This window comes from Hydra viridissima, unplaced genomic scaffold (assembly GCF_058129835.1).
Source record: "Hydra viridissima isolate aposymbiotic clone 2 unplaced genomic scaffold, HvirCarnegie_v1 scaffold_5, whole genome shotgun sequence".
Taxonomy (NCBI): Eukaryota; Metazoa; Cnidaria; class Hydrozoa; order Anthoathecata; family Hydridae; genus Hydra; species Hydra viridissima.
In genome coordinates, this window is record NW_028324304.1 from 14951651 (window position 1) to 15023739 (window position 72089).

Genomic DNA, 72089 nt, shown 5'->3' on the forward strand with positions numbered 1-72089 from the left:
ATGTGTATATTTATGGCTTGAAAAATAAACCAAAATTGTTCTGAAGTTGTTGTTTTGTAAAGTAGCCACCCGTTTCAGTTGCAAATGCTTAATATATGTTGATAAATTTTCATTTTTTTTTGAGCATCATTAATAGCAACCGCTAAATTTTTTTCCTTCAAATGTAATATAATCACTCAGCTCTGACATATTTAACATTAATGCTTTATTGCTCACTTCAGCACAACTCTGAAGTATAGAGAGATACAGGAAATCAGAAAATTCAATAGTTTATTTCAAAAATCCTCTGCGAAACAAAAACATATTTCTTCATTGGCTAAAGTTTGTATGCTAAAAAGAAAAATTACAGAACCAAATAAATTGTTTTTAAAATTTTCAAATAGATCACTTCTTTTTACTTTCAGATGATTCCTAATGAATCTGGGAAACTTTTAAAATCAAATGATGGTAGGTTTTGATTTTCGACTTTTACTTTGATGATTTTACTAACTTATTTGATTTATTCAAAATAATACATAACTAATATATATAATATATATAATATATATATATATATATATATATATATATATATATATATATATATATATATATATATATATATATATATATATATATATATATAAATAATATACAATACATAAAATATATAAAATAATTTATAAAATATATAACTCATTTTAACAAATTTCCTCATATTCTTTCTGTTAAATAGACTTTACCATAAACGCCATGGGTATAATATAAATAATCCTCAATTTTTCAATAGAGATACATATTTTAAATTTTTTTATCATTTAATCGGAGAAAAACAACTCCATATTATTTATTAAAATCATGATTGTCAAGTCTAAGCTCGTCTAATTAAGTAATTGGTCTAAAGTTCATCGATTGCAAATGTTCCAAGAGGAAACTCAATTAACTTTTAGACTTTTCTCATCATACGTCTTATCATTATAGTTACGACCTTTTCATTTTTAAAAGTTTATGCAACAATCAACAGTGCTGCTCTTCCAATTGCTGGTTTCTCATTCAACAATATCACTGGCATTTGTTAGATTTTCCGGATAATTCTTACCTGTTACATAATTTTTTGTTAAACATAAAAAATGACGTTGAAATCTCTTCCGCATTTGCAGAAAAAGTCTTTCTCGACAATTTCATTTTTTTTCATAAGTAAAATTTTTTTATAAAAACTAGCTGCTGTTGTTTGATAGCGTCTTCTTGTCATAAAATCCACCAAACTTTTTTTCGGTTTTAGTTTATAAAGAATATAAACTAATGGCATGTGGATGTATCAAACACTCAGAATTGTAAAATGCTAACTTATAATGACAAATTGTGTCGATATATGTTCGAGTTTATAGGTATAAAAGCCGTTACACAAGCAGCTATCTATGGAGTAAACGGTATCATCGGACTAGTCATCAACTCTGCATTAATATATGGGATTTATAAAACCAGGAGGAATAACAGGTTTACACGAAACGAGATACTGGTTCTGATTTTATCCTTTATCGAATTGTTCGTTGTAGTTGTTTATGCAATAATCCCAACAATTATAATAAAATCATTAAACGAAATGGGTTGCAAGGAACTTGGTGTTATTAGATTTTGGACTATTTTTTTGATCGATTTTTTAGGATCTGTCATTCTATTAATATCCGCAGAACAACTCATCACCGTGTTTTACGACAGCAAGTGTTGCGGCATCAATTTTAGAGGGATTCATTTGATACCGATTCTTATAATCTTAACACTTGTTAATACAGGAATGGGTGTGTGGTATGCTATTGTCGGAATATCTGAGAATTTTATCCAGCATTCTTTTTTCTACTTCAGTGACGGAGCTTACAGAGTTGTTCATGTGGCAGCTATTGCAATAATAGATATTTTATTGTTTATGGAGATGAAAAAGAAGTTAAAAAATACAAATAATAAAAGAAATTTAAAAGGTGAAATGCAGTACACAAAAGCAATTATTCTTGTCTCCATAATTTTACTGACAATATATCTTTTTTTGATTATATCGGAATTTTATTTGGGAACAATAATTATTACGGGAGCTGTTATTACAACCACCGGAGCAACTTTGTTGACGTGGACGCCTTTCTTGTGTCAATTGAATTCCATCATTAATGCGTTGGTATTTGTTTTTAAAAATAGAAGGGTCTCTCTGATGTATAAAATTATTTTGAGAAAGTCAATAAACCGACGAAGAAACGACGTTAATAATAAGTAGATAAAATATTTATTACAAAACGGTTAAAAGTGTTATTTTTGTAAATTATATTTTAACACTTCGTTTTTTGTTTTTAAACTTAAACACTTCGTTTTTAACTTTTAAAAGCAAGAAACCAGTTCAAAAATTAGATTAATCGGAATCTCGAAAAGGGTTTTTCAGAAAAATCTTATTCTTTATATTTGCCTCTTCAGTTTTATACTTCGCATACCATCTGCAACATTTTAAAATGTGTAAGCTACTCACATCACCTAAATGTACCTTACTTTATTAGAGGCTTAAAAATTCAAACTTTTCATTTTTATTTCATAATGTAAAATATATATATATAGGTTTTTAAGCTGGAAAAAATAAAATTATGCATAAAAAATTAATGGTGCAAATATATGATTGAGCAACTTTCATCAATAGAATGATTACAGCGGATATGTATGTATGTATGTATGTATGTATGTATGTATGTATGTATGTATGTATGTATGTATGTATGTATGTATGTATGTATGTATGTATGTATGTATGTATGTATGTATGTATGTATGTATGTATGTATGTATGTATGTATGTATGTATGTATGTATGTATGTATGTATGTATGTATGTATGTATGTATGTATGTATGTATGTATGTATGTATGTATGTATGTATGTATGTATGTATGTATGTATGTATGTATGTATGTATGTATGTATGTATGTATGTATGTATGTATGTATGTATGTATGTATGTATGTATGTATGTATGTATGTATGTATGTATGTATGTATGTATGTATGTATGTATGTATGTATGTATGTATGTATGTATGTATGTATGTATGTATGTATGTATGTATGTATGTATGTATGTATGTATGTATGTATGTATGTATGTATGTATGTATGTATGTATGTATGTATGTATGTATGTATGTATGTATGTATGTATGTATGTATGTATGTATGTATGTATGTATGTATGTATGTATGTATGTATGTATGTATGTATGTATGTATGTATGTATGTATGTATGTATGTATGTATGTATGTATGTATGTATGTATGTATGTATGTATGTATGTATGTATGTATGTATGTATGTATGTATGTATGTATGTATGTATGTATGTATGTATGTATGTATGTATGTATGTATGTATGTATGTATGTATGTATGTATGTATGTATGTATGTATGTATGTATGTATGTATGTATGTATGTATGTATGTATGTATGTATGTATGTATGTATGTATGTATGTATGTATGTATGTATGTATGTATGTATGTATGTATGTATGTATGTATGTATGTATGTATATATGTATGTATGTATAAAATTCGAAACTCCACAAAACAATACTTTTTAAGCTTTGAAAGTCGGAATTTTCTTAGATATCACCCATATGATCTTACATAAAAATAAAGAAAACTGAGGCAATTAATTTGAAATGGTGCTCAATACTTTGAGGGCGGTCTTTTTTTTTCTGATTTCTGTTTAATTCTTCACTTATTCTGCTTTATCAAAATTCCATTTTTCTTCTTCGTTTACTTTTAAAACCTAAATTCTTCAACCTCAAAAACTCTCTCTTCTTCTGAGACTGATTTTCTAAAAACCTGGTTTTGTTTTTCTTCTTTTTCGTTCATCCAAAAAGAAGTCCTTCCTAGCTCTATTTTTAAGCTTTTATAGTTCTCTATTATTATTTGTTTTGTTGCTATATTTACTTACCATTTATTTACTTGACAGGTAAATAAAAGTCTCTTCATGTACTTCTTTTCTTAATCGTTGTTTTTAATTTTTTTCTTTACCACGTTTTATCATCTTATCTTTTATTTGTATTACATGGTAAGTCTCTGATAAAGTCTTTTCTTACCGTTGTTTTTAATTTTTCATGACACGTTGATGAGTCTTCTTGTGTACATCTTTTCCTGGTCGTTGTTTTTAACTTAAATCTCGTTGCCATTATTTTTAACTTAATTCTCTTTCTGGTTGTTTTTAATTTAACTCTCCCTCCCCCTCCCTCCTTAAAACACACTTCTTTAGCTTTTAAAATAATGGAAATGATTTCAATAAGTTTCTTTTACCAAAAATTCTGCACTGTTATTACGAGAAAGGGAAGAGTGCTGCACAGGTTTGTAAAAAAAACTTGCTGTATACGGTGAAGATATTAGACCGAAATTTGCTTCGCGGAAATGGTTCGCTCAATGTCGTTCTGATAATTTTGATGTGAAAAACTACTCGCCTTACGGTCGTTTAATCAGTGAAAAAAACTGATAAAATTCTTGAAAAAGTTCAGCAAGATAGGCATATCAGCTGTGCCGATATTGGTATGGAGCTTGACATTAACCACAAAACTGATTGAACCATTTACGGAAAGCTTATTACAAAAAGAAACTCCATATATGGTTTCTTCATGAGTTGAGCGTGAAAAACATGATAGACCGAATTAACATCTACAATACGCTACTAAAACGAAATGAAATCGAGTCATTCCTGAAGTAAGAAGCGTAAAGATTGCGGATAAGGGATGGCGAGCCGTTACAAGCGTTTACGAAGAGAAGAATGACGCCTAACAAGGTTACGCTATGTGTGGTGGGACTGGAAGGGAACCATCCACTATAAACTACTTCCAATTGTTCAAAGTGGAGAAATTCCTTCTAGTCCCGTCATACACATGGGATCAAATCCCTTCTAGTCCCATCACACACATGGGACCTTGAAGTCTACAGTGAACTATTAGAGAGATTAAGCCAAACAGTTTAAAGAAAACAGCCTTAATTGATTAATAGGAAAGGTCTTGTCTTTCATTATGACAATACCTGATCATAGATTTCTTTAATGACCCTTCGAAAATTACGAGAACTTGAAAGGGAAATTTTGGTGCATCCACCGTATTGTACAGACGTAGCAATCTCTGACTATTACCTATTCCGATCTTAGCAGAATTCTCTCAACGGAATTAAGCTGATTTCAAAAGAAGCCTGTGAAAATCTCTTAATTCAGTTTTTCAAACAGAAACCACAGAAACTCTTCACCGATGGCATCTTGGCTCTACCCGAAAAATGGCGAAACGTTGTTAGTAATAATTGAGCATGTTTCATTTCAATAAATTCATTTCCACACTATAAAAAGACAAGTTAAATTTTACTAAAAAAACGCCACGAACTTTTCCCTAACTAAATATGACAACCATTATATTGATTTTTGAACATTTTTTGTGTCTTTTTGATAGAAAACTTGTTTTAACTTTTAAATTTTCTTTTAAAAAGATATGAAAGAAATATTTTGCTTTCTTCTAACGGCAAAAGTGCGACAATAATTTTTAAAGAAAAAGTTTGTCAAAGTGAAGCGAGTTAAACTTGTTGTTAAAATGTAATTTTATAAAATGATGATAAACATTGTGATTATCTTTATTTTAAAAACTTGGTTTATATGTAAAAAAAAAAAAAAAAAAAAAAAAAAAGTATGTTATTATGCTGTAAAAAAGTAAGCAATATAAAATAATAAGAAAGGATTATAAAGTTTTCAATGTTTTAAATATTCACTCTATGTATGTACATACATACATACATACATACATACATACATACATACATACATACATACATACATACATATATACATACATACATACATACATACATACATACATACATACATACATACATACATACATACATACATACATACATACATACATACATACATACATACATACATACATACATACATACATACATACATACATACATACATACATACATACATACATACATACATACATACATACATACATACATACATACATACATACATACATACATACATACATACATACATACATACATACATACATACATACATACATACATACATACATACATACATGCATGCATACATACATACATACATACATACATACATACATACATACATACATACATACATACATACATACATACATACATACATACATACATACATACATACATACATACATACATACATACATACATACATACATACATACATACATACATACATACATACATACCTTTACTTTACAAGCCTTTACTTTCAAAGTGAGAAACTATAAGAGAAAAACAAATCAGACATTTTTGAATGAAGTTTATTTAAAAAACGCTATTGCGGCAATAAAGCCTTAGTATATGTCTCTACAAGGAAATTGTAGGTTTTAGTTGTGCCAAAAGATTTTTACACTTTTGTGTCAAAACAACTTGAGTTAAAAATGATATACATGCCAATTTACAAGTCAAATTCCGAAACGTGCTTTCTAACTAAAAAGTAATAGTTAAAAAAAAGTCTGTTTTTAAAATGTGGATACGTCATTTCATGGTTTGACAATAGGAAAATTTCACTCAAAGATATTTTAGTATTTTCAGAAAATGGTTGAGCAAATACTGGCTATCTTTTGAGTATATGCCATATTTTATTTACCCTTTAGAGACGGATTTTTTTTAAAAAGTACGAACACGTTTTTTTTTGTTTTCATAATTTTGTTAGTCAATTATACCTAATCTATTGGAAAAGTGCATATAAAACATCAGGAAGTTGGCGGGGATGGAAATACATACATGTACCAGCAGTCTTCTGTAGTGGTTCATATGTGTACCATCAGTACCATAAAAATATTGTTCTTGAAAAAAGTTGAATTCTTTATTGTTACATAATAGCCCAGCAAGCACACGACGTTGAAACAGCGTTGAAATAACGTTGATCGAAGTTGATCAAGGTTATTTCAACGTTGCTTCAACGTCGTGTGCTTGCTGGGAGAAGATTTTTGGTCAACAATTATTATATATTTTGATCATGACATAAATAATTGACATAATCAAAAATGAACATACATGCATATTATAAAATATTTTATGTATGATAGGCTGCACAACATTTTGAACATAACGGAAGGTCATATTATAGACAAATTGTTTTTGTCCGTTATTGTGTTTGGTTTTCCGCACATCTTCTACATCTACGTCTTGGTGTTCCTTCCACAGGAAGATGTGGAAATACATTTTTCAGTAGCAGTATTTTCATAGATGGTCTCCCTCTTAACAATGAATGTTGGTACAGCTGCAGTTTTTCTTCCCTCATTTATCATTTCCTTTGCCAGGGGAACCAAAAATTGCTTCAAAGGAACTTTGTTCTTAGTGGCCTCTTAGTGGCCTTTGTTCTTATGTTTTAACCAAGCATTTACAAGGGATATCATAAATGAGTGATGAAACATTTTCTTCCACCATTCGTTCGATTACGATCCAGTTCATATAATCCTATTATTTGGTTCGCTAAATCTACCCCTCCCATAATTTCGCGATAAAACGTAATCATCTCTGAGCAAGAAACACTACATTTTGAGCAGTCTTTTAAAGTTTTCGTCACTTCTGTAGCATTAGCTTTATGACAATTACTCAACATAAATACTTCTTTTGTGTCTTGCCATTTTACAAATAGCATTCCATCTTTACTGCACTGAAATACATGTTCGCCTCTTTTCAGCTTTTTATTGATTTTAGGTATATATTTTCTATTTTTGTTCACGTTTTTAAAGCGTCATCAACAAATAAATATATATGCATTACAAGCGAATTTCACTCACAAAAGGCGTCTAGATCAGCTATGTAATTTAGTGATACATATATGTACCAAGAGTCTCGAAAGGGTTAAACATGTGCAATGTTCCTTGATGAACAAAGCTTTAACAATATTAGAAGACCATCATTCTCATACAAATCGCATAAATATTTGTGATGATTGTGCTTGTGAAAAAGGACTGTTTTTGCTCTTATTACCACCATATACAGTGCTCAAACTTCAACCGACTGTGGCTTTTTTAAGCCTTTAAAAACCTTTTTTAATCAAGCACTTTACAAGAACTGGAGTTTTCTAAATCAGAATCACAACGTCATGGTAAATTAAAGCAGATTAAATGTTTAAATAACGCCATTTTTAATCCATCAGGTTCCTTTGAAGATTTGAAATTCCAAAACTTGCCCTTCAAAGAATCCCAAACTTTTTAAAACGTAGCCCCTTCAAAGATGGCAATAATAATTCTGAATGAAATCACCAATTAGAAACAAGAAAACAAAAACAAGAAAAAAGAAACAAAACAAAAAAAAACAAACAAAAAAAAAAAAGTTATGCTTAAATGAAAAAGTTGTAAACAATGATGAGGTGTGGTTGGCAAAGTAAAATTGTGCAATACCCAGAAAGACTGGATAATTTATACTACAATTTGTATATGAAGACTGCATTCTTAACGATTTTACTTTTTAGCGCGAATAGATTTTTTTTGTGCTTCAAATTCCGGAACAGCAATTTAAAATAAATAATTTAAAATAGGAATTTACGTCTGTTATTATATATTTGTTTTCAGTGTTTTTAGAACTTATATCAAATCTTCAAAAAATCTTTTTATGTTTAAAAATAACGACTAAACGCATTGATTTTTTTTCCAACTGAAAAATATTTGATAAAATCAAACCAAACGTCCACTCGCCCCAAATTTTGAGTTAAATGAGACAGACCAAAAGTTGTCTTTTGAAAGAATTTCCACAATTATGCAAACACCTGACAATACAAATCTTTAAATAAGTATATATCAAATAATGGGCTTGTGGCTTGACAAGTTTTGTGTTGTGTATAACATTTCTTTTCATCAAAGCAATATAATTCGTTTTCAAAAAATCAGTTTCAGCCTAGATTAAATCGATATTGAGTAATTTGAATTAACTCCCGTTTCCTTTACTATTTCTTTTAAATTTTAACCAAGTTATATATCACATTATGTGCTAGTAGCTTGCATCTTTTTTGTTTTGTATAACATCTCATTTCAAATTACTGATACTTTTCCAAATTGTCTCATTTTGCCACAGGTTTATCTACTTTGCACCATTTTTTTTTTTTTTTTTCAGATTTTAACAATTCACGCAAAGTTTTTTAATGTGACGTTTCTCAACATCACATTGAAAATCTTTACGGACCAAAAGACTTTTATAGAGCAAAAGCTCCGTGTTAAAGTTGAAGGAATTTTATATTACAAACTACCCTTTTTCCAAAATGATTCATTTGACCTGTGGCGAGTAGATTTTGTAATTTTCTGCATATGATTTTTGAATATTTAGTGGGTTATTAGGCATTACCAGTTAATTACTGAACAGTGAATCGCTTTATGTAAACTAGTTGAACAAAAGGCAGTTTAAAGAATTGACTAATTGATGATACTTTCACGATAAAAATACCTAATAATTGGTAACAATTTGAGGTGTTAATTATAACAAAAATTGCAGAACCATGAGTCATAAGCAGTGTGGTCAAATGTAGTTGCGTCAAAATGTAGTTTCGTTAAGAAAAAAAATTTTAGCTGCAATTTTAGTGTTTTTAACACCATTTTAACAAAAGGTTTTAAGAAAAGAATCATATTTTTGTTGTGATTGCTTTAACTTTAGAGGGTTAAAATTTCAGGTTTCATTAATCATTTTATTCGAAAGAGAAACGTTGTATGTTAAACTATGCTTTAAAAAAACTAGTTTAAAGTTGTAATATCTTTCTTCGTTTACAACTTTTCAACGTTGGCTGCTTTTGTATCCACGTGTATCCGAGCTGATTTTTAAACATTGTTTAGTGAAAATCCTGAGATGTACAATCCTATAACATTTATCAACACATCGACCCACAAATTTTTACGATTTAATTTTTTTAAGATAGTGTATGTTCTTTTTAAGAAATGGAGCCATTTGAAGAATGGCGGAAGCGTGAGCAAAAAGAAAGAAACTCTCATTTACTTGATTTTATTTGCTTTTGTAACTCAAGAATCAGAGTGATCTTTATAGTTAAAATATTTTTCTATTCCATCAAAAGTCTCCATAAATTGGTCTGCAGCCTATGTGATATAGAGCATTTTTTAAATGAAAATAAAAAGTTGGTAAGAGGGCGCAGAATTTAAAATAAGTATATATTTCTCACCATCTGCAGGAAGTCATCTGTAGGATGTTCAAAGACTCATCTTTTAAAGTGGAAATTGATGTTTTACAAAACAGTTTTGAAAATACCCCGAACTAATGAGTGGTTCTGGGAAACCCACCCCCCACCTCCCCAAGAAAAGAAGATCCTAATATTAAAAAAAATAACTTACATTACACCGTAAACTTCGTTGCTAGCATATCTGCAAACCTAATCTCTACCTTGAATCTCAATTTTAACACAACAGAAAAATTTTTGAGGTGAATAGGCAAAAATTAGAAGATTTAAGAACTGCATGTCACTACGTCCTTTTTTCCGTAATTATCATATTAGAAAAAAATAGATAATAATTTTTGAAAGAAGAAGAGCCTATTAGTTGTCAATGCTTCTTTGCTTTTATGGATGGTAAGAAAGGACAGGGCTAATATATACTTATTTTAAATTCTGCCCCCTCTTACCAACTTTTTTCTTTCATCCGTACAACGACAAATTTGTTATTAATGTAGAATTCATAACAAATATGAGTTTTTAAGAGAAACAAATATTTAGGTGCTGACAAAAGAAACAGTACATATCCATTAAGCAATCACATGCATCACTGTTATATTTAAATTCTTATACAAAAAAAATCTTTAAGTATGTAATATTGCGTTTCTCCTTTTATCCCACTCAATATTTAAACTTAAATTGACAAAGTGACAAAATGACAGTGACAAAATGCAGGCAAAGTGACAAATTAAAGCTATAAACTTGTCACAACTGCAGTGGGCATACATCGTCCGCATAACGTCCGTAAGAAGTCCGTAAGACATCCGTAAGACGTCCGTAAGACGTCAGTAAGACGTCTGTAAGACGTCCATTAGCCCGTAAGACGTTCGTAAAACGTTTTGCGGAAGATGCATGCGCACTGGGACGCCGGCATCCTTTAAAATATTCTCCTTGAACCAGCTAGAGAGTTTAAAAATTTATCTTTAGCATTTTATTCTGTATTAACTGCTAAGTGTCTGCCTTCATTGCGTGTCCTCTCAAGCATCGCTCAATCTCAGATAAGTTTATATAATTATGCAGGAAAATAAACAAGCGTCTAAAAAAGTAGACTGATTTAAGAAATCTGAACAAAGCAATTCATCACTAACGGTATTTTGAAATAAGCTTTGGTATTAGGTAAGTATGAGACACTCCTATCAAACGTTAACAGTTAAACAAAGAGAAACTAAAACATTTAAGTAATTTTTAAAATTTATTTTTAGTTTTTAATTCAACTAAAAGGACTGCCGGAAAAAAGTGCTTTCAGAAATCATCAAAACCATCAAAAGCATCAGCTTCCGTGAATCAGATTGCCAACAATATCTTGGCATTGCTTTGATAAAATACTCATACAGCGTTAGTGTTTTTTTTTTTTTTATTTCCATTCATGAAATTACCACCACCGTATAACTTTGCCCAGAAATATCTCAAATCACTTTAAAATTCTCATTTTAATGTTTCTAATTACAAAAAAAAGATTTAAAAAGTAAAAGAAACGGTTTTTACTTTTTATTTTGTAGAATTTTCGAAAAACGTGATTTGTAAAGATCTTACAATATTCAAAGTACAATAATGAATATTTAGAATAGTAGCTGTCGAATTCAAAAGAATTTCATAAAAAAAAAAAAACAAGGAAAGTTTTGATCATTTAAAATCTTAGAGTGATCAAAAATGATTACCTGATTAATATTTCAAAAATTTAGCGTTCAAAAAAACAAAGGCATTGTACTACATGAATTGTTCTTGTTAGCTAAAACAAATAATGATATGTGTTATAGTTGATTTTCACGTTTAACGTGAATTACATTAGCGTTTATTGATCAGAAACCTCCGTGAACAAAGTAGAGGCAATGAAAAAAATGAAGATATTGTAAAATGTTCACCAAACGTGGTTACCAATTCATCGAAGTTTGAATCGAAACGTCATACTATTAGATTGCAGAATTTGATTAATCTAATAAAGTATTAATAAAAAATAAAAAAAGAGAAATGTAAAATTGGTATTTATATTGCAAAACAATATTTATTATGCAAAGCAATGACCCGAAGTACGCGTACAAAACTGCAAAAAGTTGATTTCAATTAAAAGAGGTTCAAATTGTGATCTAGCCTGCCCAGTCACCAGAACTGATTTTATATAGAAAGTTTACAGTGTAACTTAAAAAGCAGTTTTTAAAAAGAAACCCACAACAACAACTTAAATATGGGAGGTTGTGGAATCGATTTGCTATGCTTTACCAAGTAAAAGTTACGTTTGACTTTTAGACTCATCGCAGAATAATTGTTGAGCCATGATTAAAAATCAAGGATACTCTACGGCATAGTAACTCATTCCCATTTTTTTTATAGCATTTACTGTAAATTTTTAATATTATATAAGAAAAACTTTCAAGCTACTGTTTGTTTATGAAAGCAATATTATTTATTCAATCATAAATATTAAAAAATTTTTAGAATGGCGTAAGTGTGAAACGAAGACGTATTATTATCTTGATATTGATAATATCAAAAAATTAAATTTTTTTTACAAAACAAGAATCTGAATACATTTAAACTGACCATAACTACTTTTAGCACAACTTTAGGTGCATATATTTACAAACAAAAACTTAAAGAGTTACTTTGTAAAAGTAAAAATTGTTGAATCAAAAGTGCTTTGGAGTTCTAAAGCAGAAATCCTTTTTTAATTTTATTTAACAGCGATGGTGATAATTTTTGTAAACCATGATTGTAATCATTTTCGTGACCATGAATATGATCATGATTGTAATCAAGTTCGAGATATAATTGGCCGTCTACACTTCTTTTAAAGCTGCACTTTCATCCTTTCATAAATTTAGCCTCAAATTTACTTAAAATGTTCAAATTTTGAATATTGTGAGTTTTGTTCTTACAAAAAATACTGGTTTAAACAAAACAAAATTCCAGTAAATCTGTTAACAAATACTTGATTGCGTTAGTCAAAGGTTTACGTTACGTTACGTTAGTCAAAGGTCAAACCTTTATTTATATTCATCTATCTTCACAAATATTGCAATTATTCGAATTGTTGGCTGATGTTACTTACTCCTCAATCTTTCTATAAGCAATCTGAAAAATCCTTGGTACATCTGAGAGATATTTCTGTTTCTACATATAAAAGTCAAGGAGTTTAATGTAGAGTTAAGATGACAAAACGCCATTGACCAATTCAAAAACAGTGATACTGTATCAGATAAGAAATATTTTTCCTCAATCATAATTATTCCAAAACCATACTCAGTCATAACTAATGGAAGATGGAGAATAACTAATGATACAGATACCAGTAAAATAGTCCTCGTCACTTCTTTCTCTACAACAGCATTTCTCTGAATTTGAACGTTGGAGCTTCTTAATAGCGCTTTTGATTTAACTAGCATAGAAATATTGATCACTGTAATAACCAATAAAAGATTGGCTCTAAACGTAGCGATACTGAAAAAGAAAATAGATTGCTGAAATGTATTTGTCGAAGTTCCGACAAATCCATACCACAAAGCAAATGCTACATTTGTAATAACAAAACCAGCTAAGCACAGCATGATGTGAGCATCATTTACAATAACACCGCAACATTTGTTATTACAGAAGACAACAATAAAACGATTGATTGATACAAGTAGAATGAGAGAGCTTGAAATACCGATCATAAGTACATTCCAAGATCCTACCAAAGACAAATGAAAACAGGCTACTTTGTTGAAGATATTTATGAAGATTATCGGTGTAAGAATGTGTACTAAAGCCACGAGAATCTCCACAATTGATAACACTAAAACCAACTTTTCGTAGCGTGTGTACTTTCTTAGCATCCTTGTTTTGTATATACTTAAAACTAATGCTAAGTTTATCATAAATCCCAGTACAGCATTGATGACAAATCCAACCGCAAGAGTCGAGCTGGCCACACCTTTTGCCGATGATGAATATTTATAACGACAGAGTGTGTTGTTGTAGGTCAGCATTTTATTGATCCTAAATAAATAAAAGAACGAGAAAACTTTCGTTTGTAATATTGTCTCATTTACCCGTTTTAAATATGAAACTTTAATCAAACAACTCCATTAATCATACAAAATTTACATCAAAGTTGCATTAAGCATACATTACACATAATTTATACATGCATTGGTAAAATATTTTTTGCTTAGGTTTGTGCCCTGGAACTTCAAAATTTAAACATCTGGATTCATCAGATAAAACGATCGCATAAAGCGAATCAAATTACACCGAGCAGAATTTGATCGTGATCATTATTGAACCATCCTATGAATAATTTATAACTATGAAGTAATTTTTTTTTTAATTAATATTTTTCTAAAATTTAATTCTTGTTGTTTCCGTCTATAAATATACACATCTTACTTATCTGATTAATCAGATAATAATTTTTGATCAGGCTTTGATTTTTAATTATTAATACTTTTCTTTTTCATTATAGAAGATATAATTCCGGTATCATCAACCCAACCACTCTAAACTGTTTCATATTTGAATTAAGACCTTTAAAAAAAATATACAACTTTTTCAATTTATTAATTAATTACTACTAAAATTAATGATGTAAAAAATAAAATCTGTCACGTGATGGAAACTATAAACCAAATTATCCAAAGTTTTATATTGCCACATTTCATAAAGGAAAGTAAAAAAGTGGAAATAGATGAGTAATTCATCAAAGCAAAGTATTATTGGCAAGTTGGGTATCGTATGAAGATACTAACCAGCATTCTTTTAAATTTAATTACAAAATAAATTAAACAACGAAAAAATAAAATTCAATTGCGGTAATTTTTTTTTCTTTTTCTACTTTTAACATTTGCCTTGAATATCAAACATTTTCTAAATACCAAGCTCTATCAGGTAATTAATTACCTTTTCAATATAAAGCGCGGAATATATCTTTTTAAAATTCCCTGGAAAAGTACTCTTAAATATTGGTCTTCCGTTATGAAACACCTGGTGAATCATTTTTATTAGAAAAAAGATCTCCGTACGATAAACTTAAAAGATGTAAATAAACATCTGTTTGTGCATAACTTTTATCTGATGGACAAATAGATTAACGTGTAGTTATTGCTGCGCTTCCTATTATACTGGTATGTCAAAGACACTTATATATCCACGTGTATCCGAGCTAATTTTTTAATATTGCATAGCAAAAGTCCTTGACTGTACAATGGTATATGGTTTACACCACATCAACCCACAGCTTGCTATGATTTAATTTTTTTACAAAGTGTATGGTCTATTTCGAAAATTACTTGAGTTATTTTAAGAATGGCAGAAACATTAGCAAGAAGAAAGAAACTCTCGTTAATTTGATTTTACTTTACAAAAACATTCTTTTACGATCTAACTGGCGGATCAGAGTCATTGCAGTTAAAATTTATATCTATTTTATTGAAATTCTCCATAAAGTGGTCTCCAGGCAATATGATGATCTAGTTTTTTTTAAATGAAATTAAAAGTTGGTTGAAGGGCGCATATATTGATTTATATCAGATAAGACATATAAAAGTCGACGAATCTCAAGTTGATGTTAAACACGATATTTTTTCTCAATAATAGATGGTAAAGTATACAACCCTTTGAGTGACTCACAATATAAAAAAAAGATATCACGACTCTTAAATTTATCCAAATTCATCCATCAAAATCCTATTTTATTTCCTCAGAACTTTTAGACTGTACACGAGTTGAAAAATTTCTCTGAAACATCTTCAATTTGCTTTTGAACTCTTTATTTTCTTTTATTAATTTTCATTTGTTAATCTTATCTTTTAATATGAAACTTTGAATATTAGAAACTGGAAAGCAAGTACTAATATTTCTAACGGATTATCTGTCATTGAAAAAAGTAAGACAAATAATACAAATTTTATAGCGCATTTGTGGGTAAGCTGCATGCAAAACAAAATCCACTTTTTTGTTTAACTTTTTGTTATCTAATGTTCTTTTTTAAAAAGACAAAACTAATTCCTCAATAATTTGTGTTTTCACCTTGAATTTAACTGGAGTTTACTTAGGAAGGTTCTTTTCTACGTGCTCGTCGTGTGCATTAGGTAATAATTAAATCTGCAGAGGAGCGTGATTCCATGCAACATTATTTAACTAACATACCTGACTTGTGCACTTCAGATACTTTTAGCCACTTCATTTAGGACTCAGTTTTAAATGCTAAAGAGACCGTAATTTGGTACCATACTTCTTCAAACTGCACTTTAAATTGACTTTTAATCTAAACTATTAATCGGAAATACTCTCAGCCAACTCTTCATTATTTACATTGAAATGGATTATTTTAATTGTTTCATTATGTGAAAAATATTTTACAAACTTACTGGAACTATATGATTTCAACCGATATCAAAATCATGAAGTAATATTCATATTTGGCGGTTTTCGTCGCTCAGTTTTTAATCTTTCAATAAGTAATCTGATAATCATGTTATCATTTTACCGTAGATTAGAAGCGGGTGTAATTGAACGACATGTAAAATTGAACAACATTTGTATTTTTAGTCTTTTTAAACCATATTATAAAGAGAAAAACATTTTGAAATTTTATTTTTACATTATTTCCGTAGGATTTTTCACTCTATCATACTGTATAAAGCTATTTAGTTTTTAATAAAAAAAAGTGCCATACGAATTAAAAAGAGTTACTGTGAGTAAATTGTTTTAAATTTTATTCACTATCTGACTTCTGATAGTGAATAAAATTTAAAAGTAAAATTTTGAGTAGAGAGTTTTGTAAAAAAAAACTTTCAGCGCAAAAATATAAAATGTTGTTTTGTAGCAAAGGTTCTACTGAAAATGATTGTTTGTAAATAATTTAATTTGCTAGTTTCGAAAGAAAATTATAAAAATTTTAAACAAAAAGATTTCGTATTAAATTGAGCACACTATTTCTTTATCTTATATATTTTTATAGTTATTTCACACTTATTAATTAAATTTAATTAAGCATCTAGTCCTTACGTTGGTGCCTAATATAAATATTAGGCACCAACGTTAATCAATAACTTAAAAAAATAATTACTCACTATTTCAGTTAATAAAGAAAGATACAAACAATGGCAAACAAAAGAACAAGGAAATACACTGACGAGCAACTCGATGCTACAATTTTGCAAACTAAATATGGCGATTTATGGCAATAAATCTTTTATGTATGACGTTTCAAAGGCAACTTTATCATTCTGGATAAAGAACCCTGCAACCTTTTACTGAATTAAAGTTTGTTGAATTTCTTATTAAACTTGCCGATTGGAGTTTCGGTAGAACCTGCAAACAATTGCTTGAACTTATTGCTAGTTATTTACAACGTACGAAACGAAGTAGTTTATTTACGAACGGTAAACCAGGCAAAGCTTGGTACCATGGTTTCATCAAACGTTTGAAACATAGATTAAGCAAGAAAACTGCAAGTAAAATTGCAATACTCAGAGCAGCTTCTTGTACTGAAGATAATATAAAAAATATTTCAATACATACAAGATTCGATTTCTTGAAGCAACCAACAATAAATACTCTGCGTCAAATGTCTAGAACTTGACGAAATTAGCTTTAATGGTAACAAGGGTAATCAAATAATTCCCTGCAAACGTGGTTCCAAACGTCCTCTTAAATTTAAAATGTAAAAGATGGTTGTATTTTGCATGCTTGCTAAAAAAAAAAAAAAAAAAAACGCTTATCAATGAGTTCTTTTGAACGAAAAAATCTAGAGACTGATATTTTTTAACTTACCTCCTCCTCTTCGTTGTTGAAATAATTAATCTATTTAGTTGCTTTATTTCTATAAATTGCATCACCTTAATTATATGACTAATTAACACGTTTAACTTAAAAAGGGAGTCATTTTATGATTAAACATTTTTTTCTCTACTTTAAATGCTTGTAACTTAAAAAGCTAAACAAAGTTGTAAAATAAAATTTATACCTTCTTGTAGAGCGAATGTTTCTTAAAAAATCTGTATAAAAATCTGATGAAAATCTTTTTCTAAAAAAAAAAGTAAATTCAATTTATTCGAAAACTGTTTCACGAGACTGGCTTTTACTCTAATAAAGTATTGTATGAAATTCTTTTTTCTAAAAACTTTTTGTTGCAGTTTCCGTAAGTATATACATCTAACAATAGAAACCAAATTAATCTGACAATCATTTTGGATCAGACTGAAATCCTAAATTATTGACATTTTCCGAGTTCTTTTAATGTGTTTTTATCCGGCTGTTCCAATCCATCCCATAACTCTGAGCTATTCAGTTTTGTACTTAAAATATTTTTTGATCATAAAAAATAAACTTTATCATTAATTCATTCACAAGTAAAAACCAGTCTTTTACTGTGCTCATTTATTTGGCTAAAATGAATAAAGATCTACTTCGTATTCCGCAATGCAAAATGCAAACGCCAAATTGATTTGGAATATTTTTGAAGTTTTATATTACTCCATTTTAAAAATTAAAAGAAAAAAAAAATGATATTGTATGAGTAATTCATTAAAGCAATGGCGAAGTATTGTTGACTAATTGATGGACGGAAAACTGATGGCACAAATTAACATTTTTATCCAGAAGTATTATTAGTTAAATTTTCAGTTCAAATAGATAGTAAAAATTAATGAACCGATAGTTAGTTTTTTGTTTTTTCGTCTATCAATGTTAGAAAGTCTTTTATTTGTTAAATATAAAAAATTTATGTCCAAGTTTATGGTGATCATTGGCGCGGTCATACTTTCTTACATATATTTAATACTTTTGAATCTAGTTAGCCTCCCAAAATAAACTCTTGGTGATTTTTTTTTTTTCACAAAAAGATGTCCGTCTGCTAAATTTAAAACCTACACATAAACATCTATTTAAAACTTGAAGATTTACAGACCAGAATAGGCAAATTAAAGCGTAACAAGTACTAAACTTCCTATTACATTGGTACATTACAAAGCAATTCTATAACTTTAAAAATAGTTTTTAGGGGCTCTATTAAAATTTTACTTTTTTGTTCTTGAATTAACATAAATTTGGAAACTTTGAAGAAGGAATCCAAACCGTCTCAAGAAAGGAAAAAGTAATTCTTAACAATATTTTTGTCCAAGTAATATTAGATCCTTTGAAATTGAACTTCAAACCGAACAATAAAATTCAAATAGTTGATTGAGACAAAATGCTGAGTTTCCCAAAGTTTAACAAGCAAAATTAAGTGTCAGACTGAAAGTAAAATCACTCTTAGCTCTTTTCAAGAACAAGATTTTTAATGCTTTATAAAGCGTTTTTGAAAAAAGTGCCCGAACTAATGCGAAAAAATATCTGGAAATCTGGAAAAAATTCGTTCAAGAAAAAAGATCCTATTAAAAAAAAAAAAACAACTTACACTCAGCCCTACACTACGTTGCTTACAAAACCCTGCTCTATCGCCAAACCTAATTCCCACCTGATAAGTCAATTTTAATTCTACGGAAAAGTTTCTGAAGATGTGAGTTTTTTCTAAATTCTCTAACAATCTCGTTGAAGGCGAAAATCAGAAGATTTTAAAACTGAATGCTACTAAATCCTTTTTTTTCGTAATTATGATATAAGAAAAAAAGAAGGCGAGTCTATTAGTTGGCGATGGTTCATTGCTGTTTAGAATGGCACCCATACCGAAACATGTTTTGTTTTTAACGAAGAAGTTATGAGAATCATGAGTTTTTAAGAGAAGCAAATACTTAGATGCTGACAAAAGAAACAATACTTAGCCATGAAGCAAAGATTTATAAAAAAATTCGTCCTGATTAGTATTGCTACGTCCCAAAAAATAAACAAGGTAGAACTAATGAAGAAAATCAAGGTGTTGTAAAATGTTCACCAAACATGGTTGTTAATTCTTTGAAGTTTGTATCAAAACATTTAACTATAGAATTAAAGAGATTAATCCTTGTTGTAATAAAGTAAAAACATGAAGAGAAACTTAAATCGGGTGTTTATGCAAAACAATGATCCAAGTCACACCTGTAACACTGCAATAAACTGGTTTAAATAAAAAGTAGTTCTGGTTATGAACTGGCCTGGCCAGCCACCAGTACCGAATTCCGTCGAAAGTCTATGGAGTGATTTTAAAAAAGCGGTTTTTAAAAATCAACCCACCACAACGATAAAAAATGTGGAATCGACTTGATATGCTTTACCAACTGAAAGTTGTTAATGAGTCATTACAAAATCATTGTTTACTCGTTGTTAAAGGTTAATGACACTGTACGAAACACTGATACGTCCTTTAGAATGGTAAAAAATGTATTACAGTATCTTGAGGGTACATTATTTTTTGTTTAACGTTAAATCAATATATATTGAAATATCAGAAATAAAAACTACAATAATAGTATTAGAAATAACACTTTTTTTTTTTTTGCAAAAAAAAAAGTACCTGAATATTTATTAAACGAACTACTATTATTTGACCACAACTGTAGAAGTGTAAATTTACAAATAGACTTAAAATATTACTTTTTAAAAAAAAGTTGTTGAAAAAAATAAAATACTTTTTAGCTGTACCGCATTTGAAAAAATCTTTTTTAATTTTCTTTAATAACAATCGTAATCATGATTATAAACATGTTCATGATCGTGATCGTGATCATGATCGTGATCATGATCGTGATCATGATCGTGATCATGATCGTGATCATGATCGTGATCATGATCGTGATCATGATCGTGATCATGATCGTGATCATGATCGTGATCATGATCGTGATCATGATCGTGATCATGATCGTGATCATGATCGTGATCATGTTTATGCAAAACCTTTACTTATATTCATGTATCTTTACTAAAGTCGATCATTTATTCCCCAATCATTCAATTGGCAATCTGAAAAACCCTAAGTACATCTGAGAGATACTTCTGTTCCTGCATATAAAAATCAAGGAGTTTAATGTAGAGTTAAGATGACAAAATGCCATTGACCAATTCAAAAATAGTGATGCTGTATCAGATAAGAAATATTTTTCCTCAATCATAACTATTCCAAAAAAATACTCAGTCATAACTAATGGAAGATGGAGAACAACTAATGATACAGATACCAGTAAAATGGTCCTCGTCACTTCTTTCTCTACAACAGTATTTCTCTGAATTTGAACGTTGGAGCTTCTTAATAGCGCTTTTGATTTAACTAGCATAGAAATATTGATCACTGTAATAACCAATAAAAGATTGGCTCTAAACGTAGCAATGCTGAAAAAGAAAATGGATTGCTGAAATGTATTTGTCGAAGTTCCGACAAAACCATGCCACAAAGCAAATGTCGTATTTGTAACAACAAAACAAGCGAAGCAGAGCATAATGTGTGACCATCACTTACAACAACACCGCAACATTTGTTATTACAAAAGACAACAATAAAACGATTAATTGATACAAGTAGAATGAGGGAGCTTGAAATACCGATCATAAGTATATTCCAAGATCCTACCAAAGAAAAATGAAAACAGGCTGTTTTGTCGAAGAAACTTAAGAAGATTATCGGTGTAAGAATGTGTACTAAAGCCACGAGAATCTCCACAATCGATAACACTAAAACCAACTTTTCGTAACGTGTGTACTTTCTCGGCATCCTTGTTTTGTATATACCTAAAACTAATGCTAAGTTTATTATAAATCCTAGTACAGCATTAATTTCAAATCCCACTGTAAGAGTCGAGCTGGCCACACCTTTTGCTAATGATGAATATTTATAACGACAGAGTGTGTTGTTGTAGGTCAGCATTTTATTGATCCTAAATAAATAAAAGAACGAGAAACTTTTCGTTTTTAATAATTTTTATACGTTTAAAATATAAAACTCTAAACAATCAATTTGTTTAAATTAAAATTTAAAGATTGTTCACTTATTTTTTTTTCAAATTTTTGTTACAATTGATCTTTTTGTCTTTTTTTTGTTTTGTTTTGTTTAACAGTTTAAGAAGTTTTGTCGCACAGTAGAACATGGTATTAGTTTTTAATTACTTAATTATTGTGCTGGATGTTGAGTAATTATCTAATCTATGAACCAGTTTTTGTTTAAAGAATAATCAATCTTTACAAAATAACTTTAATTTGAAGTTTTTAACAGCAATCATTGGGATTATTTGACAGTTTGTGTAAAGCATTTTCAAGATAAAAATATTTTTTTTGAAATGTACAAATTAGCAAAGGCTAAAAAGTAAAATAGCTGCAAAATTTAAATACTAAAAAATCCTGGTAGCAAGAAAAGCATATATGCAGTTGTTACAATAAAAAATTTCTGAAGAAAAGAAAAAGAAATGGAGATCAAGCTTTCAGTTTCTCTTCGATATCATAAAGAGCTCAAAGATATATGAGAATAAAATTTCTTAGTAGTTGGATTGATTAGAACAGATAAATCAAACAGAGCGGTGATCAAAAGGTATCAGAGGTAACAGAGCGGTAAGCAGAGGCATAAAACAGAGCAGTGAACTCAATTTTGAGCAATTATGACAGTCATTTGTTTTTCTCTATAATTTAATTCTTGCAGTTTCTATTTACAAATATTTACATCTAGTTTATCTTGTTAATCAAATGAAATATTTTTATCAGACTTAAATTTTAAAATGTTAAAACTTTTATATTCATTTATGAAGATGTAAATCCGACATCATCTATCTATCACTCTAAGCTGTTTAATATTTAAATTAAGATCTATAAAAAAATATAAATAATACAAAAAAAAGTATATATTAAGTTTAGTAAAAGCTAATAGGTTAAAAAAAATAAAACATGTTACATAATGGAATATTTAAACTAAAATGTCAAAAGTTTTAATTGCCCTTTTTTATAAATTGATATAAAAAACGATATTGAGTAATTCCTTCAACTCACGGAAATTTTCCAAATAACAAACTGTATCAATTTGTTAATTAGTTTTTCAATATAAAGCGAAGAACAGATTTCTTTGAAATTCCCCGGAAATATGCTCCTAAATATCGGCCTCCCGCAATGAAACTCCTGGTAAATCCTTTTTATTACAAAACAGATTTCCGTACGATAAATTTAAAAAGTATATATAAACATCTGTTTATGCATATCCTTTAAAATTAGTTAGAAAAATAAATTATAGTGTAACAGTTGCTGCACTTCCTATTATACTGATACGTCAAGGACATTTATATATCCACGGGTATCCGAGCTAAATATTTGATATTTTATAGCAAACGTACTTAGCGGTAAAATTCTATATAGTTTATTCCCATATCTACCCACAACTTTTCATAACTTAAGTTTTTTTACATTATTTGTGCTCTGTGTGAAAAAAAACTGATGCAATGCCAAAACAAGTGGTGAACACACACCAAATTTTCGGAATGTGTAAATCAGGCCAAGAACCAGAAAAGCACAATCTGAATCAACCAGCCTTTAAAGCAGGTCTATGTTTTTCTGAAACTTGTGGCAGTAATTTCCTACAAAATAACCTCCATGAAAAGTTTAAATCTGAATGTAAAGGGCTTGGGCCATTCCATGGCTTTTAGTAACACTTCCCTTAGGATCTTTAACAGATAGTTAACAACTTCAAGAAGAAGATGGAGTTCCATTGTATGAATTTCCTCCAGAATGAACTTGCTGTCAGGTTAAGGAATCTGAATCACATAAACCGTGTTTTTGAGGTCCATGGTTTTCCTGATGCCGCTACCAGAAGTCGCAGAATTCCAGCTCATGGTGTGATGTTGGCTCTAGCCAACATCACACCATGTGCATAAGTGACAGTTGGGGTGGGGCTGCAGATTAGAATTGAGTTAAAATGTTTGTTAACTTCAGGTTATATGATGTGATGAAGTCAAGTTTTTCAGTTTAATGAGGAAGATACCTTACTTAACATTTTCATAGTTCTCTGAGAGGTTCACAGCAATAACAACTAACATTTGTCGCTTTACTCCAATGTTTTTTGCTATTCGGAAGTTTTTTTGCTTGGTAGTCAGAACTTTGGGTTGACATCCAGGATGCCCAGGCTGACTTAGAAATCCATCACCACTATCGATTCAAATTTTAGTGAATTGTTTGTAGTAAACATCTCTTTTCAAAAAGACCTTTTTCTGGAGTTTAGCCAGACTTTTGCAGTGCACAGTAATGATTGGCTCTGAGTCACATCTGCTGCTGGTCATATTGATTGTTGTCTGGGTGAAGTACTCCAAGAGTTGTTTGCTGACCTCAAAATTTGGCTTGAAAATCAGGCTCAACGAGTTTGATGGTTTTCACGTGAGAGTTGATGTCAGTTTCTAGATGCCTACATTTGACAAGACTGTGTTGGAGAGAATAAAAGGAAATATCATGTCTCTCGAATTTACTGCAGTAAATCCATATTTTACAGCCTCTTCGTGGCGCAGCCAGTAACTTAGGTAACTAAGGCAAATGTATAGTGGGACTCCAAGGGTAAGGAGGATAGTGATCTTACCCAAAAGTCATCTTAAGGCGCTGTTGGGCTTACAATCCAACAGTGCTGAGGAACATTTTTGACCGTTGTAACAACCCAGCTAACACAAAACGTTCGAGTACGTTCAAAGAACGTTAGAAACGTTCTTACAACGTTCTTACAACGTGCCCGACTGTTTCTAACGTTCTACGAACGTTACTTGAACGTTTTGTGTTAGCTGGGAACAGATAAAAGAGAGAATGACATAAACCCGGTTGGAAAGGGAGGAGCAACAGTCAAAAACAAAACATAGCAGTTGGTGGTGCAGAGGGATATACGTGATTGTGTACCCAGGTACCGGGGGTATTTGGTATTGTCAATTATGTCGAGCGACATCTAACACCGGTAAAGATCTCAGGTATCACTTTGCCAAGGACCTGAAAAGCACAATCTGAATCAGCCAGCCTTTAAAGAAGGTCTATGTTTTTCAGAAAATTGTGGCAGTCATTTTAGTCAACTGCTCAATATTTACAATTTTGAGGTATTGTCAAACAGCTTTCTTGCACTTGAAAGACCTGATAATTATAATAGAAGATTATATTAAGTTTTTAGATAATACAATCAGTTATTTCATTTAACTAATTATATGTTGTTAGCTGTTCTGTGCTAGTCAGTCAGTACATACTTCCAAAAAAGGCTTTACCTGGAGCCAAAGAAGTGAGCGACCACCATTTGCTTGTGCGATTCAGACATTTCCACGGGGAAATCTATCTTTACCAGATTTCTTAATAGCACCTTTGATCTAAAATTTAGATAGTATAGTGAAATATATCAACGTTTTTCTTTTTGAATTCCAAATTATTTCATCAGCGACCACCAAAAATACCATTACTCTGAGCTTAAAATATTTTTTGATCATTAAAAATAATATTTGTAGTTAATTCATGAAGAATATGCAAGTAAAATAAAAACTTCACTTTCTATGGTATTGCACATTAGAGTAACTATCTTAAAAATAGTTACTGGGTAATTATTTTATTCTTAAATTAACATATACTTAAAAACTATCAACAAGGAGTTCAATGCATCTTATGGAGTGAAAAAGTAATTCTCAACAATACTTTTATCCAAATAATATTAGATCCTTTGAAAGTGAACTTCTAAGCGAACAATAAAATTCAAATAGTTGATTGAGACAAAATGCTGAGTTTCCCAAAGTTTAACAAGGGAAAGTAAAAGTGTCAGACTGAAAGTAAAATCACTCTTAGCTCTTTTCAAGAACAAGATTTTTAATGCTTTATAAAGCGTTTTTGAAAAAAGTGCCCGAACTAATGCGAAAAAATATCTGGAAATCTGGAAAAAATTCGTTCAAGAAAAAAGATCCTATTAAGAAAAAAAAAAACTTACACTCAGCCCTACACTACGTTGCTTACAAAACCCTGCTCTATCGCCAAACCTAGTTCCCACCTGATAAGTCAATTTTAATTCTACAGAAAACATTCTGAAGATGTGAGTTTTTTCTAAATTCTCTAACAATCTCGTTGAAGGCGAAAATCAGAAGATTTTAAAACTGAATGCTACTAAATCCTTTTTTTCGAAATTATGATGTAAGAAAAAAAGAAGGCGAGTCTATTAGTTGTCGATGGTTCATTGCTGTTAAGAATGGCACCCATGCCAAAACATGTTTTGTTTTTAACGTAGAATTCATGAGAATCATGCGTTTTTAAGAGAAGCAAATACTTAGGTGCTGACAAAAGAAGCAATACTTGGCTGTTAAGCAAAGATATGTGTGATTATTATATTTGAACAAAATCTTTAAGTATTTAATGTTGCGTTTCCCCTTTTATCCCACTCATTATTTTGGCTATAATTGACAAATGCAGGCTTTGTGACAAGTTTAAGGGATAATTTTGTCATAACGCCTGCATCTTTTGAAATATTGCTCTTGTTTCTGTGATCTTGATTATAATCACGACCATGGTCACGATGACAGTAACAAGGGCAATATTTTAAAGGAAACTCCTATTAATTTTTCAGTTTTTACACAAAAAAACTGTTCTTCAAGTTTAATGCAGTATCAAGGATTTTCATTTGGTGAAGAAACACTTTTGAGCTAAAGTATGGCACCTAATTTATCAAGTGCTACATCAATGGCTTTTAGCTGCTGCTTCTTTCTTTTTCATAAATTTAACTTTTCTTTGTCACTGTTTTAAACCATAATAAAAAAGTCTTTCATGTATATTTTGGCTTTTATCAAATATAAGAAAAAGGGTATACAAGAACCACAAACATTTATCGTATATAAGATAGCGTAACTAATAACCGTATGTATAATAGGTTTTATAAATAGCGTTACTAATAACTGTAATATTCAGAAGACGTCAGAAATATTCAGAAGTGACGTCATGAGTGTTATATTACCTTATTACTTAAATTATAACAGTCACTTCCCAGCAAACATCGACTCTAAAAAGATGTCTTTTAGAGGTATAAAAAACGTCTAATACGTCTAAAAGACATATTTAAGACGTCTTTTTTAGACTAAATGTTTGCTGGGTTACCCAGTGGCGTACCTAGGGTAAATAGCGCCTGGAGCAAACACCGATCTCGCGCCCCTCTTCCCCCACATAAAGTGCTTAATTACAATTTTTTAATAAATGATGACACAAACTTTATTTTATATAATATACTTATTTTATATGATATATTATTTCTTAATTTATTTTATATAATTCTCGCTTATTGTATCGCAACCAAGCCTCTTTTGCGCCCCTTTCAGGCTGGCGCCCATGGCACGTGCCCTGCCTGCCCTACCCTAGATTAGGGTGATTCTATTTTTTAGTTTGTCATGAAAACCTTTTCTAAAACATGAATAATTGTATTCTAAGAGCAACTAAATAAAAAATAATTAAAAATTTGAAAACTTTACTAGGTCAAAAAAAAAAGTTACTTTATGGAAATAAGACAAAATACCTAGGCAAAAAAATTGATAATTTGTATGATATTTTTTTAATTAGCTGAAGTTAATAGTGAATATAATATAAAACTAGCTTAACAATTATTGGTGGATTAGAAATAAAATAACTGTATTCCATTTTCTATTTTAGTTATAATTATATTTACCTAAATATGTCCCACATAAGTGCTAAAGGAGCATTAAAGAGAAAAGCAAACGACTTAACACCACCGTGTTCAAAGGAATCTCGGGAACTGCTTGCTTCAGCAGCGCCTTATGGATTACGGACTAAATCCTTAGCCAATTTCAAGACTATTCCAGAAGTCCGCCACATTCTTGGCTACTATCACCATCTAGCTGACACACGCCCCGCACCACCATTAAGAGCTGTTATGCAAATAATAGCAAAAGATTTGGAGCAGCTCTGGAATGTGAAATTTAGCATGCCCTCAGTATCCAGAGCTGGCATCACAAAAAAATTGAATGAAGTTGTGAATGCTTATAAATTAAGTTTGAAGAGAAAATCGAATATGGATTTTTTTATGCCATTTGATATCCTTAATAACAATATAAAGCTGAAGAGGGAAGAGCAGATCTTCTATAATCATCAAATGGATGATAGAAAGAGCTGTGTATTAACCAGCCAAACAGTTGTTGAGCATCCTGCTAACAGGCAGTTGATACCAAAAAACATGGATCTTGATTATGTAGAGCAACTGTACACAGAGTCAAGCTCTGAAAATGATAATAACGTTGATGATTTTCAACCTTTGTTTGAACGACCCAAACGGAAGTTTAAATCAAAGGTGAGTAATAATAATTTTTGGAAATAAAAAAAGTTTTTTTATTAAATTTATATTAATTTTACTTTTGGTTTAAGGCGATGCCAATTGCCATTATGTGCGCAGAAGCTGGTATCTCAACCCACAAAGGAGTTAGTGTAACTCGCTCATTAAGTTATTTCCATAGTGACATTCCAACTCCAAATCAATCGGCTATTTTCAAAGCTTGTAAAAGGTTGCAAGTCACAACTCTACTTAAACTTAAAGAAGCTTTGTCTGTTCAATTATCCTTTATATTACACTTTGATGGAAAAGGTGTGGCACCATATGATTATGGGATTAAAAAAGTGGAACGCATGGTCATTGCCCTTCAGTCTGATGGACCAATATTTTGGTACATTGGCCTCAAAACATTACATACTAGCGGAACTTCTGAAAATCTAGCCGCTATGATAACGGAAACATTGTTAGAGTATAATGTTGTGCATAAAATATCCCTTATAATTTGTGACACCTGCTCTGTCAATACAGGTTAGTAAAATTAAAATAATTTATTTTTAAATAATAAAAAAAATCCAATTAAATAAGTTATTCCATTTTACTTCAGGTGGATCTTATGATGGTTCTGGTGGAGTAGTAGGGATTTTAAGATCTAAGCTATTTAACAGGCCTGTTCCTTATTATGGATGCAATGCTCACATTTTGGACCTTGTTTTGAAAAAAATGGTAATTTTCCACTTGCCAACACCATCAAAATCGCCTACTCTAACTGATTTTAAGTTCATTCAAAAACTAAAAAATAAGTATCCGCAATTGAAAGAATCATACAATATCCTGCATAAAACACCTCATCCTCCTCATACTGTAAAAACCTGGAGAGATGATTATAAGCTATTGGCTAGGTTTGTTTTATTAAAAATTATTATTTTCAATATCAATGATTTGTATATGTGATGAATGCGTTGATCCATTTTATTGTTTATTTTTCCAGGTTATGTATTGCATTTAGGCACTATTTGGACACCAATATTTTACCCAAACTGCAGCTACCAACGAAATTACCAAGTTCTCACTCAGCAAGGTGGAACAGCAGAGCAATATATGTCTTGTTAGGCTACTTTCTACTTCCTGAAGAACGACCATTATTGAAAGAAATAGCTAAGTTTATTAGCTGTTCTTGGTCACTTGCATGGTTTAAAATGAGAGAGGAACCCAACTGGGAAAACTTAAAAGAAACTACATCAAGTTGCATTAAAGCCCAAGAAGCTCTGACAAGACATATTCTTGGTGTTAAAATCTCATTCAAGAATGTGCATCGAACAAATGAGGTAGCTGAGAGAGGACTCCGAGCTATGGACATCCGATGTTCCCGGGCTAAGTCTGATGATGCTCTTGAGAGACTTTTTTTAACAGAAATGTTTATGCAAATGTCGAATAAAAAATAACTTCACTTTATAAACTTTGTCGTATTTCTTTTGCTTATGTATAAAATAAAAAAAGACTAAAAAAAAGAAATAATTTTGTCTTATTTCCATAAAGTAACTTTTTTTTTTGACCTAGTAAAATTTTCAAATTTTTAATTACTTTTTATTTAGTTGCTCTTAGAATACAATTATTCATGTTTTAGAAAAGGTTTGCATGACAAACTAAAAAATAGAATCACCCTACCCTAGATACGCCACTGCACTTACCACTTTGTTACATGTTTCTCTTTTGTTTTAAAAATCTCCACAGCAATAAAAATCTGATATTCATAAATACAGTTATTTGGTAATTTTCTAAATTTGTCATAACTTTTTTATTTACAGTTTGAGGTTATATCGTCATATATGTCCAGATTAAATTAACGGAATACTGTCATAAAAATTTATGTATAAATCCAAATAAAAGAATATTAAGCAAATAGCTCTCAAGAAAAATCTGCTTTTTTGAAAACTATAAGACCAATGTGTTTTCATATGTTAAGCTGTTACGTATTTTATATATCATCAACTTTTAAATGTGTGTTTCTTTTTGTCCAATTATGGCATGGTAACTTCTTTAATTACCTTTCGGCTTTCGTTTGATAGAATTTTACGCTTTTTATTTGTTTGTTTTGCTTTTGTTCATTATCAAATTTTTTTTGTTTCTTTTTCAGTAAAATAAAATGTATAATAAAATTTTGTAAAGTTAACAGTTTTGTTCGTTTTTCTTTTTTTTCTCCAATTTTCTTCTTTGGTATGTTTGGTGCATTTTATCTCACGAAACAGATGACGTCTAATTTTCAAAACATTAATGAGTCATCATTTTTCGAACTCTTAAAGATGGAATTCAATTTATTTTCTTTAACTAAAAAATATTTCTTCAAATTTCTTAATCAAACGAGATCCCAAATTAAACTTTAAAGGAAAATCAAACCAAATTTAAAAATCCAATTTTAAAATATTAAAAAATAAATTTTTATTGTTTCACCTTTGACAATGTTATTATACTAATTATATAAACTAGCAATAAGCAACCCGTAATACGGGTTATGGTCGGTCTGTTAATTTATGGTGGCTGTTTTCCACAATTTAAAGTTGCGAAACCATTACTAATACCCTTTTAGAAAAACGCCTTCAAATTTAAAAAATTAAACCATCTGTAAAATTAAAATAAAAAGTATGCGGAGGTAAAATAATTTACCAATTACTTAACATTATTTGAGAAATTTAAAACTGACATGTCAAATCAGTGTAAGGCAGAACCATTTTCCTCGACTTTACTTAGTTCAAAACAAAACGTTTTTAGTTACTGACAGAAAATAATAACACTTCATCATGCTTTAAATTGACGAAAAAAGCTAACTTTTTGTTATATTTTTTTATAACATGAACTTTAATTAACAACAGTAGTATAAAGCGAACGTTAATTATACATAAATTATTAATTTTTTGGTATCCCCTTGATACATGTTTTTTTAAAAAAGGAAATTGTCTTTAAAACGTTAAATGCACACAACTAAATAAATTTATTAAAAATAACTGAACATTTGACCATTACTATTTATGGCACAAATCTGACCATTTTTATATATGGCCTCTTTGTTTCAACAGTTTTTAGCAAACGGTAATTAGCTACAATTTACTGAAAATTCCTTTTGCTACTCGAAATTTAATTCTCTTAAATGTTTTGACACTAATAAAGGACCTCCCTTCCCCGTTTTGGCATTAATGGTGGTCAGGAGAATAGAGTTATTTTTATTAAGAGTAATCAAATTTTTGATGAAGACCTTTTACCAGAATAATAAAATGTGAAACAATGATTTAAGAATTTAACATATATAAGAATTTATCTATCCTCAAAATTAAGCTAATTAATTAGTTAAACACCTTATAAAATTTAAGTAACTCGATATTTGACAAATGAGCAAAACTGCAATACTCACCCCCCGTTTAAAAAGATCCCCTAAGTTACTTACAACAGATTATTAGGCATAAAATAGAGAAAATTAAAAAAAAATTGAACTAATTGCATATATTTATATCATTTTAACTGACAAAAATTTACAATAAAAGGTAATCAGGTTTTCTTTTTATAAATCGTATAAATGCGTCAATCGTAAATCTTAAAGAAAAAAAAAAAAAAACCACATAAAAACTGAACATGGATTTACCTATTTATAGTAACCTATTTTGACATGGCAGTTAATATAAACATTTATCGAAAATGTAACTATAAAATCTGTTTCGAAGTGCAAAGGATTAACAATACTAAAATAAATTTAAAAAAAAAAAAAAAAAATCAAATTAAGATATAAACTGCATTTTTAGCATAATGTTGGCTTTTAGTAAATAAATAAAAGCAGTAAGTTCCAATAATGAAACTACCTATTATTCATTTTTAACAATAGACACCAACGTGAAGGTAAGCCAAGCAGTCTATCAACACAAAACATCACAACAATAACACATAGCAATAGAATATTTACACCCTTGATCCTAATATCCAGCGAAAATAATAAACCAAATTAAAATATGAAAGGCAAACCTAGAAAACCAATTTAAAGTTAACTATATATTTATCTTTTTACTAAACATATAACTACATAAAAGTATATTTGTTTTTATGTTCAATATTAGTTATTCAATTACTTCAAATTTAGGACATGAAAACACCCTGGATTTAAAGATCAAGGTTGCATACTCTCATACACATTACGCTAAACATTAACAGACATTATTATGTGTTTTGAGAATAATTAAAAAAGGCTACACAACACAACCTAGCTCCAAAGCAGTAACTCCGCCTGGCACTAAATGCTGCCAAGTCACAACTCTGCTATAAGTACATCGCTTGGGTGGCAAGGTTATCAATCTTGCTCAACATAATGCCAAATCACACCACTTTGAAAACATGGAAACAACATAATTTAAACATATATACAGCTATAAACAAATATGGTTTCCTATAACACATTTGATTAATAATCTTTTCAATTTGATGAAGAGTAGCTTGTTCAGCTATTAGAAGTGGGACTGAGTGGTGAATGAAATCTTCCATCATAAAAAATTTGTATGTATTCCAGAGATGTAAAGAATTGTCAGGTTCACAAAAGGTCAAAATAATTGAAATCAATTGTCTAATTTTCTTCGGCATATGTGTTAAAACCGCCTCAAAAAGAGTATTCTGCCATTCAGTGTCATCTTGCAACAGACTTTTCAAAACACATGCTTCACGAAACGTTTCAAGGACAATACCATTAACAGTATGCACATCCTCCCAAGATGTTGCTCCTTTTGCTTGTAAAAGTAACAGTCTAAGAAAAAACAATACTCCAGTTTGATTAACTTTATACATTCTTACTATCACCTTATTACCACCCCTTTATCTAACCTTCCATTTACAATGTTTATCATCAAATATAAAGTGATAAGGAATGTCTACATACGAATAGCAATATGCTCTTTCATTTTCAGTATTTAACTTAAACCATGCCATTAGGTGCATATCACACTGAGCTGCACGATCTAAAGCCATATGTTCTGCTCCTTCTCTAAAATACAACAATTGATTTTCAGGTAGATGTTTACCAAGTCACAGCACTTTAAAAACACGGAAAGAGCATAACATAAACATATGTACAAACTATAAGCACAATAAATGTGTTTAAATATGTATATAAGGTTAAATATATACTAAAATAAATAAATACCATATATACATATTTAAACACATTTTTAAAACAATTATGTAACACATATTAACACATACACAAACAGTAAAAAAACACTTTACATTATTATAAAAACACATTGATAAAACAACTATAAAGCGCTTATTACCACACACACATACATATGAAAAAAGCATATATGTAAACAATAAACGTGTGCAAACAAAAATTCTAAAAATGACGCAAGAAAATATAAAAAGATACAAAATATATATTAACAAACAATTCTCTTTACCTTCTTTTTTTTCTCATAAGAACTGTAATCTTCATAACAACATTTAACCTTTACATACAATAACATGTGACATGCCATATCAGTGTTGGCACAAAAGTTTAATTTATTTTTCTAAATTTTCTAAAGAAGAAAAAAAATAGTTAATAGCATCACAGAAATTTCAAAGTATTAATAACCCTTTTATGGAAATAGCATTAGTATAACTTTAAATAACATCCATTCCCCTATTTTCTTTCTAAAAAATAAAATAATAAAAATAAAACTGCTAAAAGAAAAACTAAAACAAACAAAATCTATTCGATTTAAAAAATTAAAATCCTTTCTTCTTTAGATCCTTTCTACTTTATCTAATAAAAATTTAAATCCTTTCTACTTTATCTGATAAAAATGTATATATAACTATATCATATACTTACTTCAATTATAATATGATATATAATTGATTAAGATGATTCTTTATGTAATATATCTAAACTAATAATTAAGTTCCAAAAGGAAAAAAGTTTTAACTCGCTCAAGAGATCTTTCTCCAATGGCCGCGTGCATTTGAAGAACGCGCTCTTTCAAAGCCTAGTAACTAATTCAAAGCCTAGTAACTAATGACGAAACGACGTTAAACGTTAAACGTTAAACGTTTCTGTACTAATTATATTATAGATTATATAAATTAGCTTGTGTAGAATTAAAATGTGAAAAAACATTTTTAATTGCTGAATCTTATATTGCTTTCGTGTTTAATCCTCAATCAACTTAATATAAACATTCAGCCCCAATTTATGTATTCGTTTATGTACATTTCAGTTGCTTTAGCCATAAAATTTTTAAATTAAAAAGACAACGTTCCTTTTAGCAGCATCTTGATTGTTTGGGAATTTGCTATACTGAATAATGTATTGTTTTACCATTTTTTACTAATTAATTTATAGAACTTTACTAATACTATTAATTTATTAAAAAAAAAAACATTGTTTTAAAACTTTTTAAGTTTCTTAAAATTACTCCAACATCAAAATATGCAAAAATAACATATCTTATTTTCTGCATTTCTTCAGGTTTGACAAATATTATGGTTTATCATCAGCATAGTGTCCAGTTTCTCATTCAACTGAAATGCATGAGCCAGTTTTCGTTCAGCAACTCACTCATGAACTTTTGGATAATGAAGAACAGTGTCAGCAATAATTGAGATTTTTAAATTGAAGATAAGTCAGTTCACAAGTGATTTATTTGAATAAATTAATCACTTGTGAACTGATTTATCTTCAATTCAATTTGAGATAAAGGAATTGACAAGCTTTTGAAGGTTTGTCAAAATGGTTTCAGAATTCTTTTTGTTTAATCTGAACGAAAAAAACATGCGCAAAAAGGAGGGAAAGCATTCTACTTTCATCTAGAGAATGTGGATTGATGCAGTTCTTCCAAAATGACAGTAGTATTTCTGTAGGATACAGGGTTTACAAGATGAGTTATCATGAGCAGTTCTCATTGAATTAAACTCTATCTTGTCTTCACAAAGATAATGATACAACTTTTGCAATATTGCGAACCTTATTGAATCATATATGTTGACGCTAAAATGACATACTTCTATTTTGGTCAAAAACGATGACATACCTAATATTCGTGCTTCAATAAGCATATGGTGTAGCAGAGCTAGAAAAAACCATCTGATCTCAAAACTGATTATTTAAACATTCTAAATGATGCATTTGTTGACAGAAAGAGAACTTTATTCACAAACTCTGTCTAGTTAAAAAAGTTGTGAAAATATTGTCAGCTGATGGTGATTGTTGAAAAAATGAGTCGCCTTGTTTATTAATCAAACAATAATTTCTCGGAAAAAAAGTATAAAAAATTTAAACAAACTTTTCCTGCAACAATTGAGAAATTAAAAAAAGGATTACGCAGCAACATCAACTCTCGTTTTTCTTTATAACTTTCTTAATAACATTACAAAAAAATAAAGTAATGTTAGTGATAAACAAAGTAAAGGAATCTACTAAGATAAAATGATCAAGAAGGAAAAATTTTATGTAGCATTAATTAACCAACTTTCGGTGAATAAATAGCGTAGTAAATCTGTTAAAATATTTGATTACGCTTCTGAATGTTTATGTAAAACCTATATTTATATTCATGTATCTTTACAAAAGTTGCGAATGTTCAAACTGTGTGCTTATTCACTTCTCAATCTTTCAATTGACAATCTAAAAAACCCTAGGTACATCTGAGAGATACTTCTGTTCCTGCATATAAAAGTCAAGGAGTTTAATGTAGAGTTAAGATGACAAAACGCCGTTGACCAATTCAAAAATAGTGATACTGTATCAGATAAGAAATATTTTTCCTCAATCATAATTATTCCAAAACCATACTCAGTCATAACTAATGGAAGATGGAGAACAACTAATGATACAGATACAAGTAAAATGGTCGTCACTTCTTTCTCTGCAGCAGCATTTCTCTGAATTTGAACGTTGGAGCTTCTTAACAGCGCTTTTGATTTAACTAGCATAGAAATATTGATCACTGTAATAACCAATAAAAGATTGGCTCTAAACGTAGCAATGCTGAAAAAGAAAATGGATTGCTGAAATGTATTTGTCGAAGTTCCGACAAATCCATACCACAAAGCAAATGCCACATTTGTAATAACAAAACCAGCTAAGCACAGCATGACGTGAGCATCATTTACAACAACACCGCAGCATTTGTTATTACAAAAGACAACAATAAAACGATTGATTGATACAAGTAGAATGAGGGAGCTTGAAATACCGATCATAAGTACATTCCAAGATCCTACCAAAGACAAATGAAAGCAGGCTAACTTATCGAAAAAATTTAAGAAGATTATTGGTGTAAAAATGTGTACTAAAGCCACGAGAATCTCCGCAATCGATAACACCAAAACCAACTTTTCGTAACGTGTGCAGTTTCTCAGCGTCCTTGTTTTGTATATACCAAAAACTAATGCTAAATTTATCATAAATCCCAGTATAGCATTAATTTCAAATCCTACCACTAGAATTGAGCTGGCCACACCTTTTGCCGATGAAGAATACTTATAACGACATAGTGTGTTGTTATAAGTCAGCATTTTGTTTACTCTAAATAAATAAAAGAACGAGAAAATTTTCTTTTGTAATAACATTTGCCCGTTTAAAATATGAAACTCTAAATATTCAACTCCATTATTCATAAAAAGTGCACATCAAGATTTCATTAAGCATACAATACGCATACTCTACACGTGCATTATGCGTTTTTTTTTCTACTTTAATTATTAGCGTTAAGTTTAACTTCAGATATCGTTTACTTGTTATCGTTTATCGTTATACTTCAAATTCTTCAGTTTACTTGTTTTTCTATTAAATATTTTAAACTTAGTTTGAAATGACCTTTCTATTTTAAAGTAGATTAACTCCAAAGAAGTTCTTGTTGAGTTCTTGGTCATTGTATTATTTTTTACTTAAGTTTGTGCTACGGAACTTTAAAGCTTAGACATCTGGATTCATCAGATAAAACGATTGCATAAAGCGAATCAAATTACACCGAGCAGAATTTGATCGTGATCATCATATTGAACCAACTATGAATAATTTATAACTATGAAGTATTTTTTTTTTTTTAATTAATATTTTTCTAAAATTTAATTCTTGTTGTTTCCGTCTATAAATATACACATCTTACTTATCTGATTAATCAGATAATAATTTTTGATCAGGCTTTAATTTTTAATTATTAATACTTATTTTTTTCTTCTCCTTACAGAAGATATAATTCCGGTATCATCAACCTAAGCACTCTAAAATGTTCATTATTTACATTAGGAACTTTAAAAAAAACATACATTTTTAAAACATAAAAATGTGGTGTTGGATGAGTGATTCATCAAAGCATGGTTTTGTTGGCGACTTGACTTTATGGAATGGGGTTTTAACTTTTGATGTTTGTCTAGAAATTCTCATTTATTCTAAATACCTAAATATATTCTTCTATTCTTTTTCATTACCAGGAGCCTGTGTTATAAACCATATTATAAAATGATATTTAACAAAAACTTTTAATTAAAGTTAGATTCCATCTTCAAAAAAATAAATATCAAGTTTGTCTAAAAGAAGTTTCAAAAATTGTGAATTAGGGCAAGCTTCAACTCTAAAACTTGCATAAACTTAAAACCCAAAATTTGTAATAACGGGAATTAAGCATCTGCGTATCGATATTTTTTTTTATCGGAATCAAACGAGATTCACATAAAGATACGAGAAATCTCGTATTGTTATGAACCGATACTCGCCCAAAAATAATCTCGAATCAGAATAAAATAACGAGATTTTTTATGTATCGTATCGGTACAATAAGAAATCTCGGTAAAAAGTATCGTTTTAACTTTTTAATTATTACCGATATTTTAGCGATGTATCGAAATGTTTATATTACTTTTTTAATCATTACAATACAAAACGATATATAAGGAGATATGGCGATACAGTACAATCTCTCTAATCCGAATTTTATGGGGAAAAATATAAGTTTGAATTAAAGTAATTTTTGAATTATAGAAAGTTGACTTTTCTTTTGCGTATTTCACGGTGGCTTTACATTTAATCGAATTATGGAGATTTTCGAACTAAAGATATTCGAATTAGAGAGATTATACTGTATTAACTTTTTAAATTAATAATTTAAATGTTTTTAACTATTAAATCAGTTTATTTTTAAATCTTAGAAACAGCTCTAGTAAAAGAAACAGCTCTAGTAAAAGTGAAATATGTATATAAGTAAATAAAAGTGGCAATTTCAAATTCTTATTTCAGAACAATTTCAGTTTATTTCATTTATTTATAACTCTATGACAAAAATTTTATTTTTACTTGCAAATTTGATGCATTAAAACATTTTATTTGGTCTGATTATATTTAGCGTCAATAAAAAGCAAAATATTTACTTAAAAAGTATGTTTCTTATTATATCTCGTTACTTTTGTAAAATCGATATATATCGATTTTACAAAAGTTAACGATTTTAGCGATATTTTCCGAGATATATATACCAATAACGATGCGAATTTTATTTGGTTCTATAACTTACCGAAAATCTCAGTATCTTATCGTATCAAAAAGAATCGTTAAAAGTAAAAAAAAATCGTAACGTATCGTTTCAAACGATATAAAACTTAAATCTCGTATCGTATAGTTTCCAAAACATAACGGCATGCAGATGCTTGTCGAAAAGATGTTTTACTATGAAAAAATGTTTTACTAAAAGATGTTTTACTAAAAGATGTTTCTACTAATGTCCCTGCTTCAGATTTGTTTTCCTAGATTATTAACTCATGCTTTTACAGACGTTTAGCATATGTTTTTATATCAACTTTTGCAGCAGAGACTTACAGTGTTATTAATATGAAGCTATAGAATGAGAAGTTAATATTAAAAATAGACATTAACATATTTAACAAATTGAAAATTCAAATACTTTTAATTAAGTGTTTGTGGCAACTGTTGAATTGTTGAACCGAAGAATACGTTGCTCACGTATTTCTTCTGTTGTTCCACCTTCCTCCAGTACAGAAACGACCGGATTTGCTTCACTTTCGTTGGCATCCTCATCCTCGTCACTTAAACTTTCACCTTGAGGTCCAAACTGAATGCAGAGATTATATAAGATGACTGCCGAGACAATCACCTTCGAATCTTCTTTAAGATCTTTTGAGGCCGAGTCCAGTTTTCAAAACAAAAAAGAGATTTCTCAAGATGCCAAAGGCTCGTTCAACAACATTTTTTGTATTGATGTAGACGATGGTGAAGTAATCTGTTGGGATTCCCTGAGTAGAGAGTCATCAACCAAGGGTGTAGAGGGTAAGCTGAATCTCCCAGTAATACAAACTACTTAAAGAGCCGAGCTCAATTAACTTCAAATCAAGTCCATAACGAGGTGGACCTGAAGATACTGCTGTCATAGCAAATCTGAAAGCGAGTCAACAAAACTGTCACAGGAGCTGAAAAAATTTAACTTTTTAATATTCAAGTCAAATACTCGTTTTCTAAAGTTTAACTCTTTAATTGTTGAAAGAAAAATTTGTTTAAACAACAAATTAGTTAATATTAGAAAAAAGATCATTTTTCGAAAAAGAAAATTAGCCATACTGTTTTTTTCCATGATGTATCAAAATTCTGTTCCATTTAAAACACAGCCTTTATTGAAAGGAAGATACGCTGAAAATATCAGACAAAAATCTCAACTAGTAATTGCGGCTGGCTAAACCTCAAGCTGAGAAAATGCACAAAAAGTGAAAAACAAAATTAAAAAAATCTGTAAACACACCAAATATTGCATGTAAGATTATAAATGAAATTAGAAACCTCCTGTTTCATATGTTTTGACTTCTTGTTCTAAGGTTTTGTTACTTTTCTACATTTTTTTAGCCCTTAATTTTTGACGACGCAATTTGTTATGTGAATTTTCTCGATAGATCAGCCAGTTTTTGCTGTTGTTGTGTGTTATTGCTAAAGTTATTTGGAAACAAGTTGGGCAGCTCAAAACGCTGGCTTAATCGTATTTTATATATGCAAATTAAAAAAGTAAAAAGTGCAACGTTGCGTATTTTATGCTTCCTGTGCAATATCTTTTTGTGGAAAATCATCAGCATATCCGTACATTATCAGTAAAATTTGATCCATGGAAAGGTGACTTCTGGCAAAAGAACTATTAGTTTTTATTATAAATTTTTTTTTACGTTGTAGACAATACCAAGTTTTTTCGTCGACTACTCCTATTCGATTTATAATTCCACATTGACTTTGACAGTAGTGCATAGAAATTAATTAGATATAAACCGATTACGGGCACACCAATTAATTACAGTATTTTCATCAGATAAAAGACATTATTAAGGCAGCATCAGGCAAAATAGAACAGTCAATTATTCATCAGATAAAAGCCTGTCCCATCTTTGTTTTTAATATGGGTATACTTTAGTGTCGAGTTGAAAGGAGCTTCAACCTTGTGAAAAGAAAAATTCGACGTATCGAATATGTCGGTTTGGTTATCAACAAAATATTCAATATTAACACTTAAAGAAAGAGGATTTACAATATTTACTAGTTCACTTCCACGTAGCATCTTTCCATTAAAACTTTTTTTCTTTTTCCTACTCGTTTTATTCTTGCAAAAAACAACATTTTTGCTCTTCGAAAAAAATGCAAAGTTGTAATACTTAGAAGAGTTTTTAAACCTAACCGCTATGATTTTTGAAATCCCCATACATTAAAATATCTAAAACAGTAAAAACTTTTTTTTTCACTTTTTTAAAACTTTCGGGGGTTTATATCCGTTAAGAGCTCCTTACTTAAAGATATACTTACATTAAACTTTATTAAACGTTACTACCTTTATTCTAACTATCTCTGAAACTTACACCGAACTAAATTCCTATTTGTAAAACTCAGTTTTAACTTTACGACAAAAATTTTCCTGGTGAATTATAAATCAATAATTTCTTATTACCCTAAAAATTACCGTGAAGGCATCAAATTTTTCAAAAATTTCATCTCACAAATCATGATTTTTAACAATAGAGATGACAAAAGCAATAAGTAAATTGTGCTGAATGTTGTTTTATTGACAGTTGGCAGAATATAACAGATTTTTGGGTTATCAAGTTCACATCTAATTTTATTAATTTTATAGGGTTTCTAACAATCTTGTGCTTTATTTTTAAAATCAATTGTTTGGGCTTTGACAAAAGTAGTAATATTTGACAAATAAGCAATTAGGTATGTGACTTTTAGATTAAATTCCGTTACTCAGTAAAAATCCTACACGAAATAAAGTTGTGATGCTTTATGAAGAGAATGACTTTTTTATGAAACGTAAAATGTGCATGTAAAGAAATAATTAATTGGATTACTCAAATAAATGTCAAAAAATAAAAATTTATAATTTTATTTGTTCACGGTATCTAGAATCTTCTACAACTAAAAATTGCACAGCTTTTTGTGTATTTTGTACTAATGCTGATTGATGCAATATATTGCATCTCGCAGTTCTTAGAGATTTTTAACACATCCATTTTTTGCTCTACACTTGAAAATCTAAACCTTTAGTATCATTCTTTTGAGGTGTAGCATGGCTATGTTAAAAGTTTTATATTTTTGAAAAATGCCTTTTTCTCTTTTTCTTGCTAAAGCATCATTTTTTTCCAAATAACCTCATGAAAATCTTTAAGAATTAAATATTAATAAAGTGCTGCAATTTTCTGAACTTCATACATCAAACCTATTACGATTGAAAAAAGGTCCAGTCAATCAGCATTGAGTGCAAAATACGCAAAATGTTGAAAATGAAAAATTTTCATAACATTTAGATGTAGGTAATATAATTTATATGTAACAATATTTCAGATATAATTAATACTCGCTTTTTTGAAATATATTATATATCTGATTTTTAGTCTGCTTTGTGCAGCCAAAGTTAAACAGCGAAAGAGATTAACTGATAATTGATCTTATGGAAATGTCCAAGTTGCAGCTTTTGTTTTATTTATGATACTCATATCTCTTTTGTCAGTAAAGTTGCTGCATAGCAGTATTTGTAAATATGCATAGAATCAAGGGAATTAGAGTTCAAACACTTTGCACGCTGCTGCTGCTGCTGCTGCTGCTGCATGTAAATCACTTGTGGTTATGACAGAAAAATCTACATCAGGAATGTTCTTCAGGATATGTCACAGACATTGTAAAACACCCTATTTCTATTTCTTTACCGTATAGAAGGCGTGTTGCACCACGGAAAACAAATTATTTTGTGCAAGCTTGATATAGCTACAAAGAATACTAAGTCCAAATTTCCAAAAGTGACACACTCTCCTTTGAACAACCTAAAGCTGCTGTTTTTGTCAGTTACTTACCGTTAAAATAAAAAGCAAAACTTTAAACAACATTACTAAGCGTCTGGCTATAGCGAAAATGATGATACACTTAAAATAAACAAAAAATATTTCTATTGATTTGACAGAAATTTCCCATAAAGTAAAGATTGACGATACCATTGGAGGGATAAACATTGATTATAAGCGGAAGTTACAGCTTTCGCAAGTTTATGTTCAGGAAGTATTTTATTTACAACAACTCAGTATGAGTTTCTTCTGGTTAAATAACCTGAAAAATGATAAAGCTACATACTCAGTCTATCAAAAGGAAAATAAACAAAAGGGCCGAATGGAGTATGATCATTTACTTGCACCAAGATCAAGAAAAATATGTCCTCTTCTAAAAAAATATAATATTCTTATAAAAATATGTCCTCTTCTAAAAAAATATAATATTCTTATAAAAATATGTCCTCTTCTAGAAAAATATAATATTCCCATAAAAATATGTCCTCTTCTAGAAAAATATAATATTCCCATAAAATAATGTCCTCTTCTAGAAAAATATAATATTCTCATAAAAATATGTCCTCTTCTAAAAAAATATAATATTCTCATAAAAATATGTCCTCTTCTAAAAAAATATAATATTCTTGTAAAATTATGTCCTGTTCTAAATAACTTCGTGCTTTTTCCAATAAATAACATTAAAGACTACAAGAACAGGTGGTAAAAAATGAACTCAGTAGAAGCTTCTGGAAAAAATGTATCAAAAGATTAGAAAATTTTTATTTGAAGTTTCTTAATTTTCTGAAATGGCCCATAATATAAATAGTCCTGGATTAATGTTTGCAAAACATCGACAGTCGACCAATTATTTTTAAAATTCTTATTATTGGCATGGTTGTTCAACAGAAAAAAAAAATTGGAAAGACTTTTGCCACACAATAAACTGATTTAAAACTAATGAGGATGTACCAACTTTAGGAACGGAAAATCAAAAAGTAAGAAAAACTTTTAATGTTTAAAAATTTTATTTACAAAATTGTATAAGAAGTATATATATATATAAGGTATACATAAGTTGCAATAGAAAATCTTACTTAACAAAATAAAGCGTACAGGGTGTATATTTTTAGAGATACTTATGTAGATATAACAAAGATTTTTGTTATATCAACATAAGTATCTGATCTTAATTTTCTAAATGCCTATTTAAAAAGTTATACTTGCTCATTCAAGAGGAGGTTATTGCTACTCAGATTATTGGCTTACATTTTTTTTTATATTTTGGTAAAAGATTTTTTAATTATTTTAAGAACTTATATTTCCAAGAACTAATTTTACTTACCTTGCTAATATCTCTTTTGCAATGTATCAATTTTTTGGTCACAATACTAAAGTTTTTGCATTTTAAGTTTTCTTTTTTTCCGATCTCGTTTACATATTCAGGAAACTTCTTATTCTGGAAACATTTCCTGATATATTAGTTACTATATTTTTACATTTTAAAAAAAGCAAACAAACAAAAAGCTGCACATAAAAATGTTTTCTAATAACAATTAAGGTAAAAATTTCAACGTTAAAATCTTGCTGCCTAGTAAAACTATATTATTGAATTTTTACTGGGCAGTAAAATTTTAAAAACAATAAATTAAAAACGCTACACCGGCCGCCAAATTAACATATCCCTTGATTTTGTTTGCAGATCACTTAATAATAGCAACAACTTTTAAGAACGTTCTAAAGTAGCTTAGAGTGTCAGATCTCCCAGAGGACGGTGATCTTAACTAAATAGAAAACAAGGTTTAATACTTTTCAGGGGCGTGTCTAGGGGATGTCTGCTACGTCGCTGGACATACCCAAAATATGTATATGTATATATTTTTTCACAACTTCAATATTTCGTTGAATAAATATGATGCGTCGGTAGATAAAAGCAAATAGAGCGAATAATTATAGCAAACTAAAGCAATAGTTAAGCACACTATACAAGGTTAATTGTTCGAACGGATGGTAAGAAGTTATTAATCCGGGATAACAGTTAGATTTACGGTTTAGCATTTTATTATAGTGCTTGTCAAATCGAGAACGGTCTAAAGTTTACCTAAAAAAAAAAAACGATTTATATATTTAAACGGAGGTTGTTTTAATTTTTGACTTAAACAAATTAATAAAAAACTTGAATGGACATACCTTTTTTTATTAAATTATAAAGTACTTCATTTTTAAAATATTTTCTTTTATTAATTTAAAAAAAATAAAAGTTGTTATTTCTTAGAGAACAAATTCCGGACTTCCCTTTTTAATTACACCCTGAGTAAAGTTTTAGTCAAATTCTATTGATATTTATCATCAGGAGGAGAAGGCTGTAATTAACAACAAGCATATATCAAAATACATCAATGGACATCCCCAATTATTTTATACAAAGCTGTGTATCTTTTTAATTACTTGCATTTTAAACAATATAAAAAGAAAGAAAGGGTTTTAAACATTAAAAATTAAATTTGGACTTCCCTTAGTTCATACACCCTGTTTGGTATGTATTTCGCGAGGTTAGAATTATTTTGTTCTATCTCCAATTTTAAAAGTTAGGAGAAAATGAGTTATTAATTTTAGTTAATATAAATAACTTTTAAAATACGCATTATTTTTTAATTTTTTTTTCTAAATAAATTGCTTAAACATAAATTATTTAAAGATAAGTTATTATTTCTTTAAAAATAAAAGCTAAAACTTTAAACAATTTTTACTTTTAGAAAAAATTAAAAACTTTCTCCCAACATTTAAACTTGGAGATAGAACAAAATAATTCTAACCTCGCGATTTATTTAACATTTCTTAAACATTAAATTTAGACTTCATGTAAGAATAGGTCTCGTGTAATTGCTAACGTTGGTGCTGACTATGGTTATCATCATTTTCTTCTAAAAATAGATAGTGTGCGAAGCGATGATGCTTGATAATGGTTAGCATCATGTGCGATAAAATATCGGGCGATTGCTTAGCCGTCTTACCTCATATATGCGTTTGTCATGAGGAAGGGGGAGAGGGGGGATGCTAAAATTTAACATTTTTGGGGAGGGGTTAAAATTGCGACTTACCCAAAAAAATTCCTGTACACGCCCCTGCTTTTATTTTTTAAATCTTTACTTTAGTTCAATTCTAAATTCGCAAAATACTGTTAACATTTCACTAACAAAATATTTCACAAGTATAAAGATTGATAAAATACAGAGTTAGAAAAAAACAAAAAAAGCTAAAGTTTCACTTTGAATTACTAATTTACTATCAACTTAAATTTATTTAGTTTAAACGATTTAATTATTAGTAGTGCCATAGGTTTTTGTCTTTAGATAGTTGCATTTGAGGATAGTGAGAGATATGAGAGGATAGTAAAATGGGGAAGGAATGAGCCGCTTTCAATCAAAGTTTAAACTCTTAAGAAGATTCGTAGCTAACAACAAGATTGATTGGGTTCTCAAGCCAAATTTCAGACAATATCGTTACTTTGCAAATTTTTTCTTGAGTGTGCCTTTTAGCAGGGCACCTTTATGTTATTGTCAAAAACTCTTTTTTTTTTATAATTTAAGCAGATAGATTCGATGACTTCAATGCCAATTACATATTTCATACCAGAAACAACTGGAGAAGAAGCTCCAACAATCTGCTTCATTACTTATCTAAAAGTGAAAGAGAAATGATCATCACTGTTTAATTCAATTTATGCTAACAACTTTTATTTCGGATATGCCTCGATTTTAATTACGCTTCAATTTCATGAATAACTTCTCTCCAATTTGGCTTGTATTTTTTTGCAGAATACACTGGGTGTTTAGTAACGCATTATAAACTATAAACACTTTGATATACCAAAAAAAAAAAAAAACTTCGCTGTATTCACTGTTAAAGTTTTCAATTACATTGTAGACAATACCAAGTTTTTCCACCGACTAATCCTATTCGATTTATAGTTCCACATTGACTTTGACAGTAGTGCATAGAAATGAGTTAGGTATAAACCGTTTACGGGCACACCACTCTAAAAGTTGTCTCTAGATTGCAAAAACTTAATTGGGATACATAGAGGGGTTTTGCTTGCTCGAAGATTAGACTACGTATTTTCTCAGTCTCCTGCTCTTCAGAAGGAAGACCATTAGAAAATGGGAGTTTCAGATGCTACAGCCAGTATGAGGAAAACAATCACGGAAAGCAAAGAGTTTACTGATCTTCTAACCTGTACTGGTCATGTGCTCAACACTTTTTAACAAAGACTGTAGAAAAATCATAAAGGCTTAATGCTGTAATTAAGAAATGTAAAAGATTTAGTCAAAGGACCGACCAGAATTTACTGGAATGACAGGGCATCAAGAAATTGTGTGTGGCAACAAAGCAGATTTTCAAAGTTTGACTTAAATTTCTACAGTATTTACAACATTTTACCGTATCTGGCGGAATGTAAAAGATGCTCTTTACGTACAGTACTTTATAAAAGAATTTGAGAAAAGAATACATAATAATTGCTTTGAAGCATAGCCGCCGAGAGAAACTTCGGGTCCTGGGCGAATTTTCTTAACAAGCCTTCATTATGATCAATCATTTACCTAGGACTGCCAGAAGCGTGCTCTGGCCTTTTAAAATTAAAAATGAAAATTAAATCTTTTTAAAGTCAAAACTATTTAAATCTTTTAAAAGTTAAAATTTGGAAAAGTCTATGAAAAACAATGTTAAACACTGTTTCATAATAGAGCTTTGCAAGCCTTTCGATTCGCAAACAAATTAATAACTTCTTTAAAATTACTTTTCATCGCCGTTTCGGCTTCAATAGATAAAAGTCCTAAATCGCTTAAACGATTTTGTGTGATTGTTGATCTTAATAAGTTTTTATTATTTTCAACACACCAAAAAATCTTTCTGCTTGGGCAACTGTCACTGGAACTGTGCAAAATAGCCTTATTGCAATTATAATGTTTGGAAACAGCACATCCACCTTGTTTTCTTTAGTTTCATTTAATAATTCAACGCGCTGAAGAGAACTATTTTATATATTAGCATCATAAATTAGTTTTAAATGCAGTAGTTCATCTCTAAGATGATTTAAAAAAAAGATCTTTTTCATACATTTTTTGCAACTTTTCACACTTACTTTGTATTTCTTGATCATTTAACTTACGGAGCAACCATAATACATTGAGAAAATATTAAGAAAATATTTTTTTTTCTGTATTAAATCTTCTTATCATATTTTCAATAATGCAATCCATGAAAACATTAAAGAAAAAATTCTAAATTCTTTTGTCGGCGTCCTTTTCAACTTGTGTACTGTTTTTTTCCTTTTAGTATATTTTCCTCCTGAAAATTTTGTGTTTATCTGTAAAGATGTGCCCAGCAAACTATATTCATGTATCCTACAATCTACATTAATTTTAAGTAGTATCCCAACTATCTATCATTGTATTTAATTCCACATAAAAGACATAAATTGGTTATTCCTACATCAACTGTTGTATTGCGAGCTTATAAAGCAGTACTTCTGTAGTTTGTAGCTGCAAGAACTTTGTGCTATATTTTTGCCATGAGTAAGCATTCAAAAGGTTCCATATATTTTTTTATTCCGTTATGATTTGATCGATTTTCTGACGTTAAGCTTAGTTCCATAACATTTAATTTCATTAACTTTAAGCAAATGGTGCAACACTTTCAATTTTTGCAGATCACCCTGAATTTTACAGAGTGCAAAGAACATCCAGCATTAGTTCTTAAATTTCCCATCTTTGTGGGCTACTACTAAATATATTGTATATATTTTTTGTATAGTGCCAAAAAATCTTACAACTTGAATACAAGATTTTGCTGTATGAACACCAAGTAAGTTTAAACTATGACATGCACAAGGAGAAAATATAGCCAATGAATTAAAATGAAAAATGTGAGCTTGTGCATCTTTACATGATCCACTCATGTTGGATCCGTTACCATATCTTTGTGTGCGATAGTCTCTTTCTGCGCGACAATCAGAATACTATACCTTTGTAGCGTTTCAAGAATTAGACTAGCAATATCTTCTGCAGTCTTCTTATTGCAGCCAACAAATGCAAGAAATCTTTCCATAATTTCGAATTGTTGCTCTTAATAGTAACGTACCGTAAAATGAATGTAGTTTGTTCTATATGCGCAGTATCGGGTGTTGTGTCTACAATAAGGGAGTAATATTTCACAGTTTTTCTTTCCTTTAAAATACAAGTTCTTAAGTAATCAGCACAGCATGATATGAAATCATTTTGAATGTCTGCCAATAAGCAATGTACTTGCAATCTTTGCTTTTTGTTTTGTGTCTGCATTACGTTTTTTATATGTTCTTCTAAAGCGAATCGTAATGGCTTAAAAGTTCTAATAATCCTAGAAAATTTTCATTGTTCGAATCTCCAATCAAATGAGAAGCACCTCTAAAAGTTCTAATAATCCTAGAAAATTTCCATTGTTCGAATCTCCAATCAAATGAGGAGCTCTTCTAAAAGCCAATCCAAGCTCAGCAAGAAAAAAAATTACATCTAATAATCGTTTTAATAAATCTTTCCATTTCTATGTCTCAATTTGTATTTGTTGTACAATAAGACAATTCTTATATGTTTGTTAATATTTTTTTCTAAATTTCGCCAATGATTTATGAGTTAGATTTTTCATGGTTAGTAAGTTTTACAGGCTGGTAAGTTGTTAGCATAAAAAATTATATTTTCATATAACATTTTTTTACTATCTATAAGCCTGCCGACCATTTTCTGTAGCAGAAAATGATCTTTGCTCACAAAGTTTATAAAATAAATCACAAGAAAAACAAAGCAAAGCATTTTTAGATTCGCTCTAAACTAACCAATCACTAGGCACTATTTCTTTTTTTTTTTAAACGAAAGCTTAATGAACTCGTAGGGAATTGACTATCGTGTTTATCTACAGGAGATGTTGTTGGATGTGGTTCTTGACCTCTTAGAATTGCATCTTATTCGTCTTTAGGTGTAACATATAATTTTATCACTCTAATATCAATATTGGCACAGTCGGTATACAAAGAAAGTGTCAAAAAGTCAGATTGCACTTCGAGCGTGGAAATCCCGAATAATTCCGTTTCATTTCTTGCACATAACGGGTCCGCATCAATGTTTCCGTTATTGCAATAGTCATCGTTCTGTGTTTTTGAAGAAATTGTAAACCCCAAATTTTCTAGTGTTTTCATACCTCTAGAATTTTCGTCATTTCTTTTTTGTCGCTCTTTTCGTTTATCGTATCCAGATTTATGGCGAGAACAAATTCTGCATTTCAGAAATTAAAACAAAGCTCTTTCATTATCTATTTTTACAAAATTTAAAATAAATAATACAAATTAAAATTGACGAATAATAAAATTTTTTTAATAATATTAATATTTGAATAATATTATTTTGTATTTAACGCAATTGTAATATTTATTAAAAGTTTTAATTTAACACGTGAACGTTATTTACAAATTGTAAACAAAAATTAAAATTAAAAATATACGCTTGCAAAAAACAGCAGCAGTTTGTGTCTAAAGCGAAAATTTTAAAATGCAGCATTAATGAGAAATCAAGTCACTTAAATCAATGCAATCTTTACAACTGTTAACGTTTTGAAAAGAAAATTAACAAAAGAAAAGTTTGGTCATGAAAAATCAAAAATAGAAAGAATAAAAAGAAGAATGTTATGTGAAAAACTCATATATTTTTTGTCTTTAAGCTTTTTCGGAAGCAATTAATAAGATTTAATAAGTGATGAATAAATAAGACTTCATGAAAAAAAGTTATTTGTACACACACGGGTCTCGGAAATCATCCCCATCCACTCCTTCTCGGCGGACATGCATTCGAGTCAAATACTATATTGGTTCACTTCTGTATCATAGTGTAAAGGGTATAGGGAATTTTTTAAAAACAGGAGACAGGTTTCACCACAGCACCCTGGAATTTTTCAAAAAACCTAGTCCAAGATCAAGCTACTATTGATGCTTGAAAGTGAAAAATCCCATAAAATTGGCTAACCTGAAAGGGATGCGGGTACTTTTGAATGAAGGAAGCGAAATAAAAATAAAAAATTTTTGTTACCTGGTACGGCTAAAAGCTACCCGTGACTTCTGCTTCATCAAAAAGAATGTTTTTGGTAGAAAATAGGATAGCTGCAGATTTTAGAAATAATCTAAACCCAGATTTCAATACAGATACTTCAATAAAGAAAAAGTAATAGTAGTAGTACTTGGAAAAAAGTTAAAACAGATGAAATCAAAGGGGAAAGGGAAAGGGAATGAGAAAAAGAAGTACAGAGCATCTGAGGTTGCAAATCTTTTATTACAGTAAGATGATAAATTATTTGATAATTAACTTGGTATCAATAACTTGCTTGCATAAAACTTTAAATGCAAAGTTTAATTATAAAAATGCGAATTGGAAATGCAGATAACAAATTTCTTATAAAAGTTACCAGCAATTTATTGGTATATTAGGTTTACGGAAATATAAACTAATTTGGATTCTTTGAAAAAGGAAATATCATTAAATGAAAGGTTTGCTTGTTTTGCAGCTTTAGCTGGATTTTCAATGACAAAAAACAACAAAATTTGATCAAATTTGTGAATTACCTTGATAAAAAATGAATCTACGGCTAAATAGTTAGGAAAGCTTGTGAAAAGAGAAAAACACTGAAGTTGCAATAACTTTACAATGCAGAAAGAATTAGTTTTTTTAAAGTTATTCGTAAGAGGTGTTTTAATAAATAAATATTTTACGATGCTCTTTTGACTATTTTTCCGTCTAATATGAGACTGAAAGAGCATTAAGTTCAGCTAGACTTTTTTTTTTTGCAAAATTTAGAACTTGTATGATAGACTTTCATTTAAATGCAGTAGTTTTCTTAAGAAGCTATACCATGTCACAATAAAAACTTTAAAAGTGCATTTAAGAAAAAAATACCTAAATAGTTAAGTTTAACTGATATCCAAAGAAATACAGGCAACACACAGAAAAGCTTCAAAATTTTATTTCTTCTACTTTTAAAAAACTTTTCGGGATCTCAATAACGGTATTTAAATTTCTCACGATCTCGTGATTGGAAAAAACCTAGGAAATTGCACCACCCAAATCGTAAGTTATCTCTCAAAAAAAAGTTCTTCTTTGCAAAAATTTCGCATTCAATTTATATCCGCTCATAATCCATTAAAAATCCCTTAAATACTGTCATAAAAAAACCGCTCAAACAATGTTTATAAAGATTTCTAGTTAAAAGCCATTAACACAAAGAAACTATGCCATTTTCTTCTACCTCTTCACACGATTACTTCCACGAAGTAATAGAATTCTATAAAAGATGAAGTGAGAATCGAAAATGTTTTGCATATTACTGGTAGCTCAGAAAATTAAACAACTTATATAACAAACTTTACTCCCATAGTTAAAAATATTTGATATAAAACGATTGGATTGTCACTTTACATTATTTATTGCTACATTTCAACTACCAAAAATATTATACATAATTTTTATTTTTCAATTATTGAGTTGTTCACTGAAAAAACCGACTTACCACAACAACACAGAACAACACCCTAAACATATTCTCAAGAAGAAATTTTCTTAAAAAATAAACAAAAACACTAATACTTTAAAGTATTAGTGTTTTTAAAGCTTTAAGCATTAGTTACACCCATGGCCGCCGAGAGGGGAGGGTGGACGAGGAAGATTCCCGGGGCCCCGTGTGTAAAAACAAATTTTTTAAAATAATTTTCAAAAAATTTAAATAGTTTTGACTTTTAAAAGATTTAATTAACTTTTATTTTTAATTTTCAATGACCAGAGCATGCTTCTTTTGGTCCTGGGTATATAATTGATCATTAATGAGGGCCCCTTAAGAAAACTTCCCCGGGGCCTGAAATTTCTCTCGGCTGCTATGGTTACACCTACCGTATTTGAAACCACTGTATATTTATTATACTAAAAATTGTTTCGAGTTAGGATAAAAATTAGAATATAAGTTTGAATCACCAATCGCATAACAGCGAATCGTTCTACTTTCGTTAACCAGCTTTTTCATCACCATTCAGCCATTGACCTACGTTCTTCTAAGCGTCTTTTAATATTCTCAATAAATGAGGGCCTATTTTAACTGAAGTTAAGCTCAAATGTTGTAAAATCAGTTAAACATTGGGGTTTTGATTTTTCATTAATAACAAATAATAATGAATAAAGAACAAGTTTCTGTATTAGTCAACTGAAATATAAAAAATTTAAATTAGTTTTTGTATTTAGATCAACAAGTTTTTAAGTTTCCAGAAAAAAATTTTTACACTACAAATGCATTATATCATTTCGTTTCAAAGCTTCGAGAAATTGCACAGAATTGGTATTTGAATAAATCAGTTAAAGTTATTTTTTAAATTTAACAACATTTATATGAATACAACCCAGCAGGCAAAAGGATATCTAAAATGTGTCAATATACATCTGAGAACTGATCTAAGAAATCATAAAAAACGAATTAAATACATATATATTGCACATCTTTTATGCATCTAAAATGATGCACCTTTTATCGAATAAAATGCACCTAAAGGACACACACACTTACCCTAAAAAATTAATCAAAATATTGTTATAAAATTGATATTGCTAATATATTAGTGTATGACTCTTCACTTTTTGAGTTTTTGGTAACTAAGTTTATGTAACTGACAAAAAGTTACTTCAAATAGGCACATTTTTATCATGAAAATAAGCCGTTTTTAGCAACTTATCTAATGATATCCGGCTGTGTCCAACCAAATTATACGAAAATGTCATAATATAATCCATTTTCAGTTGTTTAAAAGTAAAAACCGGACCGTAAATGAAAGTCCTAGAGAACTCCAGAAGAAAATTTTTTTGCTATTCTGAAGTGCATGAGCCTAAGCGTTCATTCACAACATGAATTCAGACACCTCTTAGACCAGTTTTCAGATGTATATTAGATCCATTTTAGATATCTTTTGCCTGCTAGGAATTGAGTTTAATGGCATTAAACAGGCAACAAACTTGTAGCTTGTTACAGTTCAACAAATTAAATAAAAGTCACCCAAACCAATTTAACAACAGATAGTTATGATTTGCGAATTTTCAGTGATGCAGCTATACAACACTGAAGAGTCATACAGTAATATATTGGCAATTTCAATTTTGTAACAATACTTGCACAATGTTAGAAAAGCTGATTTTTTATCTCCCTAGTACTCTGAAAAAGAAAAATCAGACATAAGAGTGGCATATTTACTTTTAGAAACAAGGAGTTCTTCTGTTGATATGAAGATAGTTCTTCTGTTAAAGCCTGCACTTCGTCAATAATGGATTATTATGTATAAAATTTTTATTCTAATGTATATCCTCATTTGTATTCTTGTTTTAGTATAAGAGTATTGCCAACGACACGGGATTTAAAAATAAAGTTTGCAAATATTGTAACAACCACTCTGAACGGCACATTTAAATCAAGCCTTTTCTCTCTGAACTTTATTTATATTGAAATTGTATATGTAGTCAGGGCTAACTTGACCAAGTCCACTCCTAACCTAAGGGCACACCATATTTTCCTTAATCTTGCGAGACTTGATCTAAAAACCATAAAATTGAAAAATATGGCTCCATATGAAGGTTTTTATGCATAGAAAATTTTTATAGAAAAGTGAATATATATTAATGTATATCTAAAATCCACTGACTGAAGAAAAAAGAAAAGAAAATAAAGATTAAAAAAATGCACAAATTTCATAATATTTACATAACAGCTGTTAACAAGTTTTTTTCTCATTACAGCAATTAGTTATAAAAACAAAGTTATCCGTATAAAGATAGTTATCGCATTAAAATCTCTTTTTACAAAGATAACATCTAAATTTGACTTTAGAGAATTAAATCCTAAAGTTTAATGCCATTATATTTTGCAATCTGTTTGTTTCCGACGTCATTTTATAAAACACATTAACTATTTGTGCATGAATATAGACTTCCCAGAGATTTAAATTATAAAATTTCGTTCTTAAGATTCTTTACTTAAAGCTTTTTATGCATTTTTATTTTGTGTATAAACGAAAGAATAAAAGAGATTCTTAGAAATCTCGGTAATATATTACACCATTTATAAAAGTTTTGGTATACCATTTCATGATTTCTAAAGTAGTAGCATCTAAGTAGAAAAAGGAGCGGTTCTGCAATTAAAATAATGGACGAATTGCTTGATTTAAATTCTTTGCTAATGTATGATAGTGAAGATGATATTATTGATGCAGATTGTGGTGGTTTTGATGAAAACTTTGTAAATACTCTCCTTGATGACTACAAATGCTCAATTTGTTTCCTCGTTTTGCGTGATCCACAACAAGTTGCAGGATGTGGTCATAGGTTTTGTAAATCGTGCCTTCAAAATTATATGAGGTAAGACAATCGGTTAGATGTTTGTAATCTTCTTGTTACTTTAAATAAAAAAACCTTTTGTGTTAGTTTAATATTACTAAAGTATGTTGATTAACTTGTTTTTCAACAAAAGTTTCTGCTTTTTTTAAATTTTTTACGACCTTAAATAGTTTGCCTTACCGTTCAAGCGCCTTTCTTTTAAAGGGGACTTTAACATTTTTGACCATTCAAATTTATAGCTAAGTAAATATTTTTTTAAAAAAGTTTAGTAAAACAAATAAATAGATATTAATTTCTTATTGAATAAGATACATGTACCTTTAAAGTTTTTAAGTGACTTTTTTATTTAGATTTTGTTTTGAAAAACCTTGTCCTAACTGCCGAAAACACGTAATGAAATCAATGGTAAGCAATATTCATTTTCAGAACTTGAACATATCGTGTGTGGAAAAACTCTACTGATACCTGGAACATTTTTTAATGAAAAAACAGAAAACAATAAAAAGTGTAAATAAAACCTCCTTTTCAATTTTTAACTCGCATTTATATTGAGTTTTCTGTTCGGTCTTTCAACTAGACTGAAAAAAATTGTTTTCCCCACGAAATCTCTTGAAAATTTTTTTTTTCAGCAAAGTCATAACGGAACTAAACTTAAAACAGAACTAAACTCATAACAGAACTAAACTCATAAAGGAGCTAATCTCATTACGGAACTTAAATCATAATGGAACTAAAATTATAACAGAGCTTAACTCATAACGGAACTCGTAGAGAAACTAAACTTATAATGAAAGTCATGGGAATAACCGCCATACTGAAACTTTCATTGAAAGCTATTCATTATGAAATTAATCACTATTATGATGCAACCTTCTAGTAGAGTTTTACTTTTTTGAACAATGAACACTTAGTAAATAATGCAATTTGTTATTAAACAGTTTCTTTTTACCATTCAAAAAACTTAGTTTTATATCTAACTGGTTTAGCTTTCACTGCGACATCATGGAAAGGTAAGATTTAGGTACCCAAAAGTTCCTAAAAAATTGTTGTAGCTCGAGATAAGCTAATAATGATTTCAAACAAGCGTTTATTACGTACGATGTACTGATGGCTATTCTAAGTGTTTTACCTTGAAATGTTGCTCAAACATAATGTATAATCCTATTTTTAATACAAATCTAATCAAAATTTCTGAAAAGTATAAACTTTAAGAAAACTTTAAACTTCACAATAAATTAAATATTAATTAAAAGTTTGCATTAAGCATTTATAAACCTTGTGACTGTATTAAACAGTTCAGCTGTGATCAATAGCTAAAAATTATGTTGTTTGAAAATTGTAAACAGATCCCAGCTAACACAAAACATTCAAGAAACGTTCGTAGAACGCTAGAAACGGTCGGGCACGTTCTAAGAACGTTCTAAGAACGTTTCCAACGTTCTTCGAACGTACTTGAACACTTTGTGTTAGCTAGGATAACGCTAATTACAAATTTTAGAAAATTGCGATAAGAGTTGGCAAAAAATGTTTTACCCATCTTGTTTTTTGACAGCGTCATTGAAGTATTGAATGGCAGCCGTTTCTCAATTTCTTTTATGAATATAAAAAATTATTCAAGTTATTTAAAACATATTGAGTTGTCACTCTTAACTATCTACGCTTATTGAAATTAAAGTAAGCAATCTTAGTCAAAATGATGTAAAAGTAAATTAATGTTAATAAAGCCCATTTGTAACTACTGAAACTAAAGTTGGTTAAGAAAAACTAAAATTAGCATTTTTAGTATTTTCATTTTTGTCTAACGGAATTATTACAGAAATGTCAAAAAATTGAAACCTTAAGGGGACCTATAGAGCTTATCCTATCTGGCAATAACATTAAGATATAGGCTGTTGTAAATAATTTTTTACAATATTAACAAATTCCAAGTTTCAATATGACAGTTTTTTCAAAACTAATGATACTCTTGCCTTACAATTAAAATAATAGATCAGTAAGCTATAGAGGGAGAAATTATTTGTTAATTTTGTATGTAATTAAGGTATTTGACGATGTGGCAGCTAAAAGGACTATTTCTGGATTAATTGTGAACTGCAAATATTTAAAAGATTGCAACTGGACTGGCGAGTTAAGGGAAATTGATGTACGAACTTTTGTATTGATTTTGATATTTTATAATTTTTGATTTAAGTAAAGTTCATAACTTTTATTACTTTTCGTAATTGGGACGAAAGTTATTTTAATGTCATTATAACTCCAAGGTAGATACGTGGTGCAAGAAAAAAATACCGTGTTGTTGTGTTACAATAATATTGAAAAAGTAAAACTATATTTAAATTAAAATAGTTTAATTACAATAAGTTTTTTATGTATTGCATTTTATTTGCTGTATTGAACTTAATTACTATTTAGTATTAAAAAATCTGACATTGATTTGGTTTCAGGATCATTTAAAGAGTTGCCCATTTGCGGAAGTTCAATGTCCTAATATACCGTGCCAAGTATTATCCAAAAGAAGAGACTTAGAATTCCACATGTATTTTGATTGCAACTACCGCTGTGTTCCGTGCAGACATTGTGAAATAATATGTGTTTATGAGGATCTAGAAGTAAACTTATAATTTTTCATAGAACCATAAAACAAATTTTGGTCTACTTGTAAGTTTAAATGGAATTTTGAAAAAATTTTTTTTTTAGGCTCACTATAGCGTCTGCATGCGTTTTCCCCTTGACTGTTTAAACAAATGTGGAAGGAAAAACATTTTTAGGAGTCAGGTGAAATCTTTATAACATTAAAACAGATACTGAGAAATAGTTTGTTTAAGTAACGCAACAACGTAGTAAAATCCTTTTTTTTTTCGAACTTTAGATGAGTTCTCATGTGGCAAATGATTGCCCACTCACCATTCGTCCTTGTGAGTTTTTAGATATTGGATGTTTATTCCAGGTCAGATTTTAGCTGGTGTTAAACTCATAAAATTGTGATTATTAAGTATAGAATCTCCAAGATTGTTCAAAAATAAATTCTATCTGTATTTCGCAAGCTAAAATTTTCTTAGACTTGACAACTATTGTGCGAAACTTTTAAGTTGTTTCACATCTGTTTAGACTAAATATATTAGCCTAAAATGATTACATAAAAATGTCAGGACCACATCTTGCAAATAAACCATCTTCCATTTTGATCTCTTCTCACTTGTTCTTTTAAATAACACTGAAAAATTGTGGGAGAGTTAATGCTACCGGCTCCTCACATTTTAACCTTCATAGTATGTGGTTTTTAAGTCCTTGTTTCTTAACATTCAATTGTTCAACATTCTCTTTATGCTATCATGTTAAGTTGCTTACTAATTGTAGTTAAATTGCGTGGGAGAAATTATGTACGGCGGATTTGACTGACGTATTTTCCTTAAGAAAATATAAATATAGTATGAGCGGTTTTTTTATGAGCATATTTGAGGTGATTTGTAAAGTATAAATTGAACGCAAAATTTTTGTAGAGACTAACGTTGTGCTGCTTGCAAGAAAACTACAAGCTAATGGAGTAAAGTAATGGAGTCATCTTTAAGATTTTCGGATATCTTCAAAAAATATGATGGGACGTCCGATGCCGCCTTAAAGCGATGCTTACGCAGTCTACGACGGCTTTGGAAAAGAAGACAAGAAATATGCGAATAAAATTGAGGTAGTCTTGCTGCAAGCCTTTTATTTGGATGCCTACGCAGCATATAAATTGTTTACAAAGCGAAAGATGAGCGATGAGGAACGAGTGGACGTCTATTTGGCGGATCTGAAACATTTGTCGTGTCTTGAGAAGTTGCCAGAGGAGGTGGTGCAACTGGCGTTTGTTGTTGGATTGCCAGAAGCAGTTTCTTTTAGATTTAGGGCTGCGAAAGAGACAATTCACATTCGCTGCCACCACCCGCAGCAACGTTGTGAGAACGAAGTCACCTGAGTCTATAGTATACTATAACTGTCTAGAGTTAAATCACATCGCGAAGAACTGCGCAGCCCCCAAGAGGAATGTTTGGTGTTTCAAAATCGAAGAGATGGGATACGTGGCGGAAAAATGTACAGCAGGAAAACGAAGAGGAGAGCGATCGGTGTGCGCTAATTTGCTCTCGAATGCCTGTGGATTAAGAGCACTTGTGGCCATCCAAATCAGCGCGGATGGTAGAAACGCGAGAGTAATTGTTGATACATGATGTTCAACAACGACTATTTTTCAAAAATTGGTTTCGAAGGACCAACTGGAGCGATCGAGTGATGTAAAGGTTACAACATTCGGAGGCGAAGTTCAAGATGTGTTGGAACGGCAATGGTTTCACTTGAGGTTGACTATGTCTTCGCGCGGGATCGGGTTCTAGTGGCAAATTTCCAACCGTTTTGGAGCAGATGTAATGCTTGAAATGAGTTCAATAAGATTGCAAGGAGGGCTTACCATTCTTCCGTCAGGTAAAGCAAGGTTTGGGGGAAATATTTGTGCGATGGCGAAAAACGAAGAAAAAACACGACTTGAAATTAAGAACGGGACCACGACGCAGTGTTCAAAATAGTGGACTGGACAGTTAAATGGATATGAAAAAAAGGAGACGATTCGAACTTATCTGACGTTAAACAAGAGTATGAGAGCAAATTACGGGACTGGATAAAGCAAGGATGGTTACTGGAGCATGATGAACATACGATGGGACAGCCAAAGAGCCAGCTGCCACTAATAGGAGTGGTTCAACGAAATAGAAACAAATTTCGGCCGGTGCTAGACTGGAAAGAAACCAATAGGTTCATTGAGGTATTCACAAGAGATTCGAACGTCTGGGCTGAGAAGTTGTGGCAGTGGAGACAAATAGAAAACCACCCAGCAATTATCGACCTGCAAAAAGCATATCTCCAGCTGAAAGCGGATGAGACACTATGGCCGTATCAATCGGTGATGTTTAAGAACAAACGGTATTGTCTGACGCAACTTGGTTTTGGACTTAATGTGGCACCGATGATCATGAAATCAGTAGTGAGTACCATCGTTGAACAAAGTAATTTGGTCTAGGGGCAATCGGCTGGAGGAAATTCAACGGATATTATTGAGGCGGAAGGTTTTCTCCATTTGTGGGCAGTTCGTGATTCACTTGCCGGTGTGCGGTTGGTTGCGCGTTGCTTGCAGCATAATTAAACGGAAGATGGCTACTTTGACAAATGGATGGAATGATGAGATTCATGATGTTGGGGTGAGGTATGTGTTGGAAGAAGTGTTGAAGAGGGTGGGAGAAAATGACCCTGCTCATGGAGAATGGGAAGTGCGTGGTGATTAGGGTAAAGTATGGGTTGATGCTCGCCCTTTGGCATTAGGAGCTCTTGTCCAAATTGGTGGAGTCACTGTTAAAGATATAACATAGCTGCGTGAAGACAGATCTGAAGTTCACATAAACATGGGAGAGCTGGACGCCGTACTACGCGGTGTTAGCATGGCTTTGGCTTGGAAGCTCAATAAACTCCAGTTGTTCACAGACTCTAACGGTTTTTCACTGGATTTCTGATGCTTTACCCGGAAAGTCCAGACTGAGATCAAAAGCGTCAGCTGAACTGCTTATACGGCAAAGAGTGAACTTGTTCCGGGAGTTGGTTGACAACTATAACATAGACGTCAACGTAAATCTGATATTGTCGAAGGACAATTTGGCCGACTCGTTAACTAAAATGCCAGGTCGGTGGATGAGAATGTTAAAACTTAACGACGTTACGAATTGTGCCAAATTAGCGTCGATAGATGGAGAATCAATTTTAGAAATACACAAGCGGGCTGGACATTTTAGAGTAAGGAGAACTTTGAACTTCATTCGGAAGATGTTCCCGATTGCAACAAAAGATGTACAAAGAGTGATTCGTGAGTGCGAACCATGCCAATTAATAGGTCCGGCACCCTTTCCGTTGACGCACGATAAGTTAGAAGTCAACGAAAGTTGGAAAAGATTAGGCATGGATATCACTCATTACAGAGGGGAAAGCTATTCGAGCTTGATCGACTGTGGGCCTTCAAAATTTGCATTGTGGCATCAGCTGCCACACTCGGAGGGAAGCATCGCAGTAATTCGGCAGTTGCAGTCCATACTTTGCAAAAGCGAAGCACCAGAAAAATATTGATGGACAATGACACTGCATTTAGAAGTGAAGAGACTAAAAAATTTCTTGAAAGTTGAGGGGTGGGGTTGTTTAAAGCTTAGATCCGTTGTCCTTCGGAGAATGGCATAATTGAAAGAAACCACCGAACTGTCAAGAGAGTGGCAGAGCGATCAAATATTTCCATATCGGAGGCTATTTATTGGTACAACGTCTCAATTGACAAAGAGGGAGCAAGTCCGATGAGTAAACTGCACGTCTATGCCGAAAGGATCGAAGGATTGGACGAAAAGGCCGAGCTGTCAATGAATGTGCCTGAAAACTCACAAGTTGGCAAGAGTGTGTGGCGTCCAGGTACCATTACTTGGGATATGTCAAAACAAGTGGTCGATGTGGACGGAATGCCGCGCCGCCTTATGCGCATCAGACCGAGAAGCTGAACGCAGCAAAACCTTGAATAGACAATGTGACAGATGTAGAAGTAGAGGTTGGCGAAATAATATAATAATAGTGCAAGTTGTGGCAAAAAAATGGAGACCACGCCGGTAAGCGAGGACACGAATTATCTGGAGACTGGCGACGAGGTCCGGGAAACCGAAGTGCCCCTGCGGAGGAGCAATCGAGAACGACGGTGACCCCTTAGATATCCTGAAGGTTAATGCTCTTGATTGTGATCCCTGAGGCTCAAGGAGGAGTGTAATTAAATTGCTTGGGAAAAATTATGTATGGCAGATTTGACTGACGTATTTTCCTTGAGAAAATATAAGTATAGTATAAGCGGTTTTTTTATGAACATATTTGAAGTGATTTGTAAAGTATAAATTGAACGCGAAATTTTTGTAGAGACAGATTTTTAAATGAGTAAAAAAAAAGATTTTAAAACTATCACGTTGTGCTGCTTGCGAGAAAACTACACTAATAAAAAGTTGTTTCAAAATTCTTTTGGAACTAAATAATACCTAACAGATTCGTATGAGTTTTTTTGTATCATTTTCTAATAATTAATAATTCTTGATTCCAAAGTTAAAGTTCCAGTTTATGATTGATGAAGTGCTCATAAAGGCATTTGGAATTATTTTGTTGGAAAACAAAACAACGCCCACAATACTTGATGAGTCTATTTTTTCATACATATAAACGATGGATTATCATCACCTAATGCATTAACTTGTTTCAAAGATGGTAATTATACTTATTTTCTCGATTGTCGTTGTTTTTGGCGTTGGAATATATACAATAAAACACCACGAAATGAATAAGAAGAACAACAAAAAGAATCTTCTTTAAAATCTTTTTACTGATTGGTTTTGTGAAACAATAGAAACTATGCTTTGGACTGATATAACCCGTAGAGTGTTTATTTACTCACCTAAGTTATTTGCAAATGTCAACATTTCATTAAACACTAGCCTAAACGAGGTGGCATTAGCAAGAATTAAAATTGGATAAAATTGGATATAGTTTGAGGACTTTGTAGCGGTTGGTATATTTGGTTTAAAACTTTGCTAACAAAAATGCTCTTTTATTTAACGACCGTGCTTCACACATCAAACTTACAAATATAAATATTAATATGTAAATTGTTTTCTAAGTAAAGGCATCTTCAAAGTGGCTCGGATACTTTCAGACAATAATGCATTTGAACTTTTCAAGTACGCACTATATCTAATTATTTTATTTCAGCTCATCATTCTGTAACGTAAAACCTATGTAGTTTAAAATCTTAAACTTTTAGTTAAACTTTATTTTATTTCTAAGTATTGTTTATTTCTGTATTCTTAATATAAAATCATATTTATATAAAGAAAGTGCGTTTATATATAATTATACTTTCTATCATATAAAAAAAAAAGAAAATGTAATTATGTCGTAGCACTTTCCAAAATAAAAAATAATTCCAGATATTGAAACTATTGCTTTCAATCATCAGAAAGAAACTCGGTCTCATTAGAAAAATTCATTGTTGAAAAAGTAAACTTTTAGTTCAAATCAGGCTCTAACCTTGTTACTTGGTGCCTCTAAAGACCTAGTTTTTTCAAAAACTCATCGAAAGAAAGTTACTTTTGATATGTAAAATGCAGCATAAAATATTACAAATAAGATATCAAATTCTACAAAATATACTAGAGCGTAGGAAGATGAACAGTGTGAAAAAAGAGAAAAGTGAAAAATTTTCTAAAATAAGCGGACTGATTTAATATTCGTTTCAGCATCTGTGTCTATTTCTTGGAAATACCGTCATGACATATTCTATTAAAATATAACGGTGGTACTTTCAGTCATTCAACCTCACCAAGTAAAATTTCTTCACAATGTTCTTTTTCGCTAGTCTGAACCAGTTAAAATCTGTATTTTAATTTCCGCACATAGTTAAATAGTATTCTGTGGTAAGAAGTATTTAAGTGAAGTATATATCGTTAACAATAATGTTTACATTGGTCATTGAACGAAAATAAAAATATATAAAATGAAATCAGCTCTTGTGCAGACTAAAACTGGCATTAGCTTTAAGATATACTATCAAAACATCTGATATTTTCTTCTTCATTTTAGGTAAATTGACTGTTTTAAAAACTCACGAGATTTTCATCCTTAAACAAGAGCTAAAAAATAAAAAACTCTTCTCAAAAGACTTAAACCAGTTGCGTTAATAAATAATAGAAACCCTTTGGCCACTAAATAGTGCGGTAAATTCTTCTTATTTGGTTTGTGGTACTCCAGTTTAAACGTAAAAGCATAACTTTTGATATCTAAAATATATATAAATAAATGCTCGTGAAATTATTTTTTACTATCACCTTAGAAAAACACATTTCGTATTCGGAACTTGTGATACTATAACAATATAAGTTGTCCAAAAGGGGGCGAGTTCCGTTGCAAAGCATGTAGCACCTTTAACTTTGAAAAAATGATATTTTTGTCTCTTTAAAAGCATTGTTTTATATATCAAAATTAGTTTCGGAACTTATTTCAACCATCTTTCTTTGTAGGGAGATAAGAAAGAACTAGCTGATCATGTTTCATCATCGACTAACATTCATTTAAATTTAGCGGTAAAGAAAATAATTTTGATTGAAAGGGATTCAATTGAAAAAGATGATATTCTTTGCAACATGCAAATCAAAGTTTCTGACATGGAGAAACAAATCAAATATTTCAGAAAACAAAGAGATTTTTCATCGATTCCTTCATCTGATTATTCATCTGATCCTTCATCTGATTAGTTTGAGAAGTAACTTTTTTTTAAATAATCCAAACTTAATAATCACTTTAAATTTTTTGAAGTATATGCGTTTAAAAAGAAACTAATGTAAATTTTTTTGTATTACTGAATTTCTAAAAAACTTCTATTTTAGTGTTGAAAGTGAAGAAAAAGTAGTTTCCATTGAAAAGGCATCATTTAAAAAAGACGATGTATTTAGCAACATGCAAATCAAAGTTTCTGACATGGAGAAACAAATCCAAAATAAAAGCTTCATTCATCAATTCGGTAACTCGGATAATTATTTAGCTAAGCCATTCATTTATGTCATATATAATATAAGTTTACTCTTTAATTTTCTCCATGTTAATGAATGTAAGGAGTAATGTCAGCAAATATATTTTCATACATTTCCTCCGACTTTTGTTGAGAGAGTTGCACAACTAGTATATGAATGAGAAAAGCATCTTGATTCAGATACAGTTTCCTTGTAACCAACCCATAACATTCCCCAAGCATCATAAAACTTGATGTTTTAATAATCCTAACAAATAAAGGATTCAGACAATTTTTGACTTCAATCAGAGTTAGGATAGTTTCTGAAAATCTTTCTTCATCTTTAAAGGGTTTTTAAAAGATTAGGATAGTCTTAGCCAACTATCCTGAGGCGTACACCGTAGTAGGTTTCCACATCTCACCAGATATATTACTTGGAAAATAAAATTACTCTTATAATAATTATCAGTCCTGATAATTATTATAACTTTAATTTTAACTTTATTATAACTTTAATGACAAATTGTATAAATAATATTCCAAATATATCCAATTTATTACTGATTTAACTACTGATGAAAATATTTATATATTGATTTTTATAAGAGATTTTAAGTGCAACTTATGAAACGCGATAGTCCCAGACTGATAATTATCACTTACACAAATTAGGCAGTCAACTTGATGAAACGGTAAGGGTTTGCGTTACCAACTTTTTTAGACTTGCCAACTTTGCCGAGATTGCCGAGCTGGTTCTGCTAACTATTATTTGCCGAAAGTTTCCAACCAAAGGTTGAGTGTCAACTACGCTGGTATATGCGCCGACAATTCGCGGCAACGGGCGGCAACCAATTTCTTAACAAAATAAACTTGCCGTATGTAATATGATGCTACAACATTTTGAACTGCGTCTAACTCGTATTTGCGTAAATGCGTAATAATAAACATTTGAAAACAATAATAAATTTATTTTTGTAAGAAACAGTTCTTATTAAATCCAAAAAGATAAATAAATGTTTAAAATGGATAAGAAGCAATCATAAAAGATTTAAAAAGGTATGAAATGCTAATTACAATCTCAACAAAACTTCCAACAAGCTTATAAAAAAAAAAAAAAATGATAAAATTTTGTCAGGTACTTTTAACTAATACATTTTGTCAGGTACTATTAATCACAAGATAAAACTTTGTTGGTAGTATCATTCTGCGTTTATCAAGAATCAATTACTCAATGGTTGGTGTCACTTAAAGATTGAGTCGAGACCTAAATGACACGTTTATCATCTGCCTGTTTATGTTCTGTCTTTTCCTCAGTTGTTTCAAGTAAATCAAAGTTGGATCCAAATTGGATATGTTTCAAGTTATGTTGAATGCAAACTATCATATTAACGTTTTCGGGATTAAGGTTGGTTCTTCTGTCTGTTACAAAATTGCCGCTTGCTGAAAACAGCCCTTCACTCGTGGCACTGAATGCTGAAACACACTAGACTTGTCTGGCAAGTTCAGAGAATATTGGAAGAATTCTTAAATTAGTCTTCCACCAGCCTAAGATGTCAATTTGTTTGCTATCGGTTCCTGGCTTTGGCATTAAACCATACACTTCTTACCCAATCTCTATATTGTACTTTGTTGTCGTTGTAGTTTCTTCTTGGGTTTTAAGTGTTGGCTCCAAGATAAGTGAGTCCATCTCCTGAAGTTCCTCACTCATCTGAGTCTCACTTCGGACATTCTTAAGAAGGTCATGGTATGAGGAGTGATCCTTGATGATCTCTTCCCTGAGCTGACAATAAAGCATCTTTGAACTTCGTCTTAGCAGACAACCTTTTAAATAAGGATTTAATAGGTGGGCAGTTGCATATAGCTTACTGTCACAGGTATAGTCCTCAAACCTGAAAAGCGCTTTGATATTCAGATTCTCGAAAAACTCAAACAGTAGTTATCAGAGGGACAAATTTCTTATTTTTTTTGTCAATATTACCTTTCAGTGTGCACTCTTATGTAGAAAAAAGGACGCATGGCTTTTTTTTTTTATATCTCCTCGGCTCTAATGCCAAGTCGAAGGTGGGATTTCGACGCTTGCCGTTTACGGTCTTGGTGACAGATATAACCATCACCCCAACGGATCTGCCTTGAGAAATTCTGGGCCATCGAAAAAAAAGAGCAAATAATGACAAAAAAAAAAAAAAAAAAGAAAAGAGGAAGTTTTTCCGAACGTAACGATTAAAGATTAAAATTACGTGCGTTCGTAATATTGACCGAACGCAACAATTAACAATATCAATTAAATTGTACTATTGAAATTCCGACGAGTAATTGATTCAATTAATTCACAACTTAAAAAAATTTGCTCGAATTCGTCATAACTTACATAAATCAACTAATATGCTCAAACGTTCCGTTAAAAACTACGAGAGCCATCACTTTATATATTACGATCCTTTCCCGTTAAATTATCATCAAATTTTGAAACAGACGGTTTTTACAATAACTACTCCCAAATTTTTTTTAGAAACTCATTCGTTACTAACGTACTGTTAAAGAGTGTTATTTATATATACATAGCACCGTTTCACTTTTATTGAAATTGTCATTAAATTGTTTATAATTTTAAACTATGCAAAAAAACTTTAAGCTATCCTTCATCATCTGTCACTTCCTTTAAATCCGAGACCTAAGTATTTTATTTTTCTTCCGAGTCATCACTTGGAACCTGAAATACCTAAGGCAAAAGCCTCTGGATGTTCAGCTTAATGAAGGCAAGTCTCAGGGCTGTGTCAGGCTTCAATTTTGCTCTTTTTTGGGCGAAGATCATTTCAGCTTGTGGAAAGGCCCTCTCTGAGATTGACGATTTGGGTAGAGTACACAAGAATGCACGAGCCAGACTAGCAAGCAACGGTAAATGCTTTTCGTTTGATTTCCACCAGTCCAGAGGGTCAACATTAAGAAAAATTTTACACAGCTTTAAAAATAAATTTTAAAAACGAGCACAAGCGCATGTAATCAAAAGTTTCCTTCAATAACTAATTTTTATGTTTGAACGAGTATATCATCAACAGTTGCTGACGAAATGTTATACACTTTTAATAACACATTATTGGTTGATATCTTTTTTGTTTCAAATTAAAACTTACGTCTATGTATACTTTTGTGAAGGCAAAGCTACTTTTGAAATCTCTCTCCAATGGAGAGTGCTGATCTTCATTTTCAGATCCAGTTGGGAATTTTATCCAGCTGCATTCTTAAGATTTCATCAATGACCTTTTTTAGGCTTTTTAGCTCAGCATTAACATCGTTATTCTTGTTCTCAAGGCGATCATGGTAAGCTTTTGTTGAAGTGTGTTCTTCAATAATCCTTTTTACTAGTGCATCTCTTTCATATCTGATAATCATGTCCCCGTCCTCATATCGTTTCTGAAAGTTTGCCTTTTTTTAGATATGAACCTCTAAACTGGGGGTCAAACAAGTTTCCTATGGCGTACGCATCTGTTTTGATGCCTTCCTCAGGGAATCTCTTATCAAGTTCCTCTTTGAGAGCATTGCACCATTATACCATTGGAGCATCAGGACCCTCACTGATCTTTGCTTGCTCAATCTTTCACCCAAGGAAGCTGATGTAGAGTAGCATTTTGTGAATGCAAACCTTTTTGTCTGCTGAAAGACACTCTGACATCTTCCTGAGACATGACAGGACCATGAGTATTTTTTTCTCAAGGTTGAACTCATCTGCAGTTGGCACATTCTCCCATTCAGGAGTGCTTTGTTTTAACTTCTAAAATGGTTCCCGCAGCTGTGTGAGTCCAGAGATCATCAGGGATAACCATGTACTTGCCTCAAAGAAAATTACTTATTTTATTCAATTTCGAATTGTTACTTTTTTGTTAAAATAAATTAAATCATTTTAATTCGTTTCGTAACTACTTTTAGTCACTTTCAAAGCCTTAACTAATTTACAATGGTTAGCATCACACTCTGCAAGAAGAGAGCGATATTCCCTTACTGTCACTTTGTCTCGGCATCAATAGCAGACTTCAAGACATCAGCCATTTTAATGGAATTGCTGATGATCGTATTCAATATGTGAGGGAATGCGACCTGGATTGAATCTTCGTTTAGTGATTCCACTCGTAGGGAATGTGAAAGTGCAGTTTTCATGTTGCATGTCTGGTCAACTATAACAACTCGACGCTGGACTTAGTTTAAGGCTTCGTTACACTCGATTAGTTTATCAAGGTATTCTACCAAGTTTTTACCAGTGTGGCGAACCCACCTTCTTAACTTGAACTTATCATTGATGTGGTGCAAGGTTGTCGCTTGATAGGCATCATTAGAGCGAGAGGTCCAATTATCCAAGGTTAGGGCCACCTGCTTACAGTTGGGCAGTTTCGCATCCAAGATTTCACTAAGGAAAACGTTATGGCTCGGTACAACAATGGTAGTTTGTGCCTAGAATAGAATAGAATAAATCGTTTTGATTGACTTTAAACTAAAACATTAATCATCAGTGTCAAGAGAGCCAAATCCTGACCGTTAATTTTTTGTAAGTGATAATAGTACAATTACTTATTGTCATTAATTGAGTTAAATAGGTACAAATCTTACATCAAGGGCGATTGTTAATACTACTATTAAACTACTATTTAAGGTACTTGGTGAAGTTAGAAAAGTGTTTCACTTTGTACTTCTTGCACATGATGCCCATCATCTTTGAAAAAGCATGTGCGTTGTTAAGGTTAAGGTGGTACACCAGGAAGAAAAATTTTGAGATGAAAGCATAAAGTCATCAAGAAAGAATTGCTCTTGTTTTCCCGGTCTAAACAGCATTGATAGAAGTCACAAACCTTATTAAACAGAGCACAAACATTCTTGTTGCTTATTTGATTTTTTTTTGTTAAGATGTCAAGTAAAAAAAATTTATCTAGAAAAGTTAAAAGAAAATGGAATGGATGTCATCCTAATAAAAATTATTCAACTGTTCAGCCTTTAATATCTCCATCTTCATCAGTTGTTCCGAATAGTCTCAGTGCTAAGAAACTAGTTACTGATAATAGTATTGAAAGTTTTGATGATAAACAAATTGATAACTATTTCGTTTTGATTAATTTTACCATATTAAAAAGTTTGATTTCAGAAACAGTTTGTCAGTGCTGTTATTCTCCTCTTTTAATTGAAGATAAATTAAGTCACAGAATGGGTTTTTCTCATTTACTCAATATGAACTGCTCAGCTTGTGGCTGGTCAACCTGTACTTACACTTCACTAAGAGTTTTATCAAAAAATAAACCAGAAAAAAGTAAAAAAAAACTTTTGAAGTAAATATGCGTGCAGTTATTGGTTTTCCAGATATTGGTTGTGTTAAATGTACTAAAGTATTATGGTTTAATCGGTTCAGTAACTTGTAAAAAATCAATTTTAGCAAATATTGCTCGTGTTAAACGAATGAATTTAAAATCAAATAATGAAGGAAAAAATAGGAGAAAATCTTTAAGATCAAATAAAATGGTTTCCCGTTATGCTGAACAGAATAAGAAAAAAGAATTTTATGTAGCTGGTGGTTTTTAGTAGTTTTAACACTTCAAAATGATCTATTCTTTTTTAATTCTTGTTTTTTTGCATAAATGTTTTTTTAGGGTTTTTTAAAATTCAAAACATGATAACTTAAGTACAGTTTATGTTTATGAGCTGAAATTTTCAGGAAATGTTTATTTAATATTGATGCTCCCGTTGACCCATGGGTTTTTCTTGGATTTGGTTTGATAAAAAGTTCTTGCTATAAATCTATAGAGGAAGTCAAAAATTTTCAATTTTTTTGGTAATTTGTGATAAAAAGAGTAAAATTCGTGATAAAAAGAGTAAAATTAGTGATAAAAAGAGTAAAATTCGTGATAAAAAGAGTAAAATTCGTGATAAAAAGAGTAAAATTCGTGATAAAAAGAGTAAAATTCGTGATAATAAGAGTAAAGTTGTTTTATAACTGTATCGATTTTTAATCCATAATCTTTTCACTAGATAAAGATATTATTTTTTGAAATACAGCCTTTGCTGTTCTTTTTTCCGCCATTATGCATTTTTAATAAGTTTTAAAATTTATCTTTTTAAATAAAAATAGCTATAACACTTTATTAAAACAAGTTTTCATTAAAAAAAATTTTATATAATATTTCACAGTTTCATTTTTTCCCTGGTGTACCACCTTAAAGGACAGGATATCACTTACCAAACATTCCATGATTGCCATATCTCTTGTAAGCTGATCAATTGAACAAAGAAGCCACTTGTTTGTGGCTTCACTATGCTTCCTTTTCTCACCATGATCAACATCTTTGACTTCAGCATTGTTGTCGGAATTACGCAGGACTTTCTTTGGTTTTTCTGCTCTTTCTTCTATCTGGAATTGCCTCTATTCTTCTGGGTGCTTATGCTGAAAGTGGTATCTGATGCTTGAAGTGATGCCTTTTGCCATTCCAAGGGTGTTTGCTTACCCTCAGACTCACATACCTTGCACTTAGCTTTGACCTGACCACCCTCGTTTACCTTACAAAACCATCGCAATATGGGGAATCTTGACATGCTGATGACACCTGGACTGTAGAAATTTAGTTGAAAAAAATGTAGCTAAATTTTAGTGTTGTTATCGAATTCGACTAAAAGTCGACTAGTCGAAGTCAAAATTAGTCGACTTTGAAAAATTGAATAGTCGATTTAATCAACTATGGGTCTCCTACTAATGGACTAAAAGTCGATTTAGTCGGAGACAATAGTTGATTAAATCTCAATTTTTTCACTTGATTTAATTTTATCATGGACCTATAAGAGATGAAGGTGCAATGTTATTGTTTGTTTTTTGCGAACCATGCTCGTTGCACATTGTTACAAATCTTTTGTTTTAATAAATGGAAATTTAATTCACTTAAAGTCTGTCGGATTCGTCAAAAACGTTTGATCTTGTCTAACCAGTCGCATCAACTTATTTTTATTTATTTAAGATAACACTAATAGAACCAAATTCAAATCTTAATTTTATATAGATAGACATTCTCAACATTTTAAATCATTATCTTGACTGAAATTTAAATCATTATCTTGACTGCTTTAGTACATGTATAACTTGAGATATAATAAATAATACAAAATATCAACTAGTTTTGTTGGTACCGAGAGCACAATGGTTTCATGTCCAGGGAAATACTCCATCTATTAAATTGCTGAAGACTTCTAATTTTGAATATTATAGAATTTTCTATTTTTATGTTTAACAACAGAAATATATATGGTTAAGGATTAATAACTTATAAATAAAATCAATATAAATTCAATAAAGAAAAAAAAAGATTTATCACAGTATTAAAGAATTTAGCAAATCCAATTTATGGC

At 30.5% G+C, this 72089-nt stretch overlaps 4 protein-coding genes, 1 long non-coding RNA gene and 1 pseudogene across 11 annotated transcripts; 3 read left to right on the forward strand and 3 right to left on the reverse strand.

The window, feature by feature from the left end:
* Window positions 1-1153: 1153 nt before the first annotated feature.
* Window positions 1154-2631, forward strand: LOC149888868 (uncharacterized). The gene has a single exon (XM_090088258.1). The coding sequence runs from the start codon at window positions 1319-1321 to the stop codon at window positions 2240-2242; it is 924 nt and encodes a 307-aa protein (XP_089944384.1). The 5' UTR covers window positions 1154-1318; the 3' UTR covers window positions 2243-2631.
* Window positions 2632-15043: 12412 nt separating this feature from the next.
* LOC149888869 (uncharacterized) lies at window positions 15044-18324 on the reverse strand. Its single transcript, XR_016452282.1, has 3 exons — window positions 18198-18324; window positions 16597-17923; window positions 15044-16498 (listed from the first exon to the last, which is right to left on the reverse strand). It is a non-coding gene; the product is annotated as an uncharacterized LOC149888869 (long non-coding RNA).
* A 9327-nt stretch (window positions 18325-27651) lies between these two features.
* LOC145186879 (uncharacterized) lies at window positions 27652-29838 on the forward strand. 3 transcript variants are annotated; one of them, XM_090087885.1, is made up of 4 exons: window positions 27652-28403; window positions 28478-28910; window positions 28987-29281; window positions 29371-29838. In XM_090087885.1, the coding sequence occupies exons 1-4, from the start codon at window positions 27771-27773 to the stop codon at window positions 29822-29824; spliced, it is 1815 nt and encodes a 604-aa protein (XP_089944011.1). In that variant the 5' UTR covers window positions 27652-27770; the 3' UTR covers window positions 29825-29838. The 3 variants fall into 3 exon arrangements, with proteins under 3 accessions (XP_089944011.1, XP_079919303.2, XP_089944012.1); XM_080063177.2 differs by having other exon boundaries at window positions 29389-29838; XM_090087886.1 differs by lacking the exon at window positions 27652-28403 and having other exon boundaries at window positions 28461-28910.
* Window positions 29839-31862: 2024 nt separating this feature from the next.
* On the reverse strand, window positions 31863-33960 carry LOC149888870 (uncharacterized). The gene is made up of 3 exons (XM_090088014.1): window positions 33809-33960; window positions 33289-33393; window positions 31863-33156 (listed from the first exon to the last, which is right to left on the reverse strand). The coding sequence occupies exons 1-3, from the start codon at window positions 33841-33843 to the stop codon at window positions 32736-32738; spliced, it is 561 nt and encodes a 186-aa protein (XP_089944140.1). The 5' UTR covers window positions 33844-33960; the 3' UTR covers window positions 31863-32735.
* A 15308-nt stretch (window positions 33961-49268) lies between these two features.
* On the reverse strand, window positions 49269-52137 carry LOC149888871 (uncharacterized; annotated as a pseudogene).
* A 2634-nt stretch (window positions 52138-54771) lies between these two features.
* On the forward strand, window positions 54772-64855 carry LOC149888872 (TNF receptor-associated factor 3-like). Of its 5 annotated transcripts, XM_090089354.1 has the most exons (8): window positions 54772-55147; window positions 55477-55531; window positions 57168-57269; window positions 57571-57735; window positions 57824-57901; window positions 57996-58073; window positions 64231-64472; window positions 64597-64855. In XM_090089354.1, the coding sequence occupies exons 1-7, from the start codon at window positions 54936-54938 to the stop codon at window positions 64462-64464; spliced, it is 924 nt and encodes a 307-aa protein (XP_089945480.1). In that variant the 5' UTR covers window positions 54772-54935; the 3' UTR covers window positions 64465-64472; window positions 64597-64855. The 5 variants fall into 5 exon arrangements, with proteins under 5 accessions (XP_089945480.1, XP_089945481.1, XP_089945482.1 ...); XM_090089355.1 differs by lacking the exon at window positions 57996-58073; XM_090089356.1 differs by lacking the exons at window positions 57571-57735; window positions 57824-57901; window positions 57996-58073 and having other exon boundaries at window positions 54773-55147.
* The last annotated feature ends 7234 nt before the right edge of the window (window positions 64856-72089 follow it).

Bases quoted from the DNA above. Each gene is read 5' to 3' on its own strand.
- LOC149888868 (XM_090088258.1), top strand. From the start codon at position 1,319: ATGCTAACTTATAATGACAAATTGTGTCGATATATGTTCGAGTTTATA.
- LOC145186879 (XM_090087885.1), top strand. From the start codon at position 27,771: ATGTCCCACATAAGTGCTAAAGGAGCATTAAAGAGAAAAGCAAACGAC. The intron at 28,911-28,986 runs GTTAGTAAAATT...ATTTTACTTCAG, and splicing joins CACCTGCTCTGTCAATACAG to GTGGATCTTATGATGGTTCT. The intron at 29,282-29,370 runs GTTTGTTTTATT...TTATTTTTCCAG, and splicing joins GATTATAAGCTATTGGCTAG to GTTATGTATTGCATTTAGGC.
- LOC149888870 (XM_090088014.1), bottom strand. From the start codon at position 33,843: ATGAAGATTACAGTTCTTATGAGAAAAAAAAGAAG. The intron at 33,394-33,808 runs GTAAAGAGAATT...GTTGTATTTTAG, and splicing joins CTTATGAGAAAAAAAAGAAG to AGAAGGAGCAGAACATATGG. The intron at 33,157-33,288 runs GTATGTAGACAT...GTTTTTTCTTAG, and splicing joins GAAAGAGCATATTGCTATTC to ACTGTTACTTTTACAAGCAA.
- LOC149888872 (XM_090089354.1), top strand. From the start codon at position 54,936: ATGGACGAATTGCTTGATTTAAATTCTTTGCTAATGTATGATAGTGAA. The intron at 55,148-55,476 runs GTAAGACAATCG...TTTTTTATTTAG, and splicing joins TGCCTTCAAAATTATATGAG to ATTTTGTTTTGAAAAACCTT. The intron at 55,532-57,167 runs GTAAGCAATATT...TATGTAATTAAG, and splicing joins AACACGTAATGAAATCAATG to GTATTTGACGATGTGGCAGC.